This window comes from Xenopus laevis, chromosome 2L (assembly GCF_017654675.1).
Source record: "Xenopus laevis strain J_2021 chromosome 2L, Xenopus_laevis_v10.1, whole genome shotgun sequence".
Lineage (NCBI taxonomy): Eukaryota > Metazoa > Chordata > Amphibia > Anura > Pipidae > Xenopus > Xenopus laevis.
In genome coordinates, this window is record NC_054373.1 from 39,189,796 (window position 1) to 39,261,884 (window position 72,089).

Sequence of the window (72,089 nt, forward strand, 5' to 3'; positions counted from 1 at the left end):
TCGATTTGACCCTTGTCTGACGCTTGAACGCTGCCTGTACCGACCCGGTCTGTCTGACTATCCTTAAACCATACCGCCCAACATTTTGGAAATAAAAAGAGGGACAGAATTATTTTGACCATGCCCATTTTTTTGGCACACCCCCTAATTACCTTGTTCATTTTACAAAATTTAGCAGGTTTTGAAAGTTTGAACATATTTCTGTGTTTTTTTTCAGTTATTACAGTTTTGCTAATGAAGATGAATTGCCCTTTAAGCTGTGAGCCTAACTTCTCCCATGGTACCTGTTATCTAAATTGTTACAATTACTTGTTTCCTTATCTCAAAATTGTTACAAAAATATCTTATCTGAACCTTGTGGCTGTTATGGGCTCTCCGCCAAAAGCCAATTAAGTTAGAAACATTATACCGAGTGATGGAAAACATCAGAGACAGACTCTTTGATAGGAGCTATGAGGGGGAGCTCGAGTGGTACCCGTGGGTCCAATACCTGGAAAGAACCCAATCCGGAACTAACCCCGACGACTCAGTCTGAGCCATCTAATTGATACGATGTCGCCTGATAACATTACGCTGAAGTTAAGTTGCCTACATCCCTTTGAATATATTTCTTCTTCTTTTTACTCTTCTTTTCCCCGCCAACCTATCCTTCCTTCTTGCTATATTTGTAATCCAGTTGCAAGTTTTGTACCATAATGAGATAATCCAAGATATCAAGAGAGTTGACCGGAAGCAGAGAATGTTCTATGTGACACCCCACGAAATAACCAGACAGGGACAAACTTGTAGCTGAATGCATAAAATATTTTTTTGCACTTACTCTTTGTTACAACGAAAACCAATAAAAAATTCAAATATAAAAGTTAGAAACATTATTTCTTTTTTTAGCTGTTCAGTGCAGAGAAAATCTTGACTTTCCAGTACAAATGAGGGACTGCTGATTGAGCTGTCAAAAGAGGGACTGTCCCTCTGAAAATGGGACAGTTGGAAGGTGTGCTTGAACACTGCCTGTACCAACCCGGCCTGTCTGACTATCCTTGAACGCTGCCCACACCAACCCCGGCCTGCCTGACTACGCATTTCGTCCATACCCTGAACTGGTGCCTTCCGTCCTAAACCTCAGTGCCCCTTTGCCTGTCCAGAACTCTTGCTTTGCTCCTCTCTTATTAAGACCTGGTAGCATCTGAGTAGCTGATGGCTCCTCCCGAGGCCAAAGGCAGCTGACCAGGGAGCTTGGTACTTGTTCTGGATTTAGGGAGCTGATCGTGACACCTACATTGGACACAGGAAAATGGACAAGGTGCCTTTAAATACTCTAATTTTGTGCCAGACGCGATGGCATCAGAGGTTAAAAACAGACACACATGAGCGGCACGAGCATCAAATCAGGAAGCAGCAAATGTCAACTAAGAAGTGGTGGTCATCCCTGCTGCCTCCCAGGTTTTATTACAACAATTTGCACACTGCACTTGCATTTTTAAATTACCTCTTTTATTATGGGTGTATTACATGAAAACAATGGAACTAAAAAAGTATTTGGAAGGCAAGGTAGTATTTGGAAGGCATCAAACTGGGATTGTTTAAATAAGTAAGGTGTCCATAATATAACCAACTAAGGCTATTTGGAGACATTATGTTTCAATTGTTTTGCTTTTGTTTTCTCTTTGTGAATCTGAATCTTTTGTTTTCTCTTTAAAATCTGAATCTTTTTTTAAAAGATCATCTACTTTCCTACTGTAGTTCTAAATTTTATTTATGGTGGGCTATTCACTAGAACGGGCCAGATGATGGAATTCAAAAAATATAATATAAAGAAAAACTTTTCACTTTCAACGTGAGAAATTGGTTCTCGAAATTAATTACAATTTGCTCACTTTTCAGTTAATAATGACACTGAAAATGTGACTGAATTCCTTCAAATGGAACGTGACACATTTGGCAATATTTATTAGCATAGAAATCCATATTATCCAAATATAGATTAGCATTCATTGTTCTTCCTTTATGTTATCAACTGACTGGGCCAGTTGAGTATCTCCAAAGATGTTTGCATTTTTATTTTAAAACTGGAACAGATTAGTTTAGTTCTTAGTGGTCACCATCTCCAATAAAATGGTGCCTTTAGAAGGTTGTTGGCACAGTCTCTGTGTTGTACATTATTATATTCTAATTTATAAATCTATTGAAAGAAATTATGCTGTCCAGACGATGTCTAATGCTGGCCATAGACACAAAGATCCGTTTGTATGAATCATCGTACGATCAGACTTCCCCATCTCCCGACCTGCCGCTAAACATTCCGATCAAATAAAGTACAAAAGAACAGATCAGCCGATGTTCTGTCCCTGACAGCAATCGTACGAAAGTTATGTCCGACAAAAGCCGGTGACAGTCTTCCACTGAAAATCGTACAATCAGAAATACACGCAGAGATATTACTCGCCAGAAATCTTTTAACCTGTCCGATCGACCAGACAACCGATTTCCACCAGACGAAAAATGTTGGGACCGAAAATCGTACGAATCCTCAATTCGTATGATCAGATCTTTGCGTCTATGGCCAGTTTAATGCAGCCTACCCACAGCAAAAGCAATGTCTTACACTACATAGACCTCAAGGCTGTTGATAGACTATATTAAAATACAGTGCAGGTAATATGTTTAGTTGTATAGAGCATTTTCTGTATTAGTTGTGCTCTGTCTTCTGAATCATAACAACATACATATTCAAATGCAACAATCATTCATGCCAATTCATTCATTTCTGGATGGACGTTAAATGTTCCATAATTTTTCCTTCATTTCCTACGCAGGTTTAAAGAATAACATGGAATTATTACTGAACTCCAATGTACAAACAAACTGATAACAACTGCACTGTGACCACTAGATGACTCACTTCCTCTAATTTCATAAAATCTCAATTTAAATTCAGGATGTGCAATAACTAACTGTAGTCACAGGGCTTTGGGCCTATATTTTACTGAACACAAGGCTTCAGTCTGATCACTTTTATAAAAGGCACATCATTTTGCTGAGACTTCTTATAGGGAAGTGTAATAAAAGTAGGATATGGAATAAATAAGAACAACAATGCACATTTAACAATGTCTACATTAGATGCATAATACATTGTGAACTTTAATTGCACTTCCAAGATTTTTCAATATCTACGTATAGCACTTGTTCAGAGATTTACATTACCCTGTGCACACAGAAAAATATTATTTTTGCAAATGAATCAGAACCAATAATTTGAAAGCGGGGGCCATGGTGGTAGGAAATGGCAAATGCCTTTTTTTTATTCCATACATTGAGAACATATTTGTTGTCTTTGTAACTATAGGGTGACTGGTTTAGTTACCCCTTTTGTTCAGGTAGTCCCCAAAAGTTTAAATAGGGTACTAGGCAAAGCTGGGAAATAATTCCTCTTTCCTAGGTTAAAATATGTTCCTGGCAGTTCAGGAACTGGCCTGTGACTATTGAGTATATAAGATGAAATCCGCGTGCAGGTTTTCTTCCTGGGCAGGCAGGTGACTCAAGATTGAAGCCTAGGTTAAGTCGGACCTAAGTTGTAAGGGTATACTCTGTCAAACATTAAATTAGGTGTGATAGATAGGAGAGGGGTAATTAGAGAGCAGCTTGACTTCCATCGAGGAGATTTAGTAAGGATTAGAGTCCTGGGTGCACTACCCAGGACCAAAGTGTACAGACTTTGGGACTACTGTAGCTCATCTAGTTTCCACTAGAGGAGAATCCTGACAGTTGTGAGTGACACTTTCGAATTGAAATAATCCACTGTTCCATGACTGACCTTAATGGGTAAAGCACTAGATGCTTGAATCTATATTTGTGAGTATATGCAGAGCAATTGTATCCATTTGTATGTAAGTCCAGTTAATAAACCCAAAACCATTGGTGCACATTTATTGAATTATACCAGAGAAGTAGAGTTCAGCAACACCCTGCCCTAGCATATTCAAGGCCCCTTACCTAGTGTTGCCACCTTTGCAGGTATAGAAATATGGACATAGGAGTGGGCTGGTGATGTCAGAAGGTCAGTCTAGTGATGTCAGAGGGTGGAGCGCTGACATTAGGGGGTGTAGCTGGTGATGTTGGGGTGTTTCTGATGTTGTATTGCACAAACATAACATTCCCATTTTTTTTATTTTAAAAACTGTGCAGGATGTTTTGAACTGGACAGCCCCATAAAACACCTAAACAGGTGGCAACACTACCCACATCTGATGGTTAAGCGTTACATACATGCTGTGTTAGAAGAGCTCTTAACTACTGTTCTGTGGGATTTGGTAGGATTTGAGAAGGTTTTTTTGCCCCATATCGTTTTGCCCAGTCAGCCAAGCAACTACATGTACCTTATCAGGTCTCACCACAAAGGCTCAAAGGATAAAATTGTTCAAAATTGAATAGTCGATCTAGCCTGTGGTGAGTACCCCCTTTAAAATAAATAGAAACTTTCTAAATTAAATAATTCCAAATCACTTTGTCAAATTGCAAAAAGAGAGCTGTAAACCCTTATCCTCTAATCCTCTAATGGAGTTTTCTTAAAAGAGAACTAAGCCCTAAAAATAAATATGGCTAGAAATGCCATATTTTATAATCTTTAAAGTTGTCACATGAGTTTCCCATTTTGGATATTGTTAGCAGTGTCAGTGACATGCACATGCTCAGTGTGTTTTTAGACAGCTTGTAAGGGGGTGGAATGTGAATTGTTCAGTTAACTGTTAATAACTGAACCACTAGAGGGAGCTAGAGAGTAACAGTGGTTTCCTAAGAGTGAGTGAAGGTCCCAAGAGGGTGGAGACTAAGAGGTTATAAAAGGAGAGGCCCTTAGAGAGTGGAGAGAGATGCACCATAAGAAGAATAGCAAGCAGGGAACCACTGAAGCAGTAGAGTCATCTCTCAGGAGCGGTACTGAATTTAACTAGCGTGAGGCCTAGTAGTTATAAGAGGACACTCTAGGAGTGTGAGATGAGACAGGGTAATTAGCATTGGAAGCTATGGTCCCAACAAGGAGTGATTGGGCATCACGACAGTCAGGGTTTAATATCATAAGCAAAGCTGGAGGAGAAGCCATTGAAGGGTGTGAGCCGTGTCAGTGCAAAGCCTGGGAAGAGGGGAAAGTGCTGACTAGACTCCCTGGTAGGACACTGCAGGCTAAAGTGTGAGTGGGAAGGGACACTGTGGAAACTGAGGAGTACATTGGAGAGGTGCCTTATGTATGTATCCTCCTGACCAAGTGCAATTATCGGATGTACCACAAGAGGGAGGCAGTAGCAGAGATTTGAGCCCTGTGGATTTGTTCCTGCTTGTATGGTAAAGAAGTGTGACAATATTAATAAACAAGTTTGGTTCAAGTGCAACTCCCTGCATCTTGTGTCTCTAATGTAAGTTACCGTCCTGATGTACAGCTTAAAAGCTGTTGACAAGCTAAGGTTAGGGGATGCTGCAAATCATCAACAGCAATTGAGGTTTACATGCCACATAATGCTGATGCTGCAGGCCTGATTATTATATTCCGATGCTCATTGTGCTGGTTTCTATGCTGTCTTGTACCAAAAATCTGAATTATTTAGCAGCCTTTACATTAATAATATATATATTAAATATAGTGTGCCTTGGGCCCTACTGTCAGTAACTGACAGCAGCAGGCCCGGATTTGAGGCAAGGCCACATAGGCCTGGGCCTAGGGCGGTGCAATTTCAGGGGCTGCCCAGCCACATCAGTAACTAGCACTGGAGACTCACGTCAGTCTCCAGTGCTGTTCCCAAGTGTTAAGATGTGCGCATGTGCGCGCACACACTGAGGGGGAAGAGGACGGCACCTGGAAGGGGAGGGACATCGCTGGACAGGGGGAAGTGAAAGTGGAGGCAACAGTGCTGGACAGGGGGAAGCGAAGGGGACGGCACAGTGCTGTTCCCGAGTGTTAAGCTATGCGCACGCACAGAAAGCGGAAGCCCTGGAAGGCAAGTGGACATCGCTGAACAGGGGGAAACCGGATGTGGAGGTAACAGTGCTGGACAGGGGAAGTGAAGGGGACGGCACCGGCAGGGGAGTGGGGGCGATGAGTAGAGCCGGCCTAGGGGCGGCAAGTTTGTAAATCCGGGCCTGGACAGCAGCCCAGAATAGGGGGGGGGCAACAAGGGATTCTTTGGAGGCACAGATCTTCCCTGCTAAGGCACAAAACATAATGTACAACATTTCAGCCCTACTTCTTTGGTTAAGTTTTAATTCTCCTTTAAAAAGGAATCAAGCCAGCTACCCTTTATCGCATTTTCACTATTTATATTGCATTTCCTCCAGCTGTTTGTATTTTGTAAAATACATAATCCCTGCCTTCAAACATATTTTACCGGTCACATAGTAGTAAATGATGAGAACACAGCATCATGTCCCCGCCCTGTAACTTATATTTCACCACACCCCGGACATGACGTGGCTTCTTCTAAGGAAGGGCAGAATCATCCATTGCGGGAGTGGACTTTATTAGAAAGCAAAGATGCCGTGAACAAAGTTGGCACTGGATAGATTCACAACATGATTTTTATCAGGGACCCATTTTCTTGGAGAACATGAGTACAGAAGGCTGAACTGTTTGTGAGTTATTGCTTTAGGATGTTTAATACCATAATCATTTGCAGCTGCCAAACATAATCATATCTGCAGGGACAGCGACGTCTAACAGGGCACAGCGCTGAGTGATATCACTAAAGCTTATGTGATTAAATATTCTCAGGCAAATAAAATTAGCTGAACATATTCACTACACACTGGTTACAGAGATCTCTGGTTGGTTTAAGACAAACCTAGTTTGTTTGCTAAATTTAACCTTTATTGTCTAGTGCTGTGTCTGACAAAAAAAGGTATCAGAGATTAACTGGTCCCTGCATTGTTTTCTCCTCAACTTCAAACAATAATTCCCTGTATTGTTCACACCTTTAATCCCCCTTGGATTGTAATTACAATAATTACATTTATGGCCCCCACAGCAGACATAGGGGTCCGTTTACTAAAGTGCGGTAAATCTGACTTTAAGTTTCCGCATGTTATCGCTGAGAATATTTTTACGCCAGAATATTCGCAGCGACTAAGTTTACTAAACAGCGATGCGCTCAGAAGTCATTGCGATCACTTGCGGTAACTACGATAAGGAACCAGCTTACGTTAGCGGTAATTTTAGCGAGTTGCGAATTTTCTGGCGAAAAATTACGTTTTTGCGAATATTTATGCTATAAAATAGTCTTGTTTTATGGCGGTTATTATGGCAATTTTTACTGTGACATTTATGGCCAGAAATGCATCTTCAAAACTTATAAACTTTATTGACTGATGATTATACCATCCAACAACATCACCAGAGTAACACCAATCAAACATGTCTGCATCATATAAACTCTTCTGCCAATAGAATCATAGGAAATGATACCAGTCAATCTCTTTGCTTCATAGAAATGTACAGTTTAATGTAGCCAATCCCAATGAAACCAAAAAGTGTACAGGCTGACGAATCCTTGGACTGTGATGCCACTGCCAATAATACGACTCTGAGCTGAAACTGCTGCTGTTGCACCAGATAGAAACAGAAGCCAAACATTCTGTCAGCAATAGCTACAGATCTGTCTCCTGTCAGCAAAGAATGATGGGTAAAAAAAAAACATTATTATGGGATATTTCCTGCCCCTTGAGAATTTTCTGGCAGAAAAAATACTTTTACGCCACTTCATATGTGGCGGTAAAAGTTTGCGAATATTCTGGCGTTAATTTTGTCTTTAGCACATTTCGCTGTTTAGTAAACCATGCGTTAATGTGTACGTAGCGTTATTTTCAGCAAATGCGATAACTGGCGAACAATTATTCTTGCGCAAGAAAATTTGCAAATTTATATTTACCGCAGGTTAGTAAACTGGCGATAACATATTTGGCGAAAATTCTGTCTATATATTGTGCGAATATTTTTAACGCACTTTAGTAAACGGACCCCATAGGATTTACTATTTACAAGAAAAAATTGATTGTTTGTGGCCTGTGAACTGTTGGCAAGAAAAATACAGACAACATAGGCCTTCTTCCTCCAACTTCCATCCATATTTTATGATCTGTAAATCCACTTTACCGATTTACAATCCCCCCAAAGGCTAAAGTCTACCCTATATCAATCCCGCAGTCAGACATTGAGACAAGAAACCTCAAGATAAAATTTAAAGGGTACGTTTGCTGGTTCCTCGTGGAAAGAGGAACTGAATACTTATTGAGTTGTGTTTCCAAGTAGGATAGATTTTTCAGTGCACCTCCTCTTTATTATGTCAGAATTGTTAGTCTGTTTATGCTCATCTGTTACTGTTCTACACTGCACAGAGAGAGAGAGAGAACAAGTTAGTGCAGATCGCTGAATAATAAAGGTAATTATTCTGCTGTTTGACTCTTCTGAAACGCTGCCACCGCCTTTCCTGTCCCTGCATGGGTTGACTTCTTCAGGTAGGCGACTGTAGGGAAAATGATAATCCAATAAGAGAATGTTTACACATGTCTGATATATTGATAACAATAATATTGGGAGCCGGTGGTGGAAATGTATTTTAATGTTGCAATAAGTTGATGTTATAAGTGCAGTTCTTTATCGAGCTGTTGTGACCATTGAAAAAGCTGTACTCCAATTATGCCTACCAGGGAGAGAATAATTAAAACTAAAATATGACTTCATGTTTGCACCATGTAAAATTGCTCGATATCTGCAGGGTAGGAATGGTCCAGGTATGGTATCTGTTATCTGGAAACCCGTTCAAGCTCAGAAATACAGGTAGGCGATCTCCCATAGTTACAATAAAAATAATAAACCTTGGGAATAGTTAGTCCTTCAGAATAGCTCTCTCAGCTGCACGCAAACGTCACATCATTTTTGTTTTTTTTGGATCAGCGCTTAAAGCAAAGGAGAAAGCAAAAAAACAGAAATATGATGTAGTATTTTAGAGACTTTCTTGAGCACCCTGTGCTGGAAAAAAAGTCACTATTGTGAGTTCCCCTTTAGAAGAGACTTTCCTTTTTGTTCCGGTTGTGTATATAGTTAGATCAAGTTCTTCCAGAGACCTTCACCAAGTTCGGCTAAAATGCCAACTTACAAGATTGTAGTACAATTAAGACATGTAGTAGTGGTCACCAATGTTCTCCCCTTCTCCACAGGCCACTGTTAGGCTCCAACATTAGGATACAGAAATCTCATACTATAATACTGTTTTATTCAAAAAGCTAAAAACTTTAAAATATTTCACTTTATTTCCATGAGTTGCCAAGGAAACTGTTCCGGTACGCGTTCTCATGCGTTCCACCGGTCTACTTTGGGTTTTATATAATTTCGGGGTTTGTTGGTATGTCGGGTTTCCATGGATTCTTTTACTGAAAAATCTGTGTTAGAAGTCTCTTTTATGTTGTTCCTGCTGGCTGTACCTTTCATCTGCCATATTCAAATTCTTATTTTGAGAAATATTATTTCCTTTATCTCTGTAATAATAAAACAATATCTTGTACTCGATCCTAACTAACATATAATTAATACTTATTGGAAGCAAAACAATAGTACTGTGTAAATAATGTTTTAGTAGACTTAGGGGCAAATTCATCAAGGGTCGAATATCGAGGGTTAATTAACCCTCGATATTCGACTGGGAATTTTGCGCAAATACTGCGATCGAACGATCGAAAGAATAATCGTTCGATCGAATGATTAAATCCTTCGAATCGAACGTTTCGAAGAATTTTAATCCAACGATCGAAGGATTATCCTTCAACCAAAAAAACATAGCCAATCCTATGGGGACCTTCCCCATAGGCTAACATTGGGTTCGGTAGCTTTTAGGAGGGTCGAAGTTTTTTCTTAAAGAGACAGTACTTCGACTATCGAATGGTCGAACGATTTTTAGTTCGAATCCTTCGATTCAAAGTCGTAGTCGAAGGTCGAAGTAGCCCATTCGATGGTCGAAGTAGCCAAAAAACACTTCGAAATTCGAAGTTTTTTTACTTCGAATCCTTCACTCGAAGTTAATGAATTGGCCCCTTAAGGTATGGAGAGCCAAATTCCAGAACAATCCCTAATCCAGAAAACATTGGTCCCGAGCACTCTGGATAACAGGTCCCCAAAAATCTGTCTAATGTTAATTACTACAAGTAGTGGTATCTGTTATCCCAAAACCAGTTATCCAGAAAGCACCAAATTACAAGAAGGCCATCTCCAATAGACTGAATTTTAGTCAAATTATTACAATTTTTAAAAATGATTTAATTTTTCACTGTAATAATACAAGCCTATTGAGTTTATTTAATTGTTTAATTATTTTTTAGTAGGTATGGAGATGCAAATTACAGGGTTTATTTAATGTCAACATGATTTTTTAGTAGACTTAAGATATGAAGATCCAAATTACGGCAAGATCCATTTTCCGGAAAACCCCAGGTCCCGATCATTCTGGATAACAGGTCCCATATCTGTATTGGCTTTAAACAGTGGCATAACTAGATGATATTGGGCCCCACAGCAAATTCATGTTAGGGTTCCCAACATAACCAGAGGTTGTAATTTTTCACCAATATTTGTTGAAATTGTGTAGGGCCTCATGGGGATCCTATACCGCCTGGGCCCCCCTGCAGCTGCAGGGTCTGCTTCCTCTGTAGTTACGCCCCTGGCTTTACATATAATATTTGCTCTTTGATTGAGAACTGGCTGATAGATTTAAAAGAACAGTGGTAAACATAACAAATTGACCAGTGTAACACAGGGGTCTGTCCTGTAATTTGTTGTTTATAAATGCCCTTGGCATTGTAAGTAATGATTGTCTCTGTTTTTGCTAATTATACTAAATTGTTCAAAACTACGAGTTGATTGGGAAGGATTTGGGAGTTTCTGTGGATAACTGTGTAAAACTCTAGGCATTCTTGGTACCTTATTAAGTGTATAAAATGCTCTGTTGTATAAAAAAGGCATTCACTCTAGAAAAGAAACCATACTTTTGCCTCTTTATTGATCCCTGGTAAGGCCATGCATTTATGGGCTCCTTTATCCCATCTCACACAGAAATGTTACTATTCATGTCCCTTCACTTGTGCCAGAGAATACAATCTCAACAATGACAAGCTACCCTCATAGTTTCATTTTTCCATTCCTTCTCTTCAGCTCATCCTTTTTTAGGACTTCGGCCAAAAACTGTTCTGCACCCATGAACAAAAAATAGAAACTGTATAATTTATTGAGACGTTCCCTTGACAAAATGTGGACAAAATATGATACCCATGCTTAAGTCATAACTTTTTTATTACCCTTTTACCATTGACTTATGCCTGAGTGGAGATTGGGCTCTATGCCTAACTCTCAACTAATATAAATGTAACTCTATTTTGGGCTATTTAAAGCAAAAAAGGGCTAATGTTCAGCTAAAGAAATAGAGCATGGGTTACAGTGAACTCTTAACAAAACAGGCTGGACCGTTGCTAGGTGGAAGATATGAAGTAGGGAGGTAGTTGAACTACAACTCGTCTAGGCTACTGTGCATAAAATGAAATAATAAAGCACACCAGGAGGTTCTTGCAGCAAACAAACAAATAACTTTTCTTGTCCAAGACAATAGATCCACTGGGTATACTCACAATTAATTGCAGACACAGTACTCTGTGACACCACCTGGAACACAGCTGGGGTAGTTGTAGGTACATCTCTAGGATGGAATGCCCTGTTGATCCCATACAATGGAATAATCAGGGAGAAATATTCTAAGCCTGATTCCTTATCCAACTGCGACCCCTTCACTTAGGAAGACTAAGAGCCTAGGGGAGAGCTACTCTCTACTACAATCCTTGTTAGAGCACAGCCTGATCATTCTAATTAACCTCTCTATCTCACTTGCCTAGAGAGTACTAGGAAAGAGTTAACCTGTCACTGGCTGGCCTCATTCATGAGGTCCCTGCTCCCCAACTTATCACTAGAGGTACTGGTCCCTCAGTAGTTTCGGCCCTCGTTGGGGCCTTTATCAAGGACATTCCCTTGATAAAGGCCCCAACGAGGGCCGAAATGTTGGACACACGAGTGATGACTCAATAAAATCGGTTGGAAAATAACTGGAGTGCTGGTCCATTTTGAATATTATACATTATAATTTGACCTAGCACCCACTATTGGACTTGGAGTATGAGTGTGGGTACTTTCTGACTTATTATATTATATATACAATGTATCCAGACAAGAAGGAGGCAGCACTCAGTTTTGAAAAATCAGTGAAAAAAGTGTATTAAAAGTTTACAAAAGTTCACAAATAAGCATCATATACGACCTGTTGATAGAAAAATTGCATCTGCGACGTTTCGGGCCAGCTTTGTGCCCTTTCTCAAGCTGAACAGGTAATCAAGAAACACATGTGTCTGCCAAACATTTAAAACCTAGAACAGGAAATGACATTGTGGTTACTCAGAAGCAGATACAGCAGCAACATTAACCCCAACCTTGCCTTTCTTAGTTTGGCTCACGTCTATTGCACAAACACTACAGAGACAATTCATTTTTTACAAAAAATGATATAGGTCATAGTCCCTATTCAAACCATTGGGTGCTAATGTATTGTGGATCCACCATACCTCTCTTTGCTTCAGTTTTAACTCTTGATTACTTCCATATTTGAGTGGTGGGATCCCTTCCAATACAATAAATTTCAATTGGTCTGCATTGTGGCCCTTATCTATGAAATGTTTAGAAACCGGCAATCTATCATTACCCAAATTGATGGAGGATTTGTGTTGGGAGATACGCGATTTGACCATCTGAGCCGTCTCTCCTATGTATACATAGCCACATGGGCAAACGAAAGCATATATCACATATTTGGATGTGCACGTATAATGCCCGCGTAATTGGACTGTAAATCCAGTTCCAGGGTGTACAAATTCTCTACCTCTAATTACATTGGAGCATTGTGCACATCCAATACAGCGATACATTGCCAGGGACCTGTCTTTGTTTTGGCTTAATATTAACAGAGGTTACCATACTACCAATTGTTTTCCCTCTACGATAAGACATCACTGGAGGTGCCATAAATTCACAGATTTGTGGATAACCTCTCTGAAGAATATGCCAGTGGCGCCTCAAAACTGCCGCAATATCTTTACTCAAGCCATTATAGTCGGACACAAAAGGTATACGTATGTCTATACTCCCTTTTTGCTTCTCTCCTTTCTATTCTAGTCACCCTTTTCATATCAGCCTTTTTTGCTTGCTGCAACACATTTTCAGGGTATCCCCTTTCATAGAATGTTCTGCACATTACTTCTTGTTGTTTCTCTCTTTCTCTTTGGCATCACTAACTATTCTGTCAACTCTGACCAATTGACTGATCGGTATTGAATTTTTGGTGTGTATCGGCTGATTACCACGGAAATGTAAAATTTGATTCCGGCTTAGTATATACAGAAGTATCCACTCCACCCTTAGAATTTTTATATACAATTACATCCAGAAACTGCACCTTATTAACATCACGGGGCACATTTACAAAGCTCGAGTGAAGGATTCGAATTAAAAAAACTTCGAATTTAGAAGTGTTTTTTGGGCTACTTCGACCATCGAATGGGCTAGTTCGACCTTCGACTACGAATCGAACGATTCGAACTAAAAATCATTCGACAATTCGATAGTCGAAGTACTGTCTCTTTAAGAAAAACTTCGACCCCCTAGTTCAGCAGCTAAAAGCTACCGAACTCAATGTTAGCCTATGTGGAAGGTCCCCATAGGCTTGCCTGTGTTTTTTTGATCGAAGGATATTCCTTCGATCGTTGTATTAAAATCCTTCGAATCGTTCGATTCGAAGGATTTATATGTGGAAGGTCCCCATAGGCTTGCCTGTGTTTTTTTGATCGAAGGATATTCCTTCGATCGTTGTATTAAAATCCTTCGAATCGTTCGATTCGAAGGATTTATATGTGGAAGGTCCCCATAGGCTTGCCTGTGTTTTTTTGATCGAAGGATATTCCTTCGATCGTTGTATTAAAATCCTTCGAATCGTTCGATTCGAAGGATTTAATCGTTCGATCGAACGAATAATCCTTCGATCGTTCGATCGTAGGATTAGCGCTAAATCGGTCGACTTCGATATTCGAAGTCGAACGATTTTAGTTCCTAGTCGAATATCGAGGGTTAATTAACCCTCGATGTTCGACCCTTAGTAAATCTGCCCCCACATGTCAGTGTAAAGACAATAGATGGATGAATTGTTTGTAGGTATTCATGGAACCACAACAGGGACTCAACGTCGCCCCACCAAAGACATCATCAATGTAGCTCCACCATGCCAACAAAGTTCACAAATAAGCATCATATCATATCAACAGGTCGTATATGATGCTTATTTGTGAACTTTTGTAAACTGACTTTAGTAGCCAGGGACTCCATTCCGCAGATCCAGTCCAGAGATTGGAGTTCACCTTCCACAGAAAAGCTGTCCTGTGGAAAGGCCATTTAAAGGTAATTCGAATGGGAGAGTGTGTCTCTCAGCAGGATACAGCAGGTAGGAGACCTGGGTGTGTTAGGAACTTCCAGAGGAGCTGGGAGTGCTGCCTGTTACTGCAAGAAGCAGAGGGAGCCTGTGACCCTGATAAAGTTGTGCCAGGAGGCTGAATAAACACTACCAGGAAGGAGTCCTGTGAGTACAGGGAAGAGCCAACCAATACTGTTATGTTTTGACTTGTAGTCCACAAGGGGCCCAGCCTAGTCAGGGACTGCTCCAAAGTGTGAAGTAGTGCCCAGTGGGCTAGGTTTTATTTTATGATTTGTTTGTATGATATAATGGACACCCCTGTGTCTGTGCCTAATTGACTGTTTAAAAGTGGGAAAATAAACCTGTGTTTTCCTCGAAGAAGCCTGTGTGTCCCTGTCTTTCTGCTCTATTGTCCTATGCTGCCTGCCCACCATTGACTAATCCCCCCCCCCAAAAGTTACGTGTTCAATATATATGTAAGACCTATTTGGGCTGCATAGCACACAAATAGTTAAACTGTCCAGCTAGCAGTAGAAGCATGGGTTACACTGCGACTTACACAACAGGGTCAAGGCCTTTGCCATGTGGAAGTGTTTCCTCTATGGTGTAGTGCAACTACATCCCCCCCCAGGCTACTTTGCATACAACAAAAGATGGGCGCCAGGAGGTTCTTACAGTAAAACAGAAACGGTTTATTAACTATGCACGAGGCAAGTGACATCAGGTTTAGTACTCACACAGGAGCTGAGGCAATAGCAACATTTACTCACACAGAGCTGCAGGCATTAGGCATTTCTCACAGAGGAAAGGTCTCCATTAGGCATTTGCAGTATTCACACACATTCCCTCCTGGAAGTTGTCAGGAAAGCAGCTTCTACCCTACAGTCCCTCTTCACTGAGGTCCCTGACTGGAGGCAACACACAGAGCCTCTGGGAAGCTACTCCCTTACTGCAAATCCTTGTTGGAGCTTCAACTGCTCTTTCTCTCTCACCTCTCTGCCTTTCTCTCCTAGAGAGACTATGACAAGTCTGCCCTAGTGTAACTATTCCTCATTCACGGGGTTACTTGGTCCCTGACTTCTTCTCCAAAGCACATGGGCCTTTCTGGGCCTAGCTGTACCCAGGCTCCCCTGAGCTCACCCAGCTGGATCACCATCCACAGGCCAAAGAGGAAGTGGCCACTCCCTACACTCCCCTCCCATCCATCATAACATCACCACAAACGGTATTGCAAGGAGGACTTTTGTGTCACATAGGTAGGACTGATGTTAGGTTATTTATATATTTATACAAGTCCACATACGCACACCAGGGCTCAGTGATTACATACCCATAGAGTAAAACATGTATGCAATATAATATGTCATCAGTATGGGAATTTATTAACTTGAAGGTAAGCTATATGAACACCGAGGTCAGATTAACTTTAGGAACCTTTAACAGTAGCACGTGTGTGTGTGTGTGTGTGTATATAAGGGTTAATGACAAGTGAGCAACGTACCACAGGAATAGTTACAGAAACAACACATAAAACATAGCAGTCTACCTGACGCTGGGATAGTGAAAGTTATAGTACCTAAGATTTATACGTTTATTTAACGTTGAGGAGGTATTTCATCGTGTTAGACTCTTAACACTAACTCGAAGAATGACACAATAGTAACAAACAAGGGTTTAAGATATGCATTTATGCACGATTGATATATATATGATGGATATGTAATTGTTGATTTTTTATATATATATGTATGTTCACTATATATGATAGACACTTAAGTGAAACACATGACTCACATTGAAATGTTGATTGAAAGATGGCACTGATTGGTTTGTAATGGAGCACTTTTGTTATTTAATGTGTTTTTAGAAAGTTTTGGTATCATCCTTGAAAAAGGTCCAAATGTGGACCGAAACGTCGGTTTGATACCATGACAATAAAAAATATTACATTTTAAAAGGGAGTGCTGGTCTACTGATAATTTATATATATATATATATATATATATATATATATATATATATATATATATATATATATATATATATATATATATATAATTAGTAACTAGATACATGGACATCTGCCCAGCTACTAGAGAGATAAGAAAGTGTAGGTATTTAAAGCCATAGGTACATATCAAATCTATGGGTCCCTACATAAATATAGGGGCACATTTACTAAGCTCGAGTGAAGGATTCGAATGAATTAAACTTCAAATTTCGGAATTATTTTTTTGGGTACTTCGACCATCGAATAGGCTACTACGACCTTCAACTTCGACGTCATTCGACTATTCGACCATTCGATAGTCGAAGTACTGTCTCTTTAAAAAATACTTTGACTACATACTACGGCAGTTTAAACCTACCGAGGTTCAATGTTAGCCTATGGGGACCTTTCCCAGCACTTTTTTATGATCAAATAAAAATCGATTGAATGATTTTTATTCGATCAAATTATTTGCACTAAAATCCTTCAAATTTGATATTCGAATTCGAAGGATTTTACTTCGAGGGTCGAATTCGAGGTTAACCCTTGAAATTCAACCCTTGATAAATCTGCCCCCTGGTGTCATTAAACGTTTGAATATGATTTTCAACCTTAGCTACCATCTTCTGTTACTAAAAAGTGTATTAAAGTTAAAAGAAGCATAAAATACACATTTAGAAATATAACCCTTGGCCTCGTGCACACAATAGCAAAGCCTTGTGCAGAACGTGGCTATGTATGGAGTATGGAGTCAAATATTCTAAACAAGCTAGCATGTGATTCTCAGAACTAAAAAATATCTACTCAAACCTGTCCCCTGCTTGGTCAACTGTACTTATTTTTATGAGCAATTATATGAAAGATAACATTCCATGAACTGCTGACTCAAAGGAAATTGTGAAAACAAGTCATTGTTATCTGTCAGAGATTTCCGGTTGTTGATCTTGCATATAGATCTTTCTCTCCAAATATGTGAACTCAATGTTACACGATGGCTGCAAATTAAGGTATTGTGAGACCTTTTTTTCTTCTAAAGTGACTAGTATAGTATTGGACTAAGTTTAGAAGCAAATTTTAAACAAGTTTTGTTTTTTAAATCACAAAAGAAAGATGTGGCCAGATGAAAGAAGATGTTTGCCTTTCTTACATATACACTGAGTCACGGAATTTACTATCCTTGTATTATTTTTCAACTGCCTCCTTTTTCCTCCGTAATTCTGTATTTGTCCTTCCTTTTTTTGCTTTATATAAGCTTCACTTATTTTCACTACTTTTTTACTGGGTTTCGGTTTGGAAATTGTCCTTGTAACTGTTTTTAACTTTTCCTTCCTTTTTTGCTTTATTTAAGCTTCAAATATTCTCACAGATTTTTCTTGGGTTGTGGTTTGTAAATTCTCCCTGTAACTGTTTTTAACTTTTCTGATGCAATTCTTAAATATTTAAAGTGGTTAGCAGTCAATAATGTTGTCTTGCTGCCAGTGAGGTCTTTATCATGTTTGTTAAATGAGGTGCCACCCAATAAAAAAATATATCTATTTGTAGGACATTTAAGACTGGGAAACATTTTAATACTGATATAAATGTCACTTTCCTGAAAAAAAAATCTGTAAACATGGCTACTGCAGTGTAAATTGCACTAGAGCAGTTAGTCACAGCAACCAATCCAATGTTTGCTTTTGTTTTGGACTATTATGCAGAGTTATTGAATTTAATTGCTAGGAATAAGAAAAATATTTTGCTGTGTTTTGCCACAAAAAAAGCCCCTAGACTCAATGGATATTAAATTTGAATGCAAAACTGCCTGTACCAGTCTTACAGAATAAGAACATTCCTAAGCTTTCCTTGTCCACATGTATATTTCAGACCATAACAAAGGCAATATCTCCAGTTGAGACTAAGGGGGTTATTTACTAACTAACTGGCTTTCAATTTTTTCCACGAATCTCTAAAAAGTCGTGATTTTCTCATTATTTTTAAAAGCTCTAAAAATTCAAGATTCCCCCCCATACAGTTAGAGTTGTAGTATTTTAAGCCAGGTGATCTCTGAGGCAGCACACAGACCATCACAAAATGGTGGTTCAAGGCAAGAGATGTAAAAGAGCAAAATCGACTTAAATATAGATTCTAGTTTGATAAGATTCTTTAATATGCCACTTAATTTGATATAAACTACCTTTTGCTCAAATATTCATTTTGGGGGGTATAGTTTTCCTTTAAATACAAAAAATACTTTGTGATTGTGACATTTTATGACATATACTGCGCATGGTTGCAAAAGCTTTTTGGTCTCAAACTTTGCGAGAGAGTCACTGAGGTCTAAAATTGGTCAAATGAAAATCATCGTTGCTAACGTTTGCAAAGGTCTTTGTGAACATTTTTCGTAAACATTACTTTACAAAACCCCATATGATGCTTAACTTAAAAGTAGAGCCGCTAATAGGAATAAAGAGGTAAGCATTTAGAGACTTTTTAAAAAGTATATAAACTATATTACAAAAAGTGTAATAGAATGTAAAAAAAAGGCAAAAAGGAAATGATTGCTCCTTATAAAGGCAAGTATCAAATCACTGCTCTTGACATGCTGATTTAGCAAGAGATGCATTGTATAACAGTAACATTTTGGTGCGGGAGACTAATTCATGTATGTTCAAGGTTTGCAGTCTAAAACTTCAGCTGAGACAGTAACATGCTGCAATGGTTGGCATAGTTCAGGCAGTCTCAGCAAGCTTTGTGTTGAAATATCATGTAGAATATTAGTGTTTGTTATTCATATAGTGTGGACACATTTCCACAGTGATTTACATAGATATCTTAGATATGGTTAACTTTGCCTGAACCATTGAGAGTGCAAATTATTACATTTTATGAACTTTAGGGGGTTATTTATCAAGGTCCGAATTTATCTCAATATCGGCTGCTACAAACTCTGATCTAACCCGGTTTTCAACGCTCATTTATTATTACATTTTCCTGAAATTTTGCTTTGCGGGAAAAGCTCAGATCTTCTTCACGAGTTTTCACCCGAAAGTTCTGAAAACATTGTGAAATTGCCCGAAACCCCCCACACAACCAAAAATCAATGGGACTGTTCCCATTGACTTTTATGCAACCTTGACAGGTTTGAGATGCCGTGTTTTTATATTCGGGCTTTTTAGCCCTCGGGGTTTAATAAATTCCGAAAAATTTGTGATTTTATACAAAAATCAAGAATTTTTTCGGATTTCGGGGAATTTCAGGTATTCGGAGATTAGTAACTAACCCCCTTAGTGATAATTGATCAATATGAGCTAGAAAAAATATATCTATTTTATTTCAAGGGGCAAAAGAATTATTAAGTCCAGATGTACAAAATAACAAGTTAACCAAGATCAGCAGATAATTAGGGGATTATTTACTAAGCTCCAAATACCCTGAAACTTCCCAGAAATAACCCCCTTAGTGATAATTGATCAATATGAGCTAGAAAAAAAATATATATTTTATTTCAAGGGGCAAAAGAATTATTAAGTCCGGATGTACAAAATAACAAGTTAACCAAGATCAGCAGATAATTAGGGGGTTATTTACTAAGCTCCAAATACCCCGAAACTTCCCAGAAATCCGAAAAATTTGTGATTTTTTTTTTAATAAAATCGGATTTTTAAAAATTCATGAATTTTTCGGAATTTATTAAACCCCGAGGGCTAAAAAGACCGAATATAAAAACACGGCATCTCAAAATTCACGAAAAAATCGTGAAAATCTGAGCTTTTCCCGCAAAGCACATTTTCTGGAAAATGTAATAATAAATAAGCGTTAAAAACCCGAGCGAGTTAGATTGGAGTTTGTAGCAGCCAATTTTGAGATAAATTCGGACCTTGATAAATAACCCCCAAAATGTTAAAAATGCAGAATAATACAGCAACCCACAACACTGGCGATTTTGCTGAAGACAAGAACTGCCTCAAAGCTGCATCTTTTTTTCAAGGACCTCTAAGAAGTAGATAGTGCTTTAGATATATTTGGGACTGGCAAAGAATACGATTAAAAGTAGTAAACACATAACTTGATAAACTAGAAAAACAACTAAAATATCACAGTAACAGAAACTCAAGCAGAAATATTGGGCGGGGGATTGAGAATATATTACAGGAGTTTTTTTTAGTTCTCCTTAATCAATGCTATGGCAATGCTATCATATGTTGTGAGATATTTGCTGTCGTATCAGCCATAAATGGTAGGGGGAAAAGCGTCAGTTACCGGTTTTTTTTTATACACTTTAGAAATGTTCCCACTAGGGTTGCACCGAATCCACTATTTTAGGATTCAGATGAATACTGAATCCTTTGTGAAAGATTTGGCTGAATACCAAACCGAATCTGCACCATAATTTGCATATGTAAATTAGGGAAATGAAGGCGAAAGAGAACCGTGTGCAAACATTTTTTGATTTTACTTATTTGTGTGATGAAAAGTCATATGATTTGGCTGAATCCAAATCCAAAGAGGCCGAATCTTGGGCAATTACCGAACCAAATCCTGGATTCGGTGCATCCCTAGTTCCCATACTTGTAGTCCAATAGCTTATGAGCCTTATAAAAATCAATACTGATTTACCTTCCGATTGTGATCACACTGAATAAAAGCCTGGGGAAATTTCAAAAATACCACAGCTTAATGCTTCCTAGTTTAGACCAAACTGAAATTTTTGTAAAAAACAGTGGGATTGTCTACAATACGTTACAAAATTCACCTTCCAAAATGTGTTTGGAAGGTGAACATCCTGTTTAAAGATGAACCACCCCTTCAAATGTCTAATATGAGACCCCCAATAAACCCATAATTAATTCATAGTTCATAAAACATTCCTCCATCTGTGTTTCCCTATTTCATATATCACTATTCGATTGGATTATTGCACCTCAAAAGATATTAATGTTTATCCTTAGGATTTGGGGTTATTGTCGTGCTGTAGAGTAAGCATCTGGCCCAGTGTCAATTCTTCTTCTCTAGATTTTTTTTTATAAGCCAACCTTCCTGGTGTCTCTCCAAAAATGTAATTGTTTTGATAGCTCCTTGGTCTTCACAATACTATTTGCTCAGATATGTTTTGTAACACTTTCCAAGAAATACAGTTTTTATTTTGACAACCTGTGACACCTTAAAAAGGTTGTTCGCCTTTTAAGTATAATGTAGAGAGTGATATTCTGAGACAATTTGCAATTGTTTTTATTATTTGTGTTATTTTGTTTTATATTCAGCAGCTCTCCAGGTTACACGCTGCAACCTGGTTGCTAGTGTTCAAATGACCCCAGCAACCATGCATTGATTTGAATAAAAATATGAATAGGAGAGGCCTGAATAGAAAGATGAGTAATACCTAGCTATAACAATATATTTGTAGCCTTACAGAGCAATTGTTTTTAGATGGGGTCAGTGACCCCCCATTCAAAAGCTGGAAAGAATCAGAAGAATTAGGTAAATAATGTAAAAACTATTAAAAAAAGACCAATTGAATCATCATTTTGAACTAGAACATGCTAAAAGTTAACTTAAAGGTGAACCATCCCTTTAATAGCACAAGCATGGACTCCATGTTCAAAAGCAAAGGGAGTGTATACAAATGCAGGCAAGGTTTTCCACTTTGCAGACAAAGGATAGCGATGTGGTAATGGCGGAGCTCCTGCTCGACCGCAGCTCTCGCAATGTGTCGGTCTGCTACATCAATCACATTTACCACTGCGGAGCGCTGATCAAGGCATTCAGGATTCTGGTATGTTTAATATCAATTTTATGACTTTATTCTTGCGCTTTAAAAGTTACAGAGGAGGGGATTTTCTTAAAGCGCAAGTATAAAGCCGTAAAATTGATATTAAACATACCAGACTCCTTGAATGCCTTGATCAGCGCTCCGCTGCGGTAAATGTGATTGAAGGTTTTCCACTTTTATTTTAAATTTGTAAAAATATTGAACTTTTTTTTTCTCTTTAAATGGGCGAGTTCTGTTACTTAACTGAGTTCCGCTTCTGAATCATCCGGGACTTTCAGTAACTTCAACTTAGTCATTCAAAATACAGTACATATCTCTTATATTCCATGCCTGAGTTTCACTATTTAATTGTGATTCACCTTTGCATCAGATTCATCCAGTTTTTCTGGTACTTTCAATAGTATAAACCTAGATATATATAGACATATAGATATATATATAGACATATAAATATATATTGACATATAGATATATATATAGCTTGACAATATGTAACAATAACAAGGGTGGAATCTAGGCAGGGATGTAACTAGAGAGGAAGCAGACCCAGGAGATATAGGGGCCCCATGAGGCTATAATTTATATACAATTTCAATAACTATTGGTAAAACAGGTCAAGCTCTAGACATTTTTGGGGCCTGAAAAATAATTGCTGTGGGGCCCAGTAATATCTACTTACAATGACTATAGAGCTTAAACATTATTTGCCTCCTTAAACGATGACAAATGTATTTGCCAATTGTTTCTCTAGTATTCACAAGTCACAATAAAACAATCTTATACTTTGAAGCAGCTTGAGAAAGAGATATAAAATGAGCCAGAATCTTAAAAGAAACCTAGTGCAACACATGTCTCAACTATGTTAATTCCCCTTAAATGAAAGATAGGGGTAGGGCATCAGAGACATAGTATGCTCATGGCAGATTCCTAAAATAGCAAAATAAAGGTTTCTAGTCACCACAAGGAAAGGTACCATTTTTAATTTGTTTTCCTGTCCTTCTATCATAAAGGCCCATGTGGAAAGGCACATAAAGGACATACAACCAGGTTTGTTACTACAAGAATAAAAGAACACAAAGGAGACATACAGCATACCTCTTAACATTTTGGAAATAGAAACATTTTTTTTGACCATGCCATGCCCTAATTACCATGTTTATTTTACAAAATTTGCAGGTTATAAAAGTCTGAACACATTTCTGTGTTTTTTTTCAGTTATTACAGAAAGTGACTTGCCCTTTAAGCTGCAAGCCACAGTTTCCCCAAAATACCTGCTTTTCGTAAATTGTTCCAGTTGTTTCTTTGCTTATCTTAATTTTTACAAAAGTATCTAAGTGCACCTGCCACATATTCTGGGCTCTCTGCCAAAAGCCAAAAACGTTGTATCTTTGTCTGGCTGTTCAGTGCAGGGGATCAAAGAGAAAGTCTGGACTTTTCAGTAACAATCTGGGACTGCGAGCTGAGTTGTCAAAATCGGGACTGTGCTGCGAAAAACGCACCATTTCAGAGCTATGATACAGAACTTCTGGTGCTTCAGTCCCCAGGTACTTTTGTTATACGAGGTGTAGTCACTATTTATAAAAATTGTATATACCAGCACCCAAAAGAGGGGACACTTTATTCAGCAGCTCTCCAGTTTTCAGTTTCAGCAGTTAGGTTGCAAGGGTCGAAGTTGCCCGAGCAACCAAGCATTGATTTGAAAGAAACACTGGAATATGAATAGGAGAGGGCTTGAATAGACTAGTAATTGAAAAGTTGCCTATAATTGATTGGCCATTCTATAATATACTAAAAGTGGACTGTGTAGTGGCTGGGTGCCCTAGGCCACCTGGCGACTACACAGCCCCCCTCCGCTTGAGCATGCGCAGAGGACGCGATGTTCAAGTGCGCATGCGCCGAGGACATGCAAGTGCGCATCTGCAGAGGACGTGCAAGCGCGCATACGCCTGGGACACGCAAGATACTGTATGTATAGGTGAGCGGGCAGAAGAAGAAAAAACAGCTGTCACTGCTTCTGGAACTAGGGGACGGCGTCAGAAGAGGTACGTGCCTGGCGCCCCTCTACCTTTGAGCCTTAGGCACGTGTCTCTTCTGCCTACCCCTAGTTACGGCCCTGCCTGACCCTATAAGGGAGGTGGATAAAGAGATTAAACTCTATATTCCCCAAAGACTATTTCTTGGAGTCTGAAATACTATTCATGAAGTTTATTGTCGCTTACATAGGAGTTTAATATGATTTGTCTTTTTTTGCATCTATATTGATTGTTGCCTTTTCTAGAACATTGCTCGATACAGAACCCAGGTATGGTAAGATATATGATGCATTATACTAATACAGGTATGGGATCCGTTATCTGGAAACCCATTAAAGCTCCGAATTACAGGAAGGCTGAATAAAAAGCTAAATAACTAAAAAAAACAATGAAAACCAATTGCAAATTCCCCAGATTCTCTACATCATACTAAAAGGTAATTTACAGGTAAAATAACAATGCTAAGGCAAAAAACATTTTGTGTTATACGATAAAATTAATGAGATAAATAATCTGCCTTGTAATATGGCCCAGAGCTGGGTGGGAGCCAAGATTCTTATATGCTCTCTGTCTGTATTTCAAAATCTGCCCTTTGGGTTAAAACAGAGGGGATCAGAAACAGAGAATACTGTAATTGGCTTTTATAAGTAGTGTATTTGTTTCCAGAAACGTAACTAGAGGGGGGCGGGCCCTGGCGCAGGACGCGCAGCCCGGCCCTCTGCCCCCCTCCGTACACCTGGAACTGTCCGGGAATTAGTGATGCGTGAACTGCCGGTGGGCCCTGAGGGGGTGGGGGCCCTGGTCCGCTCGCACCCCCTGCTCCCCCAGTAGTTCCGCCACTGTTTGTTTCTTAGAATACGACATGCTGCTGAATTATTACACACAATAACCTTTGTGTCAGTGAAATGGCGAACTTGCAATCATGTGTCATATTAGTGTAAGGTACTACTTAGTGCCATGTAATATCATGCAGGCCCAATGCATATATATATATATATATATATATATAGTAATGAAGAAGCTCGCACTCACAGGACTTATCACAATCAAAAAAGGTATTTATTTGGATCAAAAAACAACTGACGTTTCGGCTCACACTCCAGCCTTTCTCACTTTGAGAAAGGCTTGAGTGTGAGCCGAAACGTTATATATATAATATCAAAACAGGGGGGTTGTGGGAGCACTCTAAAGGCTTTAAAGTATATATATATATAGGTATAATAAATGCTATTGCATATGTACCCAAAACAGGGGTTATTTTGTTACAAAGTTATGATCATAAAATTGATAAGCCACCATACCACGTCAAGGTAAACCCCGAATGGCGGTCCCTAACTTGTTTTATATTTTATGTGCATTTTAGCATTACCTGTAATCAATGTCCATTGAACGCTGTTTTTTCACTTATCAATTTTATGATCATAACTTTGTAACAAAATAACCCCTGTTTTGGGTACATATGCAATAGCATTTATTATATTATATATATATACTTTAAAGCCTTTAGAGTGCTCCCACAACCCCCCTGTTTTGATATTGTATATTTAGCTGGAAGCTGTGGCATAGCTTCAGTGGTTGTAGCACCCCATACCCCCCCTTTAAACTAGTGGTGATCCTATGCTTTTAAAATTGGGCGTTTGTTTTGGGAATATCTCTCCTCTAAAAACCTGATTGCTGGCTGGGAAGGATTTAGCCCTCAGTGAAAAAACAGCGTTCAATGGACATTGATCACAGGTAATGCTAGAATGCACATAAAAATAAATAAAACAAGTTAGGGACCGCCATTCGGGGTTTACCTTGACGTGGTATGGTGGCTTATCAATTTTATGATCATAACTTTGTAACAAAATAACCCCTGTTTTGGGTACATATGCAATAGCATTTATTATACTTATATATATATACTTTAAAGCCTTTAGAGTGCTCCCACAACCCCCTGTTTTGATATTATATATATATATATATATATATATATATATATATATATAATATCAAAACAGGGGGGTTGTGGGAGCACTCTAAAGGTTTTGTGAAAATACTGTTTTGTTTTATTCACAGATGCATATCCAACGTTTCGATCCTCATCGGGACCTTTCTCAAAGATATATATATATATAGACCTCTTCTGCTACTGCATGAGAACTAACACGCATTTAGTTGTGTGTGGCGCTACAGGAGTTCTGTGCCTCCGCTATATGGGAGAGCAGGTTCACTTTAATATGGCGGGCGTCCACCCAAGGTCAGGACAGGCTGAACTGTAATACCCCTCCCTGGGAACTTCTCTGATCCGCAATACACATACACAGTATAGCGGTTGATGTGTTTATTTGGCAGGACACTATTCCTTTAAATTGCAGTGATACAGATAGCCTGCCAGCCAGGAGCAACTTCACTCAAATAACACAGCTATTGATTTCTGGACTGCTGAAGGGAATCCCCACTTATGTGGCAGTTGCTTCAGAGCCCTAAAAAGGACTCCCTTTGGCTTTCCGTGCCCTGAGAAGAGAACGCTTTGTTTTTCAGAGCCCTGACAAGGATCCCCCTTTCCTTCCGCACCCTAAAGAGAGTGCGCTTTTCTGCCACTGGGGTTCCCTATTAAGTTTCACACACAAAACTGTGGGAGTATGTACACTGTACTTGTAGTCTGCTGATTCTATATCCCAGCAGCACTTCCTTTTCTCCCAGCAGCACTTTCTCTCTCCCTCTTCCTTCCTGTCAGCTCACAGAGGGTGGGGCTCCTCCCCCTGTTGCACAAAAACAATTCAGAGGAGAGACACGTGTACACAGCTATATATATATATATATATCTATATATATATATATATATATATATATATATATATATATATATGTTGTGCTGTTCCATTCATTTTGAATAAGATTTCATTGAAATTAGCAAGCTCAGCCAAACACTGAACCAGGTCTGGACTGTGATTCAGAATAGGCCCTGGTCATACCTATACCAGTATTTGAAAAATAGAAAGCGGGACACATTTTTCTAACCACACCCACTTTGTGACCACATCTCCGACCAAATCCGCACGGATTTTTTGGACTTATTTATTAATACACGTTGCCACAAATTTTGTTTGCATCCGATTTTCACGATTTTTCACCCAAAAACTCGGAATTTTGCCTGAAAACTATTAAAACTTCAGGGTATTGCCAAAACCCCAAAGGCACATCAAAAAATCAGTGGGACTTCTCCCATTGACTAATATGCAAATTTGACAGGTCTGAGATGCCGGATTTTCAGATTCAGACTTTTCCATCCATTATTCTTACAATACTAACAATAAAACAGCAATACAGGGAGGTCAGGCCAAAGGACCCTATTTTTTTCTTCTGCTTTTCTCTTTAAGGCGAGACAGGAAAACAGAACTGCATTTTGGAAATTAAGCAATTTCAATGATTTTACACTTATTTGTAAATATAATTGACAGTATCTGCCTGACTATTTAATTTCTCTGCACTGCTGGTTCTGACTCCAAAACAATGGAGCTGAAGCCAGCTGAGGTATGGCCAGACAACAGGGATGCTCTAATACTGTTTTAATTTTTTTTAAATAAGTTGCTTGCAATTACATTTCCTCTTATTAGAGATCAGTTTCATTGACTATGCTAAAGTACAGCTATACAGGTATGGGACCTATTATCCAGAATGCTCGGGACCTGGGGCTTTCTGGATAATGGGTCTTTCTGTAATTTGGATCTTCACACCTTAAGACTACTAGAAAATCATGTAAACATAAATAAATAATGAATAAAAATAAACCCAATTGGCTCATTCTACTTCCAATAAGGATTAAATATATCTTAGTTTGGATCAAGTACAAGCTACTGTTTTAATATTATATATAAAAAGAAATCATTTTAAAAATTTTGAATTATTTGATTATAATGGAGTCTATATGAGACGGCCTTTCCGTAATTCGGAACTTTCTGGATAACGGGTTTCCGGATAACGGATCCCATACCTGTAATTATATATACAGGGAGTTCTTAGTGTTACAACCAGACTTACATCCAACTCACACAAAAGGAGGCTATTACAGTAACCTACTGTGGTTTGCTTAACTTTAATTAGCATTTACCTTTCATAAACCACCTGCCGCAATCCCCTCTGGCGTGTGTTGTCTACTACAGAATACAGATAGGTAAAAATAAATATTATGGAAAGACAAACATCTGTCAATGTTGCCTTTAATAAGTAAATGTATATGTTTCAACTTCAACATACATATTCAAGAACAAACCTAAAGACCCTTTCTCCTATGTAACCCGGGGACTGCCTGTACATAGGTTTTTCAAAACATGAAAATCCATACACTACATTCTATATTGCATCCTATACTAAAATAAAACAATAATAGCAGTTGAAAAAGGAAATGGCGCCCTGCCAGAAAACTGCGAGCATTAGCTGCAGAAAGTACTGTGGGAATCGAAACTGTCAGCTCAGTTAGAAAACAGCATTCCATTTATGGGTGGGTTTAATTTTAGCATTTTTATCTAGCAAACTTCAAAATTTCATTTCTTATCGCGTTCGCTTGCTGGAAATAATGCCAGCTAATAAAAGAGCGTAAAGTAATCGACTATTTTTTTAAAATCAATGACAGAGTACATATATTAGGGATCCAAAGGAGCTTCTGGATACATATAAGGAGCAACACGGTAGAAGAGGTCAGTATTTTGGAGAAAAAACAAAGCTTGCCTTACATTAAAGGGGTTGTTCACATTTGAGGTAGCTTTTAGTATGATGTAGAGAGTGATACTCTGATACAAATTGCAATTGGTTTTCTTTTTTTATTATGTGTGGTTTTTGAGTTATTTTGTTTTTAATCCAGACTGAGCACATCCCGATCAAATCGGCACGGGTCCTGTCCTGTTATCCAAAATGCTCGGGACCTGGGGTTTTCCAGATCTTTTCATAATTTGGATCTTCATACTATTAGTATACTAAGAAATCATTTAAACATTACATAAACTGAACAGGCAGGTTTTGCCTCCACTATGGATTAGTTGTCTCTTAATTTGGATCAAGTACAAGGTACTGTTTTATTATTACAGAGAAAAATTTCACATTTTAATTATTTGGATAAAATGGAGTCTATGGGAGCTTTCTGCGTAGTGGGTTTCCGGATAACGGATCCCATACCTGTACTTTGAATGGTCACCTCTTCACTAGAAGCAACAAGATGGACAAAACTGAATAAATATAACATTTATCAAAAAATGTAATTCTATATTCGTTTCTCTCTGTTTCAGGTTTTTGTGCCTTATGAATGAATGTAAAAAACTAGATGTTTGCAATGGCTTGGATGCTGCTAGTTCTTTGCAATCTCTTTATTCTCTGCACACTGCAATACATTAGAGCAATCACTGCAGAAGGTAAGTACTGATGGCTGCTCATCTGATGATTCTTTCTTATGGACTGTTAAAATCCAATGCATGTCTATGGGGTGAGCCTTTGATTTAGTTAATTATCCATACCCCTTGTTAAAAAATATTTAATAGTTTACCTTTCAAAGATAAGGAAAGTGTGTTGAAGATGTTACTTTCATTTTAGTGTAGATAGACACTCCTTTGCACTTCTGACTTCTCAACGAATGACATCTACAGTAGTGATGTGCGGGCTGAGTTTTTTAGACCTGCACCCGACTCGAGGCAGCTCACACCCGCTGCCTCCCCTCTATTTATAGGCCCGTGAGTGCGCACCTATAAAAACAGAAGCAACAAGCCAGCAGTGTACGGTTGTGACCCGCAAATGGAGTGCTGAGTAGTGATGGGCGAATTTATTCACCAGACACAAATTCGCAACGAATTCCCGCAATTCACCACTGGTGAATAAGTTTGCGAAACCATTTTTTTACGCTGTGGTTTCGTGAACTTATTCACCGGTGGCGAAGCACGGGAATTTAAAAAAACGGACGCCGGTGTCAAAAGCGTGATGCCGGCGTTGTTTCATGATTTTTTTGCCGTTTCTCTGGAAATTCGCAAAATTTTGTGCTGAGGTCGGCCCAAACCCGCTCGACCTGCGTCACATCACTACTCTACAGAGTTTTTCATTTGTTTACTTTTTGAAAGTACATGCCATAATCATCTGCATGCTTTTTCACACAACTAGCTTATGCCTAATAAATCTGACGTTATTTTTCTTTTTAAGAAATTTCTCCCTTGCATGTGAAAATTAAAAACGTGACTGTGAAGCCGGCTTCTCTCAGCATTACATGGTACTGCAATATTACAGAGAAGATGAAGAATTACACGTATAATATGATCATAAAAGATTACAAACAGAAGTTTCCCCTGAATGTAAGTTTATTATACAGCGGAGAATGACACTGTATAAATCTAATAATTCACATATTACTATGTACAGAGCTGTAAATAGTGTGCAACACACACTATTTGCTAGGGAGTTACCAAAGTTTGGGCTCGTCCCCTAGTCTCCCATCACTTTTAAGCATTTAGGCGATTTTGGATGATTTGCGGCAAAAATCTGCACACGCAGAACATTTCCATGATATCAACGGGATAAATGTGCACATGCGCAACATAGAATCTTTGTATTGGAAAGGTCTCTGCATGATGACACTTCCTGGTAAGGAAATTTTTTGGCGTGTCGCCCTATAAGCCAAAATTCAAATTTGAAAGCTCTGCTATATATATATATATATATATATATATATATAACACGATGGATCAGCACACACTGTAATTTTGCGAAGCAATAGTGTTTATTTCATACAAAACACATTTTAATCCGACGTTTCGGTCCCACCTGGGGACCTTTTTCAAGGATGAAAATCCTTGAAAAAGGTCCCCAGGTGGGACCGAAACGTCGGATTAAAATGTGTTTTGTATGAAATAAACACTATTGCTTCGCAAAATTACAGTGTGTGCTGATCCATCGTGTTATATACATGCCTACCTTTGATCGTGCACTACTGGAAACATCGGTTTGAGTGCTGGTACTGTGGGACTCCATATATATATATATATATATATATAATATATATATATATATATATATATATATATATATATATATATATATATATATGTATAATTGCACTCTGATTCACCCGCTGTACGGCGGTCACCAAAGGATTCCCATGAGACGTATGTAACGATTCGAACGATTTTAAACGAGCGATTGAACGTTTTTTATTCGATCAAAATCCCTCATAAGCTAACATTGCAGCTCGGTAGGTTTAAAGTGGCGAATTATGAAGTCTAAGTATTTTTTAAAGAGACAGTACGACAGTACTTCGACTATCGAATGGTGAAATAGTCGAACAACTTTTACTTTGAATTGTTCGAATCATTCGATCGAATTTGACCCATTCGATGGTCGAAGTACCCAAAAAAATACTTTGAAATTCAAATTTCTTTTCATTCAAATTCTTTACTCGAGCTTAGTAAATCTGCCCCTTGGTGTGCACAATAAAGCCGCAATTCCATTAAGCTACATACGTCTCATGTGAATCCTTCGGTGAGGGCCGTACAGCGGGTTAATCATAGTGCAAGTGTAACCCTGGACTGAAGTGACTGGGATCCCGCGAGAGCTGCTACTGGAAGGGGAAAGACGCTGCGCTGCTGCATGGGTGAGCTCCGCTAAATTCCTAAACCTTTTCTCTGTGAATTATATATATATTGTAACAAAGCAGCTGGGTTAGTTATAGATGGGCGATATGTTTCTCCCAGGGTGTTATATAATACAACACCCTGGAACATGGATTAATTAATACAGACCAAAGCTGCAAGGTAATTGCTGCAGCTAAAGTACCTGACTGACCTTGGGAGGAGGGACCCCTCCCACCTGAGAGTGAGAGAGAGAGCAGAAGCTGCACTGCACAAGGAAGGTACTGATTACCAAACTTTTGTGTTATATTTTGATTCTTTTGTTTTAAGTTGGTGTTGGGCAAGCCACCCAACTGTAGTTAGGCTGCCAACTGTGTTTAGCCAGCGCTCTGGTGCAAGGGTTTATTTTTCCTTGTTTTGTTTTGCTTGTTACTAAAGACTGTGTAACAGAATAAACTGCAGGCACTTGCCTTTAAGAGGAGCGACTACTATTCTAGTTGTCACACGTGGTGGAGGATGCATTGGGCACCACACTAAAGTCTGAGGGTAAAAGTACAGCAGTTTCCAAAATGGAGGATGTGATAAAAGCTCTCATTCAGTCTACTGCAGTGCAGCAAGAGACAAACAGACATGCTTCCCAGAGTGTTGCTGCTTTGCAGCAGCTGGTTCTACAACAAGGAGAAAGTGTTGCTACTCTTGCCAAACTCCAGCAAGAAAGCACTGAAACACTAGTGCGACAGCTGGCAGAGGTACAGGCCGAGGCCCGTCAGGAACAGCATGCGGCTACCAGAATGGTGCAGCAGGAAATACAGGCCTTGTCAGACAAAGTCAGTCTAAACCCTGAATTCACCCAGCATGGGAAAAAGCTCATACGTGCAAGCCATTACCTGCAAAAGATGGCGGCTACTGATGATGTTGAGGCATATCTACTAGCCTTTGAACGCACCGCTGAGCGAGAAGGGTGGCCAACTGGTGAATGGGCAAGTTTACTGGCCCCTTTCCTGAGTGGAGAACCACAAAAGGCCTATCATGATTTGGAGCCAGCAGATGCCAGTGACTACAGCAAGTTGAAGGCGGAAATACTTGCACGTCTGGGAGTGACAGCTGCTGTTCGGGCCCAAAGATTCCACTGGTGGATTTATGTTCCAGACAAGGCTGTCCGGTCGCAGATGTTTGATCTGATACATCTGGCACGGAAGTGGTTACGGCCTGACCTAAACTCCGCTGTACGTGTGGTAGAGTCGCTTGTGATGGATCGTTTCCTGAGGGCTTTACCAGCTTCATTGCGACGGTGGGTAAGTCAGAGTGACCCCCAGGATGTTGACCAGCTTGTTGCCTTGGTTGAAAGATATGTTGCTGCCGGAGAGCTGGTTAATCCACCGAGTGCTGAGAGATTCCCCAGCTCCAAATTTCGCACAAGGTCTGTTAAGACTGTCCCAAGGTTAAAGGGCGATGAAGATGAGGGTGGCAAAAACAATAGACAGTGGTCTGATAATACAGTAAAATGTTTTAAATGTTTTGAGTATGGACACATGTCTAAAGACTGCCCTTTAAATGTTGAACCTATGCAATGTGATATGAGTAACAGGGGTAAACCTTACTCTTTGCTTTCAAAAAGAGCAGAGGCGGATGCTGTTTGCTGTTATGCTGAGAAACCACAATGGTGTACTGTAAAAGTAAATGGGAAAAAGGTACAAGCGTTACTGGATTCAGGGAGCATGGTAACCTTAGTAACCCGGTCCCTTTTACCCCAGTGTAAAATCATACAAAAAGTGTGGGAGTTGTCTGTGTTCATGGGGATAGACAGGATTATCCTACTGCGCAAGTCACCCTGGCAACCCCATGTGGGTCTGTGGAATACCAAGTCGGAGTGGTTCCCCAACTTGCACATGAAGTTGTGTTGGGTAGAGATTTCCCTTATTTCCTTGATTTATGGGCTTTTGTTAATAGTAAGTCACAAGAATCAGTGGGGGATACAGATAACCTCGAGTATGTATTTCCCTTTGCTGATGTACAGTGTCATGAGGCCCCAACCCCTCTCCCTGCTTTGGTAGGGGATAACACAAGTAGTGATACTGAGCCCCATACTTCTGATGAGACAAATAAGGAATTAGCTGACCTAGAAGTCAGTCCTCTTAATTTTAAAAGTGCTCAGTGGGAGGATCCCACTTTGGTGAAACCAAGGCATAATGTTCAGGTGACAAATGGGGTTGTGAATAACCCAGGTGTCTCACTTTCATATCCTTATTTTGAAGTGTCTAATGATCTCCTGTATCGTGTAGAAAAGAGAAATGATGTTGTACACCAACAGTTACTGGTTCCCCAGGTGTTCCATAATGCTGTTCTAAGGCTGGCACATAGTCATGTATTAGGAGGACATTTAGGGGTAGAGAAAACAAAGGAACGGGTTTTAAGGAGGTTTTACTGGCCTGGTGTATTTGCCTCCATTAGCAACTATTGTTCCTCATGTCCTGATTGCCAGCATACTGCCCCCCTGAAAGTTTATAGAAGCCCCCTTGTGCCTCTTCCAATAATTGATGTTCCTTTTGATAGGATAGGCATGGACCTCGTCGGCCCACTTATAAAATCTGCTAGGGGACACCTATATATTCTAGTTATTGTGGACTATGCCACACGATACCCTGAGGCTATTCCCCTACACAATTCATCAGCAAAGACTATTGCAAAGGAGTTAATGTTAATGTTTAGTAGGGTGGGCATCCCAAAGGAAATTCTAACTGACCAAGGGACACCATTTATGTCTAGGGTCATGAAAGAGTTGTGCAAGTTGTTGCAAATAAAACATCTCAGGACATCTGTTTACCACCCTCAGTCAGATGGCCTTGTCGAAAGGTTCAATAAAACTCTAAAAACCATGCTCCGCAGAGTAATTGACAAAGATGGGAAAAACTGGGACTTCCTCTTGCCTTATTTAATGTTCTCAATCAGGGAAGTTCCCCAGTCTTCAACAGGGTTTTCTCCATTTGAGTTATTATATGACCGGAACCCCAGAGGGTTGTTGGATATAGCGAAGGAAACCTGGGAGCATGAAACTACTCCTTTCCGAAGCGTTATAGAACATTTGGCTCAGATGCAGGATAGGATTCAGGCCGTTATGCCGATTGTACGTGAGCATTTGCTAAAAGCCCAGAGAGCTCATGGAGACTCATACAATAGGAATGCTAGATTGCGTGTATTTCAGCCAGGGGACAGAGTACTTGTTCTAGTCCCTACAGTAGAAAATAAGTTTCTAGCAACTTGGCATGGCCCATATGAAGTAATGGAGAGAATTGGAGAGGTTAATTATAAAATACGACAACCTGGAAGACGGAAGCCGGAACAGATATATCACGTTAACCTGCTAAAGCCGTGGAAGGACAGGGAGGTGTTAATGGCATCCCAATCTCCTCTTGAAGTGGAGAAAGCACCAGAGGTAAACATAGCCGATACCCTGTCCACTCCCCAGAAACGTGAAGTCAAAGATTTTGTGAACCGTAATAAAGATGTGTTCTCAACAATGCCCGGGCGAACTAAAATAATTGAACATGACATTGTTACAGATCCGGGGCAACGTGTACATCTCAAACCATATAGAATACCAGAAGCTCGTAGAGAGGTTGTTAATAGGGAGGTAAAAAAAATGCTGGAGCTTGATGTGATTGAGGAATCCCAAAGTGAATGGTGTAGTCCCATTGTCCTTGTCCCAAAACCCAATGGGGAAATTCTATTTTGCAATGACTATCGCAAGTTAAACGCTGTATCTAAATTTGATGCTTATCCCATGCCCAGGGTTGATGAGCTGGTAGAGCGGTTAGGGAAAGCAAGGTACCTCACAACTATTGATCTGACAAAAGGTTATTGGCAGGTTCCTCTTACGAAACAAGCAAAAGAGAAAACTGCATTTTCCACCCCCGAGGGGCTGTGCCAGTATAAAGTATTACCTTTTGGCTTACATGGGGCCCCTGCAACTTTTCAAAGAATGATAGACCGAATCCTAAAGCCACATGGTAGGTATGCTGCTGCTTACCTTGATGACATAGTCATTCACAGCCCAGATTGGGAATCCCACCTACCAAAAGTTCAAGCCGTTCTAGATTCAGTTAGGAAAGCTGGCTTAATGGCCAATCCAAAAAAATGTACTATTGGACTTGAGGAAACCAAATACTGGGGATTTTCCATAGGAAGGGGTCTAGTTAAACCACAAATCACAAAGGTGGAATCTATTCAGAGCTGGCCACGACTTTCCACTAAGAAACAAGTTAGGACCTTTCTGGGCTTAACAAGCTACTACAGAAGGTTCATACCTGATTTTGCTACTATTGCCAGTCCTTTAACTGACCTTACTAAAGCAAAAGCTCCTGTAATAGTACGTTGGTCAGCAGAAGCTGAAGAAGCTTTTGTTAGGTTAAAAGAAGCCCTCTGTGCGCATCCAGTCTTGGTGGCGCCTGATTTCACAAAGCGATTTATCGTGCAAACAGATGCCTCGGATGTTGGCTTTGGGTCGGTTCTGTCACAAGAAGTGAATGGGGAGGAGCACCCAGTGAATTATTTGAGTAGAAAACTTAGTTCCCAGGAGAGGAGATATTCAATTGTGGAGAAAGAATGCTTAGCCATAAAATGGGCTCTGGAATCGTTGAGATATTATCTCTTGGGCAGACAGTTCAGGCTTATTACAGATCATGCCCCACTTACATGGATGAGCCAGAACAAAGACAAAAATGCAAGGGTTACCAGATGGTTTCTGAGCTTGCAGCCGTACAGTTTCACTGTGGAACACCGGGCTGGAATAAAACAAGGCAATGCTGATGGGCTGTCAAGGTTATACTCTTTAATGTCCATGGTCGCTCACCCCTCTAGGTCTGAGCTGGGGGGGAGGATGTGTAACAAAGCAGCTGGGTTAGTTATAGATGAACGATATGTTTCTCCCAGGGTGTTATATAATACAACACCCTGGAACATGGATTAATTAATACAGACCAAAGCTGCAAGGTAATTGCTGCAGCTAAAGTACCTGACTGACCTTGGGAGGAGGGACCCCTCCCACCTGAGAGTGAGAGAGAGAGCAGAAGCTGCACTGCACAAGGAAGGTACTGATTACCAAACTTTTGTGTTATATTTTGATTCTTTTGTTTTAAGTTGGTGTTGGGCAAGCCACCCAACTGTAGTTAGGCTGCCAACTGTGTTTAGCCAGCGCTCTGGTGCAAGGGTTTATTTTTCCTTGTTTTGTTTTGCTTGTTACTAAAGACTGCGTAACAGAATAAACTGCAGGCACTTGCCTTTAAGAGGAGCGACTACTGTGACTGTTTTTACCCTAAAAGACTGTGGAAAGCGGCCCCAAGACACTGACCCAGGTACCCCTACAGGTCTAGTTGTCACAATATATATATATAACCCTGGAGCAATTAAAGTCCCACAATCCTGCCAAAATGTACTAATTGGTTCAAAGCAAATACACCCCTGTAAAACAAATCACAAAGTTTTTACGTGGGCCAGTGATCCTTTTAGAAGAGAACTGACCCATGGAGAGGTAAATGTGACTGGTAAACAAGGCTTTGCCATACTACAATGCCTCTTATTTGTGCGTTTATATAAGTTTATAAATATATGAAATCTATGGGTACTCAATTTCCGAAACAAACAACCCACATGTATTTTGAAATGTTTCTTAATACTAGACTAATAATGTAATGTATGTATATCTACATGGTATGCTTGTCCCCCCACCACTGCTTCTCCTCTTTACTTATTCTCCTCTTCTTTTTCTTTCCTTTTCTTTTTCCAGTCAATTCCCTTTTTTATTTTGTGATTATTTTGTTAATGTAAAATCAATAATAAAAAAATGGGACTGGTAGTCTCAGAAGGAAGATTTGGGGTGACTTTACAGTAGACATTATAGTAGCTAAACTGTGATAGGAAGACTACTCTTTTCTATCATACAAAGATATTATTGAAATTAGGGATGCACCGAATCCAGGATTTGTTCAGGATTCGGGCAGGAATCTGCCTTTTTCAGCAGAATTCGGCCGAATCCTTCTGCCCGGTCGAACTGAATACGAATCCTAATTTGCATATGCAAATTAGGGGCGAGGAGAGAAATTGCATGAATAGTGGATTCAGTGCATCCCTAATTGAAATAAAAAACTGCTCTGCCAGGTAACTATAGGCCTGTTAGTTTGACATCTGTCGTAGCAAAGGTTTATTGTGGATGTCCCTAACCCCCCAAAAAATGTTAGGCTGGGTGGGGGATGATAAAAATGATAAATAAGAGGACTGTGTGCTTCAGCAAATGCATCACAAAATCCTACCAGCTTCTGTATGAAAACTTCAATTCAGTGCGTGATGTTGGGGGGGGGGGGACAGAACCAGGTGGTGGTACTTGACTAAAACAGCCTGGGGAGAACACTGGGTAAGATATTGAAATAAATTGAAATCACAATGTTATAAGTATGTGTCAGCATTTGTTTATTATCCCTGCATAATAATTGATTGAATGGTTGGTAGGGATGGCAGAGGGTAGAAAATTTACTGGCTGTGCAAGTTAGGGAAAAATGAATAAGCAATGCACAAAGAGGCAAGTGGGCAAAGGAACAGCAAATTCTATTGATATATTACTGGCACAGACACTATTGAAATTAGGGGGCACATTTACTATGGGTCGAATATCGAGGGTTAATTAACCCTTGATATTCGACCATCGAAGTTAAATCCTTCCGCAATTCGTTCGTTAAAACGATCGAAGGAAAAATCGTTTGATCGGATGATTAAATCCTTTGAATCGAACGATTCGAAGGATTTTAATCCATCGATCGAACAATTTTTCTTTGATCAGAAATTGCTAGGAAAGCCTATTTGGACCTTCCCCATAGGCTAACATTGGTGCTCGTTAGGTTTTAGGTGGCGAAGTAGGTGGTCGAAGTTTTTTTTAAAGAGACAGTACTTCAACTATCGAATGGTCGAATAGTCGAACGATTTTTAGTTTCAATTGTTAGAATCAAAGTCAAAGGTCGAAGTAGCCTATTCGATGGTCGAAGTACCCAAAAAAAAACTTCGAAATTCAAAGTATTTTTTATTCTAATCCTTCATTCGAGCTTAGTAAATGTGCCCCTAAACCATAACTGTGTTACCCTCTCATAATCCAGCCTCAGGCAATTTGCTTAAAGGGATTTTTAACCTTTGAGTTAACTCTCTATGATGCAGAGAGTGATATTCTGAGACAATATGCAATTGGTTTTCATTTTTATTTGTGTTTTTGAGTTATTTAGCTTTTTATTCAGCAGCTCTCCAGTTTGCAATTTCAGCAATTTCATCTGGTTGCTAGGGTCCAAATTAACTTTGCTACCATGCACTGGTTTGAATAAGGGATTGGAATATGAACAGGAGAGGGTCTAAATAGAAAGATGAGTAATACAAAGTAGCAATAACAATAAAATTGCAGCTTTACAGATCATTTGTTTTTGGATGGGGCCAGTGACCCCCCATCTGAACGCTGAAAAAAGAGAGAAAAAGAAGACAAATAATTAAAATAAATAAATAATGAAGGCCAATTGAAAAGTTGCTTAGAATTGAACGTTAACTTAAAGATAAACAACTCCTTTAACTTGCTAAGCAACCTTTAGGGTTACAGATTAAATGATCATGTTTTTCCCAAACACAGTATACTGAGAACTATTCCACCCTCACAAAAAAAAGTTATAAAAGCATAGATGTTATAAAAATAATGAGATATTAAAATCTTTATGCAAATAAAATGTACCTAAAATAATGTATAGTGACATATTGACATAATGCCTTCACATGACGCCTTGGGTCACTACATCACTGCGGCAAAAAAAAAATTGTTGCGATTCAATTGACTGAAAACCGCACCAGCTTTTGACTGTATGTCACATTTCCTGCCTGAATGAAAGAACCTGCAAAGGTCTGTGTTCGCTGTCTCCTCTTTTGTGCTTATTGCTTAAGTCTCTTTGGGGGAATGTAATTAAATCGTAAGCAATGTTTAAAATGTTTTGTGAATGTTTAGCCCTGCTCGCAATGTAAAATTATTTGCTAGCAAACGTTACATTGATCGTTATCACTAAGCAAATGGTCTTTGCGAACGTTTTTTGCGATAATGGAACATATTACATTCCCCCCACATATCTAATTAGGACCAGGTACCAGTAAGATGGATAAGCTTGCCTCTAGCTACCATTGGTGCTTGGTCATTGAGCTCCCTAGCTGAGATCTAGCCTGTTGCTTGGTTCTGAAGCTCTAGTGTTTCCCAATCCTCTACCTGCCTGGTTCTGGCACACCTGTCCATTTTTCTGTCTGGTTCTGACCTCTGACTCATTACTGTGCTCTGCTTGCCTGCCACCTGCCGTAACCTTGGCCTGTCTATTGAACTCTGCTTGCCTGCTGTAATGTTGGCCTGTCTATTGGACTGTGCTTGCCTGCCACCTGCCCTAACCTTGGCCTGTCTATTGAACTATGCTTGCCTGCCACCTGCCCTAACCTTGGCCTGTCTATTGGACTGTGCTTGCCTGACACCTGCCCTAACCTTGGCCTGTCTATTGGACTGTGCTTGCCTGACACCTGGACTACCCTTGGCCTGTCTATTGAACTCTGCTTGTCTGCTGTAAACTTGGCCTGACTATTGGACTGTGCTTGCCTGCCACCTGGACTACCCTTGGCCTGTCTATTGGATTTTGTCACCTGACTTGCCTTCTGCCCACCCAGACCTTAGTCTTTTATAGGATTAGCCCTCTGTCTGCATGTTTCATCACAAGCCCTTATTACATGTCTCCAAAATGTCAATTGTTAGCCACTTAGTGCTGACAATCTATTTTGTGAAGGACAGAGAAGATGATGTTGTTCAAGAAGACACAGGGGGCATGTTCACTGTAAGGAAGTTATACTGAGTGAAAGTGAACATTCTTAAATAACACTCCCTCTAACCATCATCTTAATTTTTATTTCTAAACACATAAAGCAACAGTTCATTGTTATTATGAACCCTTGATCACCACAGTAGGTTACAGATTTATCCTTGCTGATTGTGTCTAAAGGGAAAAGCTTTCAGGCCATGTAGAAGTCAATGGCAGAGGTCCCTTTAACCATTTGAAGATGCTTTTTACCTTCATGATTTTCAGGTTTGTTACAGTGGTTTGCACTCGAAAACTCAATAAATTCAAAGTATTCAAGGTTTTTTAGTCTTCAACTCGATAAATTCGAGGTATTCAGGTTTTTCCCTTGATTTCATTCAATTGAGTTTTTTTTACATTCAGTTTTTTTCATAAATAAGTAAACATTCGAGCTGTGAATTTACCTCACAAACCTCACAAACTCGACCTTTGACAAATAATCCCTTTCGATCAAGATCAAACTGGATTTATTTGGAGATGTTTCTTCTAACCCCTTGAATATGTATTGGCAAGCTATCTCCAGAATATAGGGATTCCACTCATTGCACAAGTATGGTGTTCATCTTTTGTGCACTTGGGTATGGCATTCTGAAACTAAAGCATTATGAGATAAGACTTTCCAAGAGCAACTTAACTTTTGACAACTATTGGCATAAGGTGTCTGTAATCAGAGCTTGTTCAAAATCACACACTACCTCCAAGGCTGGAACTAGAGGTAGGCAGAAGAGGCATGTCAACAGTGGGGCGCCACATATTACTTCTGTCTGCCTTCCTCTCTATCAACCTTCCTTTAATTCCAAACAGTATCTGACTGAGGGAATGGCTGCTAAGTTTAGCGTTTTTATATCCCGCCAATGATGATGTCAGACCACCCGCACACTTGTCATCCCCAGGTGGGAGGGGACAATCGCTGACAGGGCTTCACCATGTGCACCCTCAGCACCTTGCCTCCAAAAGAACTATAGGACTACAGAATAACCAATGTAGCACTGCAATCTACCCATTCAGAGAAACAGCTGCTCTATCCTGTTCAGTCTTTGGATATTGATCTCAACACATGAATATTGTGATGTTACAAGTGCCCACTAAAGGCTGAACATTTCATCAGAAATTTAATGGTTGGTGCCAATGGCAAGGATGTGAAAAATTACAGCCACATATATAGGGCCGGATTTCTTGTAGGAGCACCCAGAGGCCAGCATCTTCCTACACCTACCACCCCACATGCATCTTCCTATCCCCCCCACCCTGCGCATCTTCCTACACCCCCACCCTGCGCGCATCTTCCTACACCCAAAACCCCGCAAACGTTGGGAGGCACATGTAAAGTTAATGATTAAACCCAATAAAATACACCAACACTTTACTGTGGAAGAAAAATGCCTCAGCGACTTTATTTAGCCAACATATTAACTAACAGGAGAGACATTCTCCAATTCTGTAATTTCCATTGATAACCAAACTAGTAACATACCAAGTCCACCTCTGCTCGACAGCAGGTTGCCAATACCAAGTCCTGAGCTCTGGCCTAGGCCCAGAGCTTAAGTAAAAACTCTTCCACTTAAATCATCGCTGCTCCAAATGAATTAATTATTTGTTTTTTTATAATAAATAAATACATTTATTATACACAACAAAACAAAAACAACAAGGAGTGGGAGGGTGGGTGAACCTGTATAAGGAGATCTCTCCTTGTTACAGTAACACAGGAGGTTTTGAGGTAAGGCTCCACAGCTATTCCTTTTATACTCCTTCTGCCGGAATGCCACCCCCTTTGTGCCTTGCCAGAAATCCAGGCCTGCACATATACACAACTACACCAAATCTAATAACAAAAATCAAAGCTGGCATTGACTTTTCCTTTTACCTAAAATGTACCCGTTTTATATTTTCAGATACAGAATTGCTCCACTGAATTCTTTATTCATCAACATAAACGTCTGACATTACATCAAGGAGTATCTATAAAAATTACAGCAAACGGAACAGAAACTGAACATGATACATGGACAACATTCTATCCTGAAGGTAAATATTGTTGAGAAAAACATAATGGTAACATTTTAAATACCTAAAAATAACATTTTTTTTATACCTAAAAATAATTTATTTATGCTTCTATAAATGGAGTCAGCTTTCACAGTTTCCATTTCGTGCGGGTATACTGCATGTTCAATATGCCACACATTGTCATCCCAGTGAAGATCCCACTGTGCATTGAATTACGTCTTCCTTCAGTAGAAGGAGCACATAAAAGAGCACATACTGTATGGGGATTCTAATAAAAAATATGATTTTTTTTTATATAAATCCCTTTGTTGTGGTTTTTATTGTAGTTCTGGGTGGATCACTTACAAACTGCTATTATTTACACATTATTTACACATAAGAGTGAGAGTAAAGTTCTAACCTGTATATCTGACCTTTCAAAAAATTGACGGAGTTCAATATCTACAGCCTTGGTGTGGATATAGGCCTCTCCCATGTCAAATTTTGGTTTGGGTAAATTCAACTAACTTTTTTAAGCAGCAAGCCTTTTCTTGCAGTTAAAAGCAGGAGCTTTTACCCTTTCTGGCCTTTCACTTTTCTAAACTGCCTCTTTATTTGGATTTAGTAGTGGAAACCAGGCAGCACACAGTAAAAATATAAAGTACTGTATTTTGTATTTGTTTGTAGTTACCTTGCATTAATCAGTTATTTGCAAACTAATATTTGTACTTATTTATTTAGGAGAAAAACAAACGTCTGCCAAAAATGTTAGTTGCTTCGTGCATGTAAGTGCTGTGAATTGCTCATGGAATTTTAGCGAAAAAGCCCCCAACGACACAATTTATTCATTGTGGCTCTAGTAAGTCTCAACTATATTATAAAAATATAAATACATACACTATATATATAAACTGTATATTTGATATATTCTCACATTTGAAGAGTTCCCTCACTTCAATGGGCCCCTTGTAGACTATCAGCGAAAAGCACACTTGCCATGGGCCACCAGTGCTCGACCTAAGGCAAGGGGTGCCCAAGGCAAGTCCCTGCTTCACCCCACTTTATACTCGTCTCCTCGGCCTATACCCCCATGCCCCCTGTGACCATGTGCACAACTCACACACTAAAGGACAGGCCAAAGCTAAGTGAAAGCAGGTAAAAGTGCCATCCCACTGTTGCACCCTAGGTATGTACCTCTTCTACCTACCCCTAGTTCTGGCCCTGGGGGTCACTTCTGTACTCACAACATTTGTTGACTCTTCACAATTCCTTGAGAGAATTCTTAGCCTCCTGGCTGTATCATCAGACATGTCACTCTCTTAAGCTGGCCATTTAGTAAAAGATTCACTCTTTTGGCAAAGGTTGCCAAATGGGTCAATATTTCACCAATATGCCCAACTGGAGCCACTGCAATTTCCATTTCTCTGGTTGATATCTGCCAGACGGACAGTTTTTAAAATCCGGTCAGGCCCGGATTTGTGGAAAGGTCACCAAGGCCCGGGCCTAGGGTGGCAGGATTTTAGGGGGTGGCATGCTGCCCAACCACACCCACATTTGTTCACAAACACTGGGGATGCGCAGGAGATATAATAATTTTTTAAATTTGTTGTGCACCAATCCCCTTTGCTACAGTCTCGATGATGAAAATGTGCACAAATAAAGGGGAGGGGACAGGGGCGATGAATGGCATTGGGCCTAGGGGCACCTATGTAAATCTGGCCCTGCATCTGGTGTAGGCCACCTTTAGATGCCTGTAACGGGGGCCACCCATGGCTGGTGGGTCCCCATCCTTTTGTAAGGTGTATGCATGCCCTTTGCTTCAAGAAGTAAGCATCCTCACAATAAATATGATGAACTCAAACACTTTTATTGTTATAACAGCCTCTTGCAGGGAAACAGATTACAGTTCTGACCAGGTCTCTGGTTGCCAACAAAGATCTTAATCACACAATGCTTGTTACTCACACACCACAGCATTCTCTCTTCTGAAGCCTCCAGGGCTCTTGTCCTGTAGGATACACTAATAAAAAAAATAATGGTCAGCACTCTATATAAATAATAGTCAAAACTTGTTAAAATTCAATAATCAATTTATTGGGATATACCAAAATATACACATATGATCAGTAAAATAAACAGCAATACATTAATACCCACAAGAAATGCAGCAGTGACAGAATAAAATATAAATATTAATCCATTTACTTAAAAGAGCTCAATTTATAGGCACAGAAATAAAACCACAAAAACAACAATACCGTTGAAGTCATTAAATAAGCACTACAATTTTTTGGACTCATGAATCTAAAATAGGGAAGAGAAGGTAGCCGTAATACTACTCAAAAGATGGATAAAATATGGAATCCTGGTCAGGACTTAAAGCAACTTACAAACATTTTGAGCTTAGTTTCCTAACTACTACCAAGAATGTGGTAGCGTGAGGGAATCACTCCGTTTCCCTGCCGATACTCCGCACACCCAACATGGTGCACGGGGGATGGTGTAGGCTAGGGACCAGTTCCAAGAAAATCTCGATCTAGCAAAAAAACAATTCATTATTGCACTTATTTAAATGTTATATAATTTTTTATATAATTTCATTTCTACATTACCTTTGTGTAAGTTTCATCGAATATTTTCCTTTATCTAATTGTTGTTATCTAATCCCTAATTGTAAAGTGTTAAATATCCATAGGGGTGGCCACTTAGGTAGAGTATTGTGCATTGTTACATTTTCTGATACCTAATCCCTAATTGTTAAAAGGTTAATTAAATACAGGGGTGGCCACTTAGGCATAGTATAAGAGGGTTCAAGGAAACAAGCATCTGTTTCATTCATTTTTATTTTCCTTGATAAAATGCATGAGTGAAAGCGGTAGGAATTGAGGAGTTTTTGCTAGATTCAGATTTTCTTGGAACTGGTCCCTAGCCCACACCGTCCCCCGGGCGCCATTTTGGGTGTGCAGAGTATCGGCTTTTTATTTTACTGCTGTTTATTATACTGATCGTACTATGTGTATATTTTGGTATATACCAATACATTTATTAATGAATTTTAACAAGTTTTGACTTTTCCAATTAATTATGAGCGCTGACCTTTCTTTTTAGAATATTTCAGTGTATTGTTTATCCTTTTTTTTGGTTCCAAATTAAAGCTTTAGCAGCTCAGTAAGTAATTAGCTCAGTAAGCATTATTTAATATTTGGTTCACTAGCGAAAATTAGTGCTGTAGGATACACTGGCAGGAATGTTGTTAGCTGTACATGGGCCTCCTTTTGCTAAGGAACTCTTATCCTGAATTCTCTGCTGTGTGACCTCAATATACCTCAATATACAATGCCCAAGCTTCTTCCATAGGCTCTCCACTAACCTACACCTGAATGCTCAATTCCCTAATTCTGGTGCCCAATCACCACACGGCTCTAGCCTCTGTCCATGCTTGCTAGCCCTATCTAACTTTCACTCCTAAAGTGAACTCACTTGCCACTACTGTCCATTAGCTAGCCCTAACGGCACCAACCTCCCCAAAGGTCTGGCCACTTCAGCCTGATGCTGCTTTTAGATGTTACAGGCCAAAAGAGGAAGTGCCCCAGCAAGGCACTGTCTTATATAGGTTCTCAGGTGGACCTAACGCCACCTGCTGACTGAACTACAGCATAGCCTAACTATTTACATTAGAAAAATATATTTTTTTTATTTTTACCCTGTTACATACCCCCTCTGTTCCTTGCAGTGGCAGACAGCACATGCTGCCCCCTGGCACTTTAGACAACCTGCTCACACACCTCATACACTCATTGATGATTTGGTCATGTGAATGAGCAGTGATGGGTGGGTGGGACAAGAGAGTGGACTAGGGGTAGGCAATAGAAGAGGAACGTGCCTAGGGCACCCCCCACACTGTTGCACCCTAGTTCCATCCTTGGCTCTTTCTTCTTCTCATTCATAAGGACGCACTCATAGGTGTTGGAGCACATCACAGGCAGCAGCAACTCTAATATCAACTGCCACTTAAACTGACTAAAAGGAAAAGTTAACCCTTTTTCGTTTAGACCTTCCTTGGCAGCCCCATATATATATATATATATATATATATATATATATATATATATATATATATATATATATATGCCCCATAAATGCTCATTTTTAGAGCAGACAAGTGTGTCTAGAAAGCATACAATCTCATATTATATATATATATATACACGTATTTTGTCTTCTAATGAGACTCTTTGTCCTCACAGCCAGGAATTACCAACAGGGGAGAAATGTGAAGACTATACAACTAATTTGACATCAAGACAAATGCACTGCTCTTTTAAGCCTTCAAATATTACATTTAGGCAAATAGCATATCTACTTGTGCAAGGATCGAGCAACACAACAACAATTCAGTTTTATGATCAGTGGATTTTTTTAGCTAATAATGGTAAATATATATGATATAAATTATGAAAAAAATTGTGAAATATTCTCTGAATTCTCTTTTATCTGAATTTTTTTTTGCTTGATAATTCATTCAAAATAAGCCTGAAGTGTTTCTTCCTGGGCACATGTCAGATCACATGAAGGCTTAATCCCAAGGGGAGGGGGCTCAGGGGGAGTTAGGTTTACACAATCTGCATTTGTTGATGGGAATATACAGGTAGTTTATACTAGATGAAACTGTAGCTGGCATTTGTTAAAAGAGGAATGATGTGGGGAGTAGGCTTGGGCGAATTTGAACCGTTTCGTTTCACCAAAAATTGTGCTCTGTTGCACTGAGGACAGTGCCAATATGACTGTTCTTTCTGATGTGGTGCATCTTACACAAAGGAGCTGATTTATCAACGGTTGTATTTTTTTCCCTCTGATTTAAACTCTTTTACTCTAAAAATCGTGCATTTAAAGATGGCAGCATGGATCTCAAAGGATTGTACTCTGGGCCTCTGAACTTTTTAGCAAACAAGAGCACTGGTCTGGGGTCTAAGGTAAATAATTATATCTACTAGGAGGTGTCTAACAAATTGGTAACCCCAGTATATTTGGGTTGACTTGTCCTTTAAGAATTAATAAATCAGAAAACTGGTGAAATTTTATTACTTTCAGCTTTTTGATAAAAACAGTTTGGGGGGGGGTTGTAAAATAAAAAAGAAGGAAACATCTCTCAGACCAGACCCAGAACTTCGCCCTGATTTATATTTAGTAGTTAAATGGGGCCGTTTTGGAGGTCCCCAGTGGCACAGTTTGGGGAACGTGGAGGGGCTGCACTTGAGGGCAGGCCTAGGGTTTTAAGAAGGGTTTAGTTCTCCTGCTATAAGTTTGTAACATGTAAATATGCACAAAGGAAAAATTCTGCTCGTAGAGATACATTTCTGCATTGTGCAAATATATTTCTGTTAATTACATTTAAGGTGTCACCACTGCAAATGCAGTAAGCAGCGGGCAACTTTGAACACAATCGCTGTGTTTTTTTCACACAATGCAGAATTCTAGCATACTGTAGTTCCTCCTATCAGAGGGCCTGACACTATCGAGACTGATGCTTCAAAATTAGCGTAACTGCACATGTGCATTTGCTGCAAACAGGGCACAATTGTGCCAAATGTTTTTGATGTTTGTCTGGAGTCGTTTGCTGGTGTCATTTTTCAGTGTTTGGCATGTGACTGACGTAGGTGCAAGTTTGGTGCAAGTGAACTGCTGCAATTAATACAATAATGAGGTTTTATGCACAATTGACTGCAGGGACATTTGCACTTTGTATCCTTACTCAACCACTTGCTGCAGTTTTGTCTATCTGGGCTTCTTTCTTTTTCCCTTCTCATTCCCATGTTTTTATAAAAACAAAAGTACTGTCCTTATTCTCTAATTTTCTGTCAAAAATAAAGAATCAATAAACACGAACTTAAATATAAGCGAAGGAAATAGGAAGTTTACAATGTTTCTACCTGATAAATTTGGAACTATTCTTGACAAAACGATAATGATGCTTAATTTAACTCATTATTCAGCAAGATGTACCTTTATCCAACTGTTTTTAGAAACACTGAATCCTCCAAGAAACATACAGGTCAATGCAAGTACTCGTGAAGTTGCAATTAAGTGGGAAAATCCAGAAACACAAGAAAATGTTGGAGAGCATTGTTTTTCATATGAAATCTACTTAAAGGGAGACACAATTCAGGTAACAATATATATTTTTCACTATGATGCGGTTAATAATTATTTTTAACGGTATCATATAACTGTACTTATCTATTTATGAAACTGTTATAGGGTAGATGTCACATATGTGACAGCACTCCATTAACAATTAGCTTGATAATGAGCTGGCAAGGGCTCCAAATATTGCTGTTGCCCTCTATATATTTCAAAGGCATTTCAATCAGTTTGGAATGGAGTGCTGCCCCATACAAGTATGTGACTTTTGATGGTGGAAAGTAGGGATGCACTGAATCCAGGATTCAGTGCTGTATTCAGCCAGGATTCGACCCTTTTAAGCAGGATTCAAATTCAGGCGAATACTTGTGCCTGGCTGAACTGAATCTGAATCCTTAAAATCAAGTGACTTTTCAGCACAAAACAAAGAAGCAAAAAAATATTTAAGCTCCCGTGTCTCTTTTTCACTTCCATCTCCTAATTTGCATATGCAGATTATGATTTGGAATCTGTTTCTTTCAGAATCTTTCATGAAACATTTAAGGGTGCAGCCAAATTCTAAAATAGTGGATTTGGTGCATCCCTAGTGCAAAGTGTAAACAACAGGTACAAATTTCTCCAGACAGCAATGTTTTGATAAAATGCTCAACTGCTGGGAGGCCTTCTGGATTCCTCATTTTGATCTATAATAAATCAGCCTCATAAAATTATTATGTCAGTGGTGTAACTAGGTATGGCCAGGCACCTGCATCCCCAGTAGAAAAGTACTGAGGCAAATTGTAAAGTAGCTAATCACTTTGACTCTACAGGGAACATGAATGGGTCTTCATAGGATACCCCTGCTAAATCTGCCATTAGCAGCCAGGAGGAAAGCATTCTAGGCAAGAGGAATGAAAATACAAGGCAGCCTGAGCCTGCAGTGGTAGGAGACTGTCATGTTGAATGGACAAAAGTGTAAATTCCAGGAAAAGTGTAGACAAGTGGCATAACTAGATGTCACTGGGCCCCCAGCAACTTAATATAAGGGCCCCCAACATATCCAGAAGTTGTCCTGTTTTACCAATACATGTTCAAATTTCTCAGGGTCTTATGAGGCCTCCTATACCCCCTGGGCCCCCTGCAAATACCGGGTCTCCTTCCTATGTAGTTACGCACCTGGTGTAGATCTTCCAACTTTCACATTTGTTTTTTCATTGGGTAGTTCAGAGAAACCATATTCTAATCCAAATGATTTCGTTTAGGGTACAAACATCCCTGTAAATCAGCGTTTAAACTTTACTTTCCATGAATTCACATCAAGCCAGACTTTTGAACTGAAAATGAGGGCAAAGAGGATTAATTTATGTCATGAGACAGAATGGAGTGCATGGAGTAAAACCTTTAAATTTGATCCTCCTGGTAAGTAGTGTTTTTTTTTTATATACACTGTTTTCGTTTTTTGAGAATGAGAAAAAAACAATTGCACCACCCCCTTGGGTGGTGCAATTGTTTTTTTCTCATTCTCAAAAAACGAAAACAGTCTTCATTGAAAAGTATTAGACTAGAAGTATTGCCTAACTATTTACAGAATAGGGGTGAAAAAGAATAAAAATGAACAATATAATCTATATCTTCCTGGTCCTCTTCTTGGTCTTCTCCCTAGTGTCTAAAAGGCTTCATTGAAAAAACAGGTAAATGTGTAGAAAAAAAGCAGGCAATTTGAAAGGAACTTCACAGCAGTTAAAATAAACTGCCTGATCCCAATAGGATTGTCTTGCCAAGGATTCAAGCAGCTTTTTTAGGATCAAGTATGTGGTACCGTTTTATTATTACAGAGAAAGGAAATCATTACAAATTTTGGAATTCTTTGCTTAAAGGGAGACTATCGTGAAAATGAAAATTTAATATAAGCTTCATCACACTGAAATAAGACGTTTTCTAAATATAATCAATTAAAAATTCAGTACTGTTTCTGAAATAATCAAATTCATCTTCACTATCCCTCTCTTAGCATCTGTTTCTTATAGGGGGGCTCCTTTTGCCTAGAAGATGTATAAGAGCTCACTCTCACCAGACATCATGTCTCTCTACATGCAGAATTTTTGCAAATTTCAGTTATTTTGTGAGATTTTGTTTGTACTGGTATCAGTTATTTGAGTGAGCTTTAATAAATCTGCTAGGAAAGGAAGCCCCCCTATAAGATATATTGGATCTAACTGTCAATGACTCTGACTGCTGCAAGAAGACAGAATGAAGAGAAACAGATGCTGAGAGAAGGATAGTGAAGATAAATTTGATTATTTCAGAAATGATGCAGAATATTTGATTTGTTGCTTCTAGTTTCTTATTTCAGTATGATGAAGCTTATATGAAATTTTTATTTTCGCGAAAGTGCCCCTTAAAATGGGATATAAAACTGAAACTTGCCAAGATGGTACTGTATGTATCCAATTTTCTTCATCATATATAGATCAAAGTCAGCCTTAGTACACAGAAGACAAAAATGGCCATTGCAGACACACGGGAATTAAATGAACTAGACTATACAAAGACTGGTCTGTCACTGAGCCTGGAATTAAACTGTCTGCCCACTATGTTTATGCAGCTGCTATAACTCAGACTGAGCTCAGCTGTCTCAGACAGTCCCCAATAGCAGCCTTGGGTAAGATGACACTAATAAAAATTGCAATCATCAAGAGGCAAACATGCCAAAGCAGTTTGTAAACACTAAATTAATGCCATCTATATTGTTACACCTGTCAGACACTAGGGAGAAGACCAAGAAGAGGACCAGGAAGATATAGATTATATTGTTCATTTTTATTCTTTTTCACCCCTATTCTGTAAATAGTTAGGCAATACTTTAGTTTCATCCAACTGTAAGGAACTTTCTCTTTAGGAGTCTATGTAAAGAAGTGCTTTGACCTAAGAACATCAAGCAGACAGGACTAAATTCCACAGAGCCAGAAAAGGTGGACATCTGTACCCTAGAGCTAGCCAGGTTAGCTATCAAGGACAGACTATTGTCCCAATGAGGAGACAGGATATGGGCGGGAAGTGGGCTGGTGGATGGGGATCAGTGTGCGCCGGGCCCCTATGAAGGTTTTTTTTGTAGGGGGACCAGGCACACTCTAGTTATGCCACGTCAGGGATGGAATGATGGTGTGACAACTTAATTCATACAGTCAGTTTGTCTGAGAACCTTTAAACTCACCCATATCAGTATATTATGGACATAAAGGCACAACATCTAAAAAAATCCCAGTTAAGTTGAAAGGGGAGGGTATACAGTATTTAGATCCTTAAAGGAATAGTATACTCCCTTGTTCATCATGCAGTGAACTGGGCAAGTGCTGAACATACTTTTGTCATACTTATTGTTTGAAAATTCAATGGGTTTTGCTATTTGTTTTGCAAAAGAGGACAAACATGGAAATTGAAGCTATTCTATGTTTGGTCCTTGCAAGATAATTAGATTCTCAATGCACAGATAAGCAGGGCCACAATGCAGGGGATTATATGACTATATTAGTAACCTTATCTAATTGTGTGGTTGCAGACAGATCTGACCAAATGTCTAAAACCATTCAAAAAGTTGCATGTATATATAGGGTCACTTTGCAAGCAGAAGGCCACAATTGACTATTTTTTGCTCCTTAATAAATGACTTCAGTGAGAGAAAGAAAAGAACCCCTCTTCTATCAAGTACTAGTGAATCAAAATGTAGATACAGTGTCACGAGTGAAATCTTACTCGGATCCAAAATTCACAAGGGCCCCTCCGACAGTACCTGCAGCAAAGGAATTGAAAAGGTGAAACGAACAGCGAGCTGATTGGATATACAGGACTTGGCGATAATGTACTCTGGGAAACGATTTGTATTAACTTGTGAATTTTGGATCCAAGTAAGATTTCACTCGTGATGCTGTATCTACTTTTTGATTCACTAGCACTGAACTGTTGTTGAGAAAGCTGTGATTGCTAATTGGTCGATAGACTGGCTACGCCACACATGGATATACGTCCAAACGAAGCGCTATTCTTCATAGACCTTAGCAACAAAGTACTTACCTGTCCATTATTCTGCACTTTTGGCCACAATATTGTCGGGACAATTGAAATTGCACAGAGGTCCATTGAGATTACATTTTAGTGCATACCAACACCGGATCAACAGCTAAACTGCTTATTTTACCACCTTTTCACAAAACTGCAGGTCCTCTACTTTGTATTATTTAGGAGGTTATAACACATATCATATGGACTTATAGCCACATTGTATACCTCGTGACATAGAAAAACAATTGGCGCATCCTGATGTTGAATTGTTTTATACATAAGGTGTTACCAACTATATGGTGGGGCCTAAAGCTTCAATAGAAGGGATCCCTTCTCTTACATGCAGCGCTGCTTTTGATTTTAAACGTATGTGATTTTAACCTTTTCTCATGGCATGGTTGTGAATAGACATCGCTTTTTATCTTATCACTTGGCTTGATATAATTACAACCGTGTATTATCCACGGACCCAAGACTGGAGGTTAAATCCCCAATTTTGGCACATATACATTTAAATTATATTGTTTGTGGACATTCCCATTCTTGTGGCCCTGGTTATAATAACAATTATTATTGATATCTTCTGCTATTTTACATTTTTGGGGTTTTTCAAAAAATTAACTCAACCTTAATCTATATACAGATCCTGTGTGCTTCTTCTTATTGAACTATTCTCTGGTAATTTTTCCTCAGTTTCTAGGAGACTCACAAAAGTTCACCTGTTTGTTCTTCTAGCAATAAGTACAGTCATCATTGTATCAAGCCTAATATGTGTTTGTCACAGGTAAAGTACTGGTTTTATACTTTTAAAGGCATTGTTTAAGCAAAATGACACAATAATGACATAAATCATCTTAATATTATTCAGCCATTTTATCTTCTTTTACAATATTTAACGCAAGTGCTATATGCTGATTTGTTTATGGTGAATATAGATACACGCCCCATTATCCGTGTGTAGTACTTAGAACCACTATGTATGCATGAGATTCTAATATAACATAGCATTCATCCACATTATAAAGTGTTCCAGTGGTAATTATTCACAGCCAAAATCATTTTATGATTTCAAAATACGCATCATTTCTACTGTGTGTATGTTCCTATTTATGCGCAGTGAATATTTAGCTTAAAGGGGTGGTTCACCTTTAAAACTTTTAGTATGTTATAGAATGGCCATTTCTAAGCAACTTTTCAATTGGTCTTCATTATTCATTATTTTCTTATTTTTTAAAACAAGTGTAATTTATTTTTTTAATTGCTTGCATTTTCCTTCTGACTCTTTCCAGCTTTCAAAGAGAAGGTCACTGACCTCATCTAAAAACAAATTATCTATATTATTATTGCTACATTTTATTACTCATCTTTCTATTCAGACCCTCTTATAATCATATTCCAGTCTCTTATTCAAATCAGTGCATGGCTGCTAAGGTAATTCGGACCCTATCATCTGTAGGAAGGCTATGCCCTATATCGCTATTTATGTAGAGGTGTTTCCACATGTTCCCTTGCAGTTTACTGGTTATAGCTTCTTTCAGAAGACACTTATCTGGTATATTTCTTATATAGCATTAATTAGAATTGTAGGTGCCTTCTTCTGGGCAACAGTTTCAGTGTTTATTAATTCCCAATTCTGTAGACTGAGTCTCCAAAACCAAAAGCAACATTCTAGGTGAAATCTCTACAGTGTCCTAAAGCAGCAGTATCACTTCTCCTCTCTTTCTACTACTAATACCTTTTTTTATACACTTACTATTAGATTTGTCTTCCTCAATATTTCACACACAGAGGTCATGGTGTCATTTTGGCTTCATAATATTGGATTATATTTAAACATGTGGAAGGGAGGCTTTACTGTTTCTAACACCAGCTGTAAGAATGAGGAACATGGAGCCAGATACACTGATAGGCTGGAATAATTAGTGGAGAATTATTATGTGTGTTGTAGAGGCCACTGGCACTTTAAAGCTGCACAGACCAAATATTGCTTTAAGACTAGAGCTGGACATAGGTCCAAGCATGCTTCACTGACAATATGTAGAAGTATGCTGGGATTTTAGTCCAGCAACAATTCAGAAAAGTGTGGTTGCTTTATTATCGCAACAGCAGGTACAGCACTTGGGTTCTACTCTGGTTATCGCCAATATACTGTGTCTGTGCTCCAGAACAACCTCTTTCCCTTATTCTAACACTTCCAGAATGGATGCCACCCCAGGGTTGCGAGGTCTAATATTAAAAACCAGCCAGCTACAAAACAAGCCCAAAACTAGACAAGAGGGCACTTCAAAAGTAGCCCAAAAATAGCACAATATGTGCAGTGAAAGAAATGTCTAAAAAAAAATAAACGAATATATGTGAAAATACACCTTTCACTGTTTGGCATATTTTTCCATGCAGCAGCGGGACAGATTTGCCCGTCACCAGGGCGTAGCTACAGAGGGGGGCCCAGGAGATATAGGGCCCCATAAGGCCCCAATACATGTACAATTTCAATAAACATTGGTAAAATAGGTCAACCATTTAGACATTTAGGTGGCCAGCAGATTTTTGGGCCAAAAATTGTCTGAAATTGAGGAAAGTCATCGGAAAATGTGAGAATGAATAAGAGGGATGGGAGACTGAGGTACAGTGCCCAAAATATGGTAACTGTACAAGTCAGTCCCATTGCATCATGGGTATTATACTCTTACACTAAACTTGTCAGTCGGCAAAAACTACATTGCTCAACATGCATTGGGAGACGCAGTCATGGCACATTAGGATAAAAAAAAAACTTTGGCTGGTTTCCAAAGAACAAACCAGCCAAAGGCCCAAAACTGCCTGGGCTTGGCAGTTTGGCTGGAAAACCACCAACCTGGCAACCCTACGCCACCCCATTACTTCCTTCCAAGGTTATCACTTCCTACCACAACCCAACTTTATTGAACAATCTGTTTCAACAAAATGCATTACACTATATTTTTGATGTTTTTCCATAAGATTCCAGCTATTGAAAAAAGTATTTCCACCAGTTCCAGCACCTGTCATTAAATTGCAAGGTTTGGAGAAAGATGAGCTCAAAGAGCTACGGGTAAGGTTTATATTCTTTTTAACATAATGTTTTTATTTTTATCTGCTATAATGAAACAAATATTGGAAAACGTTTTGCTGGAAAACAACTGTAGCCTTGAAACCAATTAAGGAACCAATTATAGGCCAGAGTTTCCTGGTGTATAACTAACTTCCATCAGTGATTGTGCTTTTGCCATACCGCTTCAAGTTCCCTTTCACTTTCTTATAGGCATGGCCCCTCCATCTACATTTAGGTGAATTTCATCCCCACAGTAGAGCATGCAGCTAACTTCATCATCTTAGCTCTTATTAAAGAAGTAAATCCCCTACTGCTAAAAGCCCCCATTCACCACCCTCCACTGGCCCCCTCCCTGCTTCCTCCCCACATAATGTTCTATTAGGAAACATCGCTGCGAAATATGCTGGCGCTATATAAATACATGTTAAAGGGATACTGTCATGGGAAAAAAATTTTTTCAAAATGAATCAGTTAATAGTGCTGCTCCAGCAGAATTCTGCACTGAAATCTATTTCTCAAAAGAGAAAACAGATTTATTTTATATTCAATTTTGAAATCTGACATGGGGCTAGACATATTGCCAATTTCCCAGCTGCCCCAAGTCATGTGACTTGTGCTCTGATAAACTCCAATCACTCTTTACTGCTGTACTGCAAGTTGGAGTGATATCACCCCCTCCCTTTTCCCCCCCAGCAGCCAAACAAAAGAACAATGGGAAGGTCACCAGATAGCAGCTCCCTAACACAAGATAACAGCTGCCTGGTAGATCTAAGAACAACACTCAATAGTAAAAACCCACTGAGACACATTCAGTTACATTGAGAAGGAAAAACAGCAGCCTGCCAGAAAGCATTTCTCTCCTAAAGTTCAGGCACAAGTCACGTGACCAGTGGCAGCTGGGAAATTGACAAAATGTCTAGCCCCATGTCAGATTTCAAAATTGAATATAAAAAAATCTGTTTGCTCTTTTGAGAAATGGATTTCATTGCAGAATTCTGCTGGAGTAGCACTATTAACTGATGTGTTTTGAAAAAAACATGTTTTCCGATGACAGGATCCCTTTAATAATAAAGTGACCTGGGCAGAAATACTGACCTACAGTATATATGCAGAGTAGCTCAGTGGAGCTCATGGGCACCATGTTCGGTAGCTTCAGATTCTTCGTGATGTGGGTGCCAACATTTAAGCTTTTGGCACATGCACAGTTGGAGCTGAAAAGCTCCATAAATTGCCAAAGAGAAAATAAAGGATCCAGAAGAAGCTACTGAACATGATGCCCATGAGCTCTACTTCACTACTCTGTGTATATAGGTCAGTATTTTTGCCCGGGCCACTTTTCATAATAGAACAGTATGCGGAGAGGATGCCTTATTTAATGAATTACTGTTGAATTATGAGAATACTGAATTTACACTGATTAAGGGTTGGCAGTATTGTTGGCATAAGCGTCCGCAAATAGGGGCAATGGGGGGGCAGCTGTACTTGCACTGTCTGTGCTGATAGTGTGGGACTACTGATTGCCAAATCATAGTGCACAATCACATCACCAAACAAATATGGAATCCACAGCCTGCATGGCTAATTAGCAGACTGAACTGATTTATGTGGCAACCCTATCACAGGTCAGGGAAGCGTCCTCTTTTGAATAACTGTTGTGTTGCGATGTGCCGATATCTGCATATGTGCCTCCTTCACTTTCCTTCCCTTTGCATAATTCAGAAATCTGACTGTCACCTATTGTTCTTAAGGTGGCCATACACAGGAAGATCTGCTCGTTTGGCGATGTCGCCAAATGAGCGAATCGCTCCCCGATATGCCCACATTGAGGTGGGCAATATCGGACTGATCTGATCGTTGGCCCTAGGGCCCAACAATCAGATCAGCATGGAGGCAATACGGGTGGTCGCATCGCGGGATCACATCATCTAACAGATGCGGCCGTGATCCGACTGCATTTTTTACCCTGCCCAATCGACATTTGGCCTACTTTCGGCCAGATATCAATCAGGGACGCCCATCGAATGGCCCCCCACACAGGCCAATAAGCTGCCGACTCGGTCTGTGGGCAGCTATTATCGGCCCGTGTATGGGGGCCTTTAGACACTCTCTCTCTCTCTCTCTCTCTCTTTGCAAGTATAGCAGTATACCCTCCGTGATAGTTCAGCCTTTCCCCCTCTGTAAACATCTCACCCATTCCTCCTGCTGCTGGTATTCTTAGCTAATTGGACAAGCGAAACAAAAGATTACTGAGGGGGGACAGTTGCACATAGAAAGTGTAAAATTTTGCCTTGCAAAAAATCCATTTATTTGTGACATATTTCATCTTTGGCAAGATTTAACTATGGTCATGGAGTTTAGTGAGATACTGCAGAAAACGTACTGAATAATTAGTGTCTGCCATGATTTGGCCCACTTACACATATATGTTATTTTACAACTTATGTTATTTTAAGTGCAATGAACTTAAAGGGGAACATGAAACTTCTAAGTTGTAAAGGGTTTAATTTAAAGGCTAAATGCACATTCATTTTATTTTTTGGCCCCAAAATTTTTTCCAATAGATTTTTTTACCTATCATTGTGTTCTGTATAGTGTTGCACATTCTCATGAGTTATACTCTCTACTTAAACCTAGTTATACAATTATGTAAGTTGTGAGTGACTTTATAGGTTTTGGCAATTCATTTGATTTCCTACAAATGTGACACATAATTATTTGTATTCAGGCTTAGTCTAGAAGTACAGGTTGTTTTTTGACTGATGACTTTGCCCCCCCCCCCTGGAAAATTTTCTGTGGATGCCCATGATTGTTGTTACTATCTAAATTAGTCCACAAATAACATTTTGCAAATTTCACTCATTTTAACAGGAGAACTTAAAGTCGGGATATGAAAAACTCCCAGATAATGAAGAAGACTTTAAAATCTGTGAAATTGAAAATTGTTGAAGAAGCTTGTAAAGAAGATATTTATTTGAGAAAATGTTTAAGTAACTGTTACTGTTAATTCATTTCTTGCAATGCAACCTAACCATGGTAACCTCAGCGCAAATTTGTCCATTGGCAGATATTTCGGTAATGCTTTGATCCAGTTTTATTCCCATCCAGTTGAAATTACTTAAAGGGATACTGTCATGGGAACAATGTTTTTTTTCCAAAACAAATCAGTTAATAGTGCAGCTCCAGCAGAATTCTGCACTGAAATCCATTTTCCAAATGAGCAAACAGATTATTTTATATTTAATTTTGAAATCTGACATGGGACTAGACATATTGTCAGTATCCTAGCTGCCCCCAGTCATGTGACTTGTGCTCTGATAAACTTCAATCACTCTTTACTGCTGTACTGCAAGTTGGAGTGATATCACCCCCCTCCCTTTTCCTTTTTCCCCCAGAAGCCAAACAAAAGAACAATGGGAAGGTCACCAGATAGCAGCTCCCTAACACAAGATAACAGCTGACTGGTAGATGTAAGAACAGCACTCAATAGTAAAAACCCATGTCACACTGAGACACATTCAGTTACATTGAGAAGGAAAAACAGCAGCCTGCCAGAAAGCATTTCTCTCCTAAAGTGCAGGCACAAGTCACATGACTGGAGGCAGCTGGGAAATTGACAAAATGTCTAGCCCCATGTCAGATTTCAAAATTGAATATCAAAAAATCTGTTTGTTCTTTTGAGAAATGGATTTCAGTGCAGAATTCTGCTGGAGTAGCACTATTAACTGATGCGTTTCGAGAAAAAAAAACATGTTTTCCGATGACAGGATCCCTTTAACCCTTTCCCTGCCAGCCGTTTTGTCCTAGATGCGAACATCTACTGCCAAGCAGTTTTTAGATATTTTGCACTCGTTCACTTTAAGGGCCTTTCCTGGGGTGGTCCTTTAGTTTACCCAGGAAAACAATATATTGTTTTTTTCAGGACAACCTGAACTTTCACAATATTTAAGAATTTTGGTGTAATTCTACTTCTGTAAAAAAATATAGGCTTCTAAGTGTCTAATAAAATGAAAAAAATCATGTATCATGAAGAACAATTACATATATGAGAAACATAATTTATTTTATGTACGAGAACACAGCCAATTTAGAAAGGTCTATGTCTCCTGAACGCGGCAATACCAAATATATATAGTTTTATGGAGATTTCTCACTTGTATAGCTCAAAATCTACAAGCAGTACACAACCACATTTCCAAAGCACCGCTCCCCAAATGGCATACTTTTGATTTCAAGGCCAAACATTCCACTAACAGTAGGTTTACCCTAGAAAACTATCCATTGCTAGAAAGAACAGATTCTGGTGAATCAAAAATAGGTAAAAATATCTTTGTACTCCAAACTACCAAGTTGCAATTGTTTCCTAAAGTTATAATGTTTTATAGAAATTGGTGAATTTTTTGAAAAATGACCTCAAAGATTCCACTCTACAGCAACATATCTCCCACACATCATCAGGTATCAATGTAAAACACCCCAAATATGAAATCCGGGGGTCCACTGAACAGTTTGATACCCAATATGTATAGGTGTACCCAAGCATGTGGCCTATAGGGGCCCAAAAAGGAAGACCCCCATATGGTCTGTCATTTCAGATACTGCAAAATCAACACATTTACATAGTTTTGGGGGCGGCAAAGGTAGAAAAAAGTACGTTCACCCCAGAAAACCATATATTTTCGGAAAGTACACATTGCCACAAATCTAAATTGGGTATGCATGTCTTTGTACTCCAAAGTACCAAGCCGCAAACCATTCCTAAATTTGGTGACTTTGGTGACATTTCCAAAAATCACTTAAAAATGTCTACCCTGCAGCATCGTATTTCCCACATACTTTTAGGTATCAAGAGAAATCACCCCAAATATGAAAGCCTGGGGTTCTCTGAACAGTTTGATGACCAATATATATAGGAGTACCTAAGCACGTGGCACATAGGGGCCCCAAAAGGAAGACCCCCATATGGTCTGTCATTTCAGGTACTGCAAAATCAACACATTTACATCGTTTTGGGGGGTAGGGATGTAGCGAACTGTTCGCCGGCGAACTAGTTCGCGCGAACTTCGACTGTTCGCGTCCGCCGCAAGTTCGCGAACGTCGCGCGACGTTCGCCAATAGGCGTTCGCGTCAAAATCGTTCGACCATTCGACCATTCGATCGCTAAAATCGAACGATTTTCGTTCGATTCGAACGAAAATCGTTCGATCGAACGATTAAAATCCTTCGATCGTTCGAATCGAACGATTTTCGGATGTTCGAAGTTCGCGAACAGTTCGCGAACTGTTCGCATTTTTTGCCGGTGTTCGCGAACGGCGTTCGCGAACACATACTCTGCGGTTCGCTACATCCCTATTGGGGGGCGGCAAAGATAGAAAAAGTAAGTTTACCCCAGAAAACCATATATTTTCGGAAATTACACATTCCCCTGAACCCAAATTGGGTATGCATGTCTTTTTACTCCAAAGTACCAAGCCGCAAACCATTCCTAAATTTGGTGATTTTGGGGACATTTCCAAAAATCACTTCAAGATTTCTGCCCTGCAGCATCGTATTACCCACATACTTTTAGGTATCAAGAGAAATCACCCCAAATATGAAAGCCTAGGGTCCTCTGAACAGTTTGATACCCAATATGTATAGGTGTACCCAAGCATGTGGCATATAGGGGCCCAAAAAGAAAGACCCCCATATGGTCTGTCATTTCAGGTACTGCAAAATCAACACATTTACATAGTTTTGGGGGAGGCAAAGGTAGAAAAAAGTACGTTCACCCCAGAAAACCATATATTTTCGGAAATTACACATTCCCCTGAACCCAAATTGGGTATGCATGTCTTTTTACTCCAAAGTACCAAGCCGCAAACCATTCCTAAATTTGGTGATTTTGGGGACATTTCCAAAAATCACTTCAAGATTTCTGCCCTGCAGCATCGTATTACCCACATACTTTTAGTTATCAAGAGAAATCACCCCAAATATGAGAGCCTAGGGTCCTCTGAACAGTTTGATGCCCAATATGTATAGGTGAACCCAAGCACGTGGCATATTGGGGCCCCAAAAAGAAGACCCCCCATTTGGTCTGTCATTTCAGATACTGCAAAATCAACACATTTACATCGTTTTGGGGGGCGGCAGAGATAGAAAAAGTATGTTCACCCCAGAAAACGATATATTTTCGGACAGAACACATTTCCTAGAATCCAAATTGGGTATGCATGTCTTTCTACTCCAAAGTACCAAGCCGCAAAACATTCCTAAATTTGGTGATTTTGGGGACATTTCCAAAAATCACTTCAAAATTTCTAACCTGCAGCATCGTATTTCCCACATACTTTTAGGTATCAAGAGAAATCACCCCAAATTTAAAAGCCTAGGGTCCTCTGAACAGTTTGATGCTCAATATGTATAGGTGTACCCAAGCACGTGGCATATAGGGGCCCCAAAAGAAGACCCCCATTTGGTCTGTCATTTCAGATACTGCAAAATCAACACATTTACATAGATTTGGGGGCGGCAAAGGTAGAAAAAAGTACGTTCACCCCAGAAAACCATATATTTTCGGAAAGTACACATTCCCCTCAATCCAAATTGGGTATGCAGGTCTTTCTACGCCAAAGTACCAAGCTGCAAACCATTCCTAAATTTGGTAGTTTTGGTGACATTTCCAAAAGTCACTTCAAAATTTCTACACTGCAGCACTGTATTTCCCCACATACTTTTAGGTATCAAGATAAATCACCCCAAATATGAAAGCCTAGGGTCCTCTGAACAGTTTGATGCCCAATATGTATAGGTGTACCCAAGCACGTGGCATATACGGGCCCCAAAAAGAAGACCCCCATTTGGTCTGTCATTTCAGGTACTGCAAAATCAACACATTTACATAGTTTTGGGGGGCGGCAAAGGTAGAAAAAAGTAAGTTCACCCAGAAAACCATATATTTTCGGAAATTAAACATTCCCCTGAACCCAAATTGGGTATGCATGTCTTTCTACTCCAAAGTACCAAGCCGCAAACCATTCCTAAATTTGGTGATTTTGGGGACATTTCCAAAAATCACTTCAAGATTTCTGCCCTGCAGCATCGTATTACCCACATACTTTTAGGTATCAAGAGATATCACCCCAAATATGAAAGCCTAGGGTCCTCTGAACAGTTTGATGCATAATATGTATAGGTATACCCAAGCACGTGGCATATAGGGGCCCCAAAAGGAAGACCCCCATATGGTCTGTCATTTCAGTTACTGCAAAATCAACACAGTTACATCATTTTTAGGGGGGGCAAATGTAGAAAAAAGTAAGTTCACCCCAGAAAACCATATATTTTCAGAAAGTACACATTGCCACAAATCTAAATTGGGTATGCATGTCTTTGTACTACAAAGTACCAAGCCGCAAACCATTCCTAAATTTGGTGATTTTGGTGACATTTCCAAAAATCACCTCAAAATTTCTACCCTGCAGCATCGTATTACCCACATACTTTTAGGTATAAAGAGATATCACCCCAAATATGAAAGCCTAGGGTCCTCTAAACAGTTTGATGCACAATATGTATAGGTGTACCCAAGCACGTGGCATATAGGGGCCCCAAAAGGAAGACCCCCATATGGTCTGTCATTTCAGTTACTGCAAAATCAACACATTTACATCATTTTGAGGAGGGGCAAATGTAGAAAAAAGTAAGTTCACCCCAGAAAACTATATATTTTCAGAAAGTACACATTTCGACAAATCTAAATTGGGTATGCATGTCTTTGTACTACAAAGTACCAAGCCGCAAACCATTCCTAAATTTGGTGCTTTTGGTGACATTTCCAAAAATCACCTCAAAATTTCTACCCTGCAGCATCGTATTACCCACATACTTTTAGGTATCAAGAGAAATCACCCAAAATATGAAAGCCTAGGGTCCTCTGAACAGTTTTATACCCAATATGTATAGGTGTACCCAAGCATGTGGCATATAGGGTCCCCAAAAGGAAGACCCCCATATGGTCTGTCATTTCAGGTACTGCAAAATCAACACATTTACATTGTTTTTTGGGGGGGCAAAGGTAGAAAAAAGTACGTTCATCCAAGAAAACCATATATTTTCGGAAAGTACACATTCTCACGAATCCAAATTGGGTATGCATGTCTTTCTACTCCAAAGTACCAAGCCGCAATCCATTCCTAAATTTGGGGATTTTGGTGACATTTCCAAAAATCACCTCAAAATTTCCAACATGCAGCATCGTATTACCCACATACTTTTAGGTATCAAGAGAAATCACCCCAAATATGAAAGCCTAGGGTCCTCTGAACAGTTTTATACCCAATATGTATAGGTGTACCCAAGCATGTGGCATATAGGGTCCCCAAAAGGAAGACCCCCATATGGTCTGTCATTTCAGGTACTGCAAAATCAACACATTTACATTGTTTTTTGGGGGGGCAAAGGTAGAAAAAAGTACGTTCATCCCAGAAAACCATATATTTTCGGAAAGTACACATTCTCACGAATCCAAATTGGGTATGCATGTCTTTCTACTCCAAAGTACCAAGCCGCAAACCATTCCTAAATTTGGTGATTTTGGTGACATTTCCAAAAATCACCTCAAAATTTCTACCCTGCAGCATCGTATTACCCACATACTTTTAGGTATCAAGAGAAATCACCCAAAATATGAAAGCCTAGGGTCCTCTGAACAGTTTTATACCCAATATGTATAGGTGTACCCAAGCATGTGGCATATAGGGTCCCCAAAAGGAAGACCCCCATATGGTCTGTCATTTCAGGTACTGCAAAATCAACACATTTACATTGTTTTTTGGGGGGGCAAAGGTAGAAAAAAGTACGTTCATCCCAGAAAACCATATATTTTCGGAAAGTACACATTCTCACAAATCCAAATTGGGTATGCATGTCTTTGTACTCCAAAGTACCAAGCCGCAAACCATTCCTAAATTTGGTGACTTTGGTGACATTTCCAAAAATCACTTAAAAATGTCTACCCTGCAGCATCGTATTTCCCACATACTTTTAGGTATCAAGAGAAATCACCCCAAATATGAAAGCCTGGGGTCCTCTGAACAGTTTGATGCCCAATATATATAGATGTACCCAAGCACGTGGCATATAGGGTCCCCAAAAGGAAGACCCCCATATGGTCTGTCATTTCAGACCCTGCAAAATCAACACATTTACATTGTTTTTTGGGGGGGCAAAGGTAGAAAAAAGTACGTTCATCCCAGAAAACCATATATTTTCGGAAAGTACACATTCTCACAAATCCAAATTGGGTATGCATGTCTTTGTACTCCAAAGTACCAAGCCGCAAACCATTCCTAAATTTGGTGACTTTGGTGACATTTCCAAAAATCACTTAAAAATGTCTACCCTGCAGCATCGTATTTCCCACATACTTTTAGGTATCAAGAGAAATCACCCCAAATATGAAAGCCTGGGGTCCTCTGAACAGTTTGATGCCCAATATATATAGATGTACCCAAGCACGTGGCATATAGGGGCCCCAAAAGGAAGACCCCCATATTGTCTGTCATTTCAGGTACTGAAAAATCAACACATATACATAGTTTTGGGGGGGAGAGCAATGGTAGAAAAAAGTACATTTACCCCAGAAAACCATATATTTACGGAAAGTACACATTCCCGCAAATCCAAATTGGATATGCATGTCTTTGTACTCCAAAGTACACAGTCGCAAGCCTTTCCTAAATTTGGCTATAAAAGCAACAGTTTTTACATTTTTGAAAATTGCCTATAAATATTGCAATTGGAAGCATTTATCTCACCCAATTTCTTACATACAATTGTAAAACACCATAAATACTGATGCCAAGGGTCTACTGAACCGCTTGATGCCCAATATGCATTGATATACCAAGGCAGCTGGCATGTGCGGACCCCAAATGAAAATAGTGCATATGATTTTTCTCCGCTGCCGATTCGCCTTCTGTGAGATAGACCCTTGACTTCATATTATATGCCTCAAGACCCTCCTAACAGCAAAGACTCCCCCACAAAACCATATATTTTTGGAAAGTACACATTCTGACAAATCCAACAAAGATAAAGACGTCTTTCTACACCAAACTACCAAACTGCAAAGCTTTTCTAAACGTAGAGTTTTTTACAACATTTCTGAAAATCGCCTAAAATTGTTGCAGTTTTCCGCATTTATCGCACACAATGTTTTACGTATAAAGAAAAATCACCCTAAATATGGACGTCAGAGGTCTACTGAATAGTTTGATGCCCAATATGCATAGATTTACCAAAGTATGTGGCGTGTACAGACCCCAAATGAAAAACATGCATATGAATTTTCACGCTAGCCAACTAAGCTGCAGAAAAGAGAGCCCCAACTGTGCGTTATGTGCCGTAAGACCCCAAAACTGTAAAAAGACCCCCAGAAAAATATTTATTTTTGGAAAGCATATATTCTGGCGAATCAAACTAAGTAAAATAAATCTTTCTATACCGAAGCACCAAAAAGCAAAACTATCCCAAAGATACATAAGGAACAATAATACATGGATAAAATTGCAATAAAACTGCAAAAATAGCGTAAATCAATGAAATAACAAAAGCGTAATTAGTGGCCGAAATCGATTATCCAATAGTCACACTGTCAAAATAACATGTTTTTAGGCAAAACAAACGGTACAATGAATACGTTTTTGAGTATACATATTTGTGCACTAATAAAAGTTGTGCAAATACATGTAAATAAGTGTAAATAAGTGTACAAAAGGGACCAAGTGTGCTAAAATAAAAAATTCCAATCTTTACTAAAATGTTCCAAGGCAGCGTTTCAGCAGAGTTACTGCGCAGCAGGAAGTGAGTGGGCGGGTTGTGCGACGTGGAGCAGGTAAGGAAGTAGCAGCAGCGCTTCCATTGCGCTTCTGCTACTTTGAAGTCGGATCTGCGACAATCGCATCGCAGATCCGACTTGACAGCCCCCCCTAGACCCCTAAGCAGCACAGACTAGTGATGGGCGAATTTGCGCCGTTTCGCTTCACTGAAAAATTCGTGAATTTCGCTCGCAATTCGCGAAACAGCGAAAAAATTCGCGAAACAGTGCCGGCGTCTCATTTTTGCCGCCGGCGCCTGTTTTTGCCGCCGTGCCCGTTTTTGACGCTGGAGTCCGTTTTTTTCGAATAAAATTTTTTGACGCCGGCTAATTTTTGCCGCGAATTTTCACGGGCATTTTGCGAATTTATTCGCTGGCAGCGAATAGGCAAATTCGCCGCAAATTCGCCCATCACTAGCACAGACCACACTGAGCATGTGTAGGGTCAGGCAAAGATGTTTAACAAATTTACAAGATGACAGACCCCTGTGGCCAACTGTGAAAGCATAAATCATTTGTTTGATTAGGCTTTGTGGTGCAGTAAATTCATGTTTATATTTAGTATACAAAATACAGCATTTCTAGCCTTATTCTATTTTAGACTTTCCTTGTCCTTTAATGTTAATAAAGGTTGATATAGAAAAAGAAGCACATAGGTGGGGCCAGCCCACAAGCAGAGGAGATTGAGCTGTACAGTCAGAGAGTCATGCTTCTTCATACACTGTATTTTAATAAATAAGTTGCTGTTGCGAAACCCACAATCTCATTATTAAGGAGTACAACACAGCGGGCACCCTTGGAAACCTGGCTGGCAACATCACCACACCTGGGTACAAACAAGCTCCTGAGCCAGCACAAGAACAAACGCAGTCACAAGGGTTCTGACTAGGGTTAGGTGACAGAAGAGGTAATTGCTTAGTGCACCCACACTATTGCACCCTAGGCATGTGCCTCTCCTGCCTATCCCTAGTTCTGGCCTTGGTCCAGACTTCAGCCCTTTTGAAAAGGTCTAAGAACCACACTTCGAAGACGATGAAGCCTATTAACATCTTTAAATGGTTCAAGAGACCTCTGCCATTGACTCCTACATGACCTTAATTGAAAAATGAAGAAAAAGTACCTCACTAGCTTCAAACTCGCTCAGCAGTCTCTAGTGATTTAAACCTACCTAATTAAATAGTCACTAATGTGTGCAAATTTGCTAATAACTTTATATAGATACCAAAGTGCTTGTGCTAAGATTGAATCAATTGAAATTCATTGATTATAATTTAATTAAATATTAGTAATACATTTCTTTCAGTTCTATATAAAAGTTTCAGAAAAACATTGGTATATATACCCTTAATTGTGACCAATTCTATTTCACAACAGTGTTTCTCTTTTTTAAGGGTTAATAATCACCCCCTTCCCAATCACTTAAGGTTAAAGTGCAAGTGCTTAACAGTTAATGGATAATAATGATTTCATCCAGATTAACCAAAATTCATAATATTGAAAGTGCTCATTAGTGCTTAAAATCGATTAAAGTTAAAAATTAATTAATTAGAGACCGCAATAAATAGGATAATTATTAAAAAACACACAATTGCTCAGGTTCAGAAATAAGTTAGAAAATGGAAAAAGAAGGAGGTGGAGTTGTCCCAAATCTACTACCTAATTTGTTTCTATCCCTGGGACACCACAAAGTCAAAGAAGGCAGAGTACCCGGGACTGTGGTCTCAAATTTACTCTAGTCCTAGACTCAAAGGAAACTATATAGGCCTAAAAAACCACGGGCTCTTGTGAGCTTTAGTATGAGATAGATAAGCAGAGAACCGAGCACTGGTTGAGGTTTGGAACCTCCCCACCCCCTCCACTACTTTGAAACCCAATCGACTGAGGTATTAAAAGTTTAAAGTTAAAAAGGACTCGGAACGCCGACGCGCGTTTCGCAATAATGGCTTTGTCAAGGCGTTAACTTTAATCACTAGAGACTGCTGAGCGAGTTTGAAGCTAGTGGGGTACTTTTTCTTCATTTTTCAATTATTAACTGGCACTGACCTAGGTCAGACCTCAGCTTCTACCGCAGGGTAATTTTACTCAATCATTTTTTGTTCGATTGATTTCCTACATGACCTTATCATGTTTTACATTAGCTATTTCCAGATTCAGTGCATAATACATTTTTTTTTTTTTTTTTAAAAACTCGAACAATGTTTTTTTTTACCTCAAAAATGTTATTTATGACCAAATGAAATTACCTTGAAAACTCAAATTTTCGTGGACAACACAACTTGATCCTTAATAATTCGGCCCCTATGTATTTTGGGACACCAGGAGATTGTCACTTGTCCAGGGTCACAAGGAGTTGTCCCTGGATCTATAGCATGAGATCCCACATCAAAAGCTCATCACTTAACCTTTAGGCCGACTCCTCCTCCAAAGAAAGAAAGAGTACATCATTCACACTCAGGAATAGCCTGCCATTAATAATTGGCTAGAATGTGTTAAAAGGGCCTTAATTGAATCATACAGTACAATATCTTGATATGGTTCGCAAAAAGGACATTATGCAATTTTAAGAGTACATCAAAGGAACACTAAAATGAAAAGGGGGATGGCAGTAATAAGTTGCTAGGGGAGGACAAGGTTCTCCAGAATTAATTGTAAAATAACTCACCAAACAGTGAACCAGCCCCAAACCCCCAGCTTTAGGGAGCGGTACAGCAGAAGATAAGGAAGCAGAGCTGACCGGCACTCGAACAGATCAACAGGACCAGAGATATTCAGTTAAAAAATAAATTTATTGGTAGAAAAGTTAAAAATATAGCTGCATCTCCATCCACCCTACGCGTTTCGCACCCCTCAGGGTGCTTAGTCATGGGCTCAAATGACAATCACAGTATATGAGCATTTATACACAACACAACCAATCAGAAAAATTAACAAAACAGAACAAAAAAAATAAATTTGAAAAAACAGACCAAAAAAACAATAAAGAGGCAGTTCCTCTATATTTCTTCAAGTGGTTAAGTATTACAGAAAAGTATTTGAAACCATTTTTTGTTTATATAAAGAGTATATAGATAAAAGTTATGGCAGAAAAAATGGTAGAAAAGTATAAAAATATAAAAATTAAACAGTATATTGACATACATTGTATTCTCAAGGAATGTATCAGACAGAAAAATACATATGATGTACCTATATATATATATATATATATGTATATTTTTTCTTGTTTGAACGAATTATTAAATGAAATGGGGACATCATAGACAGTTTCTCACGAGCAATAGCATGTTACATCAAATTCAGAATTCATACCAAAAGGTATTCTAGTTTTAAGGTAAAAGTTCCAGTAAACTTCTCTCCTAGACAGAATTTTAGATAGATCGCCTCCCGACAATTAAGATTTACCTTTTCTATACCTTGAATACTGAAAAAATTCAGATCTCCAGAACTGCATGAATGAAAATGTTTAGAGACATTAGTTTCTTTTTTGGTTTTAATGTAAGACATGTGTTCTCGAATTCTTTCTTTGAATTTGCGTGAAGTTTTTCCTATGTATTGACTTACATTTCGTACAAGTAATCAGATAAATCACGTTTTTCGTGTTACAGTTGATATAATGTTTAATAGAATACAATAGAATAATACAGAATACATAAAATTAAACATTATATCAACAGTAACACGAAAAATGTGATTTCCGAAATGTCAAGTCAATACATTTGTGTTTATGCATAGGCTTTGCCAGTAGAATAATTCACCAAATGGAGTAGGTGGCCCAGGTGCTCCTGCCCCTATGTAACTGTCACTCATTAATGTAGCCTGAAAAAAATGCAAGCTATGCCTTTGTGTTCAACAGACAGGCACCAAATAGTCCTGGAACTAGGGGCAGGGAAACAGGCGATTTGCCACATCTTCCAAAGAGCAGACAGGTCATATTGGGTCATGGGTGGAGCGATTCTTCTGAATCTAAAGTAGGGGTTGCTCTTGAATGCAGCATGCAGAACATGGCACCGATGAACCGACAAGATGGGGGTGAAGCTACCCTTCCTGTGATGGAAGAAGGGTTATCCTGAAAAAACTTCATTTGGTTGCCCTTTTTGGGGTGGGCCTTGCATCACCTTACTTTTGACTGTGGTAAATTGAAGACAGGGTTTTGTAGATAGCTTGAAAGAAAGCATTTGAGAAGCTGTTTAGCAAAGTTAGCTTTGGTGCTTTACCAAAAAGTAAATAACGGTTACTCATTAATGTAGCCAGAAGAAAAGACGTTTTAACGGCAAAAGCTATCAGCCGTGTTCAAACCCTAGACCCTTGGGGGGGGAGAAATCAGGTGATTTGCTGCATGCACCACAGAACAGACACATGAGGTGGCCAGTTTTGCAGACTCCACAGTAGCAGTCACTGTTGAATGCAGCCTGAATAAAATGGAATGGTTCTATACAACTCTAAAAGGACTCGGAAATCATCCACCCGGGATTTGAACTCTAGTCTCCACATGGGGTTAACATAATACTTTGCCCCCTGCACCACATAGTCTAAAGCTGCTATGGCATGGTTCCAGATGACCATAACAACTGAAAACTCAGCACCAAAGCAGTTCTTGTTATTTGTGCTTCAAGAATATTGCATGGACCAATGGAAATCACTGGAGAGAGTAGGAAGGACAAGCTGCCTGTCAAACGTTTGGGCCAAATCGCATTGCCTGCCTGCACCAAAAGCTCAACCCTCTGGTTGGTGGTTGTTTGAGTCACTCAAATGGTGAACAGTCGGAGTGATGGAAGGGCAAGCTGTCTGCCCCTCAGTTGATTGCAAAGGGGGTCTGGCACTAACCCACCTGTGATGGAAAGCAGGGCTCTTGACAGTATACTTTTGCTAAAAAGGGCTCTATTTGGCTGCCCCTTTTTCTTACAGGGGTTACCCTTCTAAGCTACCCAGGTATCTACTTCAGGCCAGGGGTTCCTCGTTTAGTACTTTGCCCATACCTTCCCCATACCTTGCCCTTACCATGCCCATACCTTGCCCTTACTTTGCCCTTACCTTGCTCTTACCTTGCCTTTTCATCAACTTGGGTTTTTTTCCCCCATACAGAACCCTTTTTGCGTTTGCCTAACATCAGCCTGCAGTTGATATTGGCAAATTTATTTTACAAAAAAAAAAAACAGTATTTGAGAAGCTGATTAGCGAAGGTTGTTTACTCCTTCATGTAGCCTGAGGAA

General features: G+C 39.4%; 1 protein-coding gene across 4 annotated transcripts; it reads left to right on the forward strand.

Moving 5' to 3' along the window:
* The first annotated feature begins 6,491 nt into the window (after positions 1-6,491).
* On the forward strand, positions 6,492-59,226 carry LOC108707672 (granulocyte-macrophage colony-stimulating factor receptor subunit alpha). 4 transcript variants are annotated; one of them, XM_041581744.1, is made up of 11 exons: positions 6,492-6,618; positions 29,565-29,687; positions 30,463-30,611; positions 42,679-42,811; positions 43,514-43,631; positions 47,020-47,204; positions 48,796-48,938; positions 50,155-50,311; positions 53,645-53,735; positions 55,931-56,021; positions 58,890-59,226. In XM_041581744.1, the coding sequence occupies exons 2-11, from the start codon at positions 29,600-29,602 to the stop codon at positions 58,965-58,967; spliced, it is 1,233 nt and encodes a 410-aa protein (XP_041437678.1). In that variant the 5' UTR covers positions 6,492-6,618; positions 29,565-29,599; the 3' UTR covers positions 58,968-59,226. The 4 variants fall into 4 exon arrangements, with proteins under 4 accessions (XP_041437678.1, XP_041437679.1, XP_041437681.1 ...); XM_041581745.1 differs by lacking the exon at positions 6,492-6,618 and adding an exon at positions 8,358-8,496; XM_041581747.1 differs by lacking the exon at positions 6,492-6,618 and adding an exon at positions 17,447-17,525.
* The last annotated feature ends 12,863 nt before the right edge of the window (positions 59,227-72,089 follow it).

Bases quoted from the DNA above. Each gene is read 5' to 3' on its own strand.
- LOC108707672 (XM_041581744.1), top strand. From the start codon at position 29,600: ATGTTTGCAATGGCTTGGATGCTGCTAGTTCTTTGCAATCTCTTTATT. The intron at 30,612-42,678 runs GTAAGTTTATTA...TTATATTTTCAG, and splicing joins AACAGAAGTTTCCCCTGAAT to ATACAGAATTGCTCCACTGA. The intron at 47,205-48,795 runs GTAAATATATAT...AACTGTTTTTAG, and splicing joins GATTTTTTTAGCTAATAATG to AAACACTGAATCCTCCAAGA.